General features: G+C 40.8%; 2 protein-coding genes, 1 non-coding gene and 2 pseudogenes across 4 annotated transcripts in view; 3 read left to right on the top strand and 2 right to left on the bottom strand.

Moving 5' to 3' along the window:
- Window positions 1-5,770, top strand: part of NIP7 (nucleolar pre-rRNA processing protein NIP7) — a 63,339-nt gene extending 57,569 nt beyond the window's left edge. The window contains exon 5 of the mRNA XM_073880075.1: window positions 5,669-5,770. Within this exon, the coding sequence (XP_073736176.1) occupies window positions 5,669-5,728 (60 nt within the window). The 3' untranslated portion in view covers window positions 5,729-5,770. The remainder of the gene's footprint in view (window positions 1-5,668) is intronic.
- A 15,627-nt stretch (window positions 5,771-21,397) lies between these two features.
- Window positions 21,398-60,659, top strand: CYB5B (cytochrome b5 type B). Of its 2 annotated transcripts, XR_003211609.2 has the most exons (6): window positions 21,398-21,664; window positions 43,776-43,904; window positions 44,424-44,453; window positions 50,860-50,971; window positions 53,839-53,867; window positions 57,011-60,659. XR_003211609.2 is itself a non-coding variant. In XM_025889046.2 (5 exons), the coding sequence occupies exons 1-5, from the start codon at window positions 21,503-21,505 to the stop codon at window positions 57,099-57,101; spliced, it is 441 nt and encodes a 146-aa protein (XP_025744831.1). In that variant the 5' UTR covers window positions 21,401-21,502; the 3' UTR covers window positions 57,102-60,659. The 2 variants fall into 2 exon arrangements, 1 of the variants encoding a protein (XP_025744831.1); XM_025889046.2 differs by lacking the exon at window positions 50,860-50,971 and having other exon boundaries at window positions 21,401-21,664.
- LOC112836993 (small ribosomal subunit protein mS33 pseudogene) lies at window positions 26,268-26,910 on the bottom strand (annotated as a pseudogene).
- LOC112837023 (small nucleolar RNA SNORA17) lies at window positions 30,648-30,730 on the top strand. The gene has a single exon (XR_003211617.1). It is a non-coding gene; the product is annotated as a small nucleolar RNA SNORA17 (small nucleolar RNA).
- On the bottom strand, window positions 39,248-40,208 carry LOC112836878 (ER membrane protein complex subunit 3 pseudogene; annotated as a pseudogene).
- Window positions 60,660-71,772: the final 11,113 nt, after the last annotated feature.

Below are 71,772 nucleotides of genomic sequence, written 5' to 3'. Positions count from 1 at the left end.
ATTAAAACGCCGGGAGGCATTTCCCACAACTTCAGGGCCCAGGTGCTTGGCAATACTGCCAAACGTTTCTTCCAACTTAACAAAACTATTGTAATTGTATCCATTAATTCTGGATTAGATAACACATTCAATCATTTATAAATTCAGAAGATACACAGAGCAGAAGGTGACTTTGTTCTTCTGCCTGCGTTCTCCCAGCTGCCCAGCTCCCTGCCTCAGGGCTACCAGTTTCTGGTGTGTTTTCTCTGAGATAGGAATTTCCTGCAGCTTTAAAAGAACACATTTATGGGGCACCTGGCTGGCTCAGTCAGTGGATCCTGTGGCTCTTGATCTTGGGGTCGTGAGTTTGAATCCTGCGTTTTTGGGTATAGAGATTACTTTAAAAAAAAACTTTAAAAAAATAAAAATAGGGCGCCTGGGTGGCTCAGTCGTTAAGAGTCTGCCTTCGGCTCAGGTCATGATCCCAGGGTCCTGGGATCGAGCCCCACATCAGGCTCCCTGCTCAGCAGGAAGCCTGCTTCTCCCTCTCCCACTCCCCCTGCTTGTGTTCCTGCTCTCACTGTCTCTCTCTGTCAAATAAATAAATAAAATCTTTAAAAAAAAAAAATAAAATAAAATAAAAAATAAAAATAGGGATGCCTGGGTGGCTCAGTCAGTTAAGCATCTGCCTTCGGCTCAGGTCATGATCCCAGGGTCCTGGAGGCGAGTCCCCACATTGGGCTCCCTGCTCAGCGGGGGAGTCTGCGTCTCCCTCTGCCCCTCCCCCTGCTTGTGCGTGCTCTCTCTCTCTGACAAATAAATAAATAAAATCTTTAAAAAATAAAATTAATTAAAAATTTAAAAATTAAAAATTAAATAAACAGAAATAAAAGAATACATTTATGTTTTCTTCCCCAGCTTTTATTCTTTCATTTTACATTAATGATAGCACACTATTCAAATACATTTTTTGTTTATTTTTTTTCTCTCACCCCTGTCACTAGAATGGAAGCTCCATGAGGGAAGGGATTTTATTCTGTTTTTTTTTTTTAATATGTATTTTTTAAGTAAGCTCTATACCCAACATGGGCTCAAACTCACAAATTCCTGCAAATCCAACAGAAAAACGCCATAGAGATTGGAACTGTTGGGACAATACAGATGATGTATTGTAAAACAAAGTACAGACACAAAAAGTACATACTGTATGATCCCATTTATATGATGATAAGTCAAGGACAAACAAGTTGAATCTATGGTGATAGAAATCAGAACAACAGCCGCCTGAGGTTGGGGGCATTAACTGGATAGGGGCACCAGGGAACTTTCTGAAGATATGGAAAATCTGAATATTGATTTGGATAGCAGCATTTGCAGTTGTCAAAACTCACTGACCTAGGGGCGCCTGGGTGGCTCAGTCATTAAGCGTCTGCCTTCGGCTCAGGTCATGATCCCAGGGTCCTGGGATCGAGCCCCACATCGGGCTCCCTGCTCAGCGGGAAGCCTGCTTCTCCCTCTCCCACTCCCCCTGCTTGTGTTCCCTCTCTCGCTGTGTCTCTCTCTCTGTCAAATAAATAAATAAAATCTTTAAAAAAATAAAATAAATAAAATGTGTGGAGGAAACAAAGCATTAAAAAAAACTCACTGACCTATACACTAAAATGTTAGTGTTTTATTTTATGTAAAATATACCTCAATTTTATTTATTTCTTAATTTTTTTAATTAAAAATCTTTTTTAAAAAATTTATTTATTTGACAGAGAGACACAGCGAGAGAGGGAACACAAGCAGGGGGAGTGGGAGAGGGAGAAGCAGGCTCCTCGCTGAGCAGGGAGCCCGATGCGGGGCTCGATCCCAGGACCCTGGGATCATGATCTGAGCCGAAGGCAGACGCTTAACGACTGAGCCACCCAGGCGCCCCTTATTTTTTTTTAAAGATTTTATTTATTTATTTGACAGAGAGAGACACAGCAAGAGACGAACACAAGCAGGGGGAGTGGGAGAAGCAGGCTTCCCGCTGAGCAGGGAGCCTGATGCGGGGCTCGATCTCAGGACCCCGGGATCATGACCTGAGCCGAAGGCAGTCACTTAACCAACTGAGCCACCCAGGAGCCCCTATACCTCAATTTTAAAAACTTGAGAGGACTGGGCTCTGGGAGCATAATGTGTTACTCTCTGTAGATTACAGTCACGCTGGCCTTTTTTTAATTCTCCAAACACAATGCTTTTCCGCACCCAACAGCTAGCATATATGCTCTTCCCACTGCCTGGAACACTTTTTCTTCCCTTTTACCAACACACGACTGCACCCATTCTCTCTCCCTTTCTCTGTCTCTCTCTCTCTCACACATACACACACACACATACACACACACCTGTCTTTTTATAATTCATTGTGTGTCAAAATACATATAGCATAGCAAATGGCTGTAATGATCCCATACTGATATAACCTGTTTGAACTACTTTGCAGAACTCACATATAAGAAATTACACATTTCTCAGTTTGCGGCGGGCGGGGGAGGGGAACTCAAACTTAAATGCGACTCAATCTCTACCTTTCTGGGTGGAGGTGGGTGATATAATCCCAATCATTTTTGGCCACACAGCCCACTTGGCTTCCTGAGATTAGAGAAATATCTGGGGCTTAGGACATTCAGAAAAACTGGAGATCGGCCTTTGGTCCATGTGATGGCCATTGAGATGCTTATTGTTCTGTGTGGTTTACCCAAAATTGGAAGGCTCAGACTCAAGCTCAAGCTCAATCATCAGGACCCTCTTGGAGGATCCCAAGATCTAGGAGGTGCTGAGCACTCAGTCTTCCTGGAGCCACCAGCCCTACCTCCATTCCTGCTATCTTCCAGGCTCTCTGTGGGATTGGGGGAGGGGAGTCCCTGTCACTCTGGAACTTGCCCACCCTTCATCCTCCCAGTGGATTTGCACTTTAAAAAAAAGTCCTGTGGAGAACAGGTGGGAGGGGGCTGGAGGGGATTTGGGGAGACCTGTTGAACCTGGTAAGTCCCCAGGTTGGACTCAGCCTCAGCTCCCATTAAATAAGAAATGGGAAAACTGAAAAGAAATGTATTTTTTTCCCCCAAGCTTCTAAGAGGTTTGCAAACAATTGGAGTAATTAAAAGTTCTCAGAAGTAGCCGATGGTGCCCTTTTCACCGAGGGAATGTGGGCCAAGCATGATATATTAAAAGAGAGGGAGCTGCTCTATTGAAGTTAAAAATAATCTTCTGTCACATGGCTAATTTGTTGGAATGCAGCAATTAAAGGGCTGTGGGCAAAGGGAGAGCTGGAAGCAGCTGGGGAGCTCACAGGCAGAGTGCACGCCCTGGGGGCTATGTTTGCAGAGAGAGAAAACAGTGTCACAGCTGACTTAGGGCACCTTATCAGAAAACCCACAAAAGGGGCAGGAAGAAGGAGAAGTGGGGTCAAGTTCAGAACTGGGACCTTTGGGCTTATCAGACAGTGAAGGGATGGGTCAGGTCTTGTCACCTGTGCTCCCTGGATGCTGATTCACTCAGCAAGGATGAAGGCTTTCCAGATCCCCCCTGCACTTGGAAAATGCATGCCTTTGAATTCATTTCAAAGGACTACATAACCCAAAGGAGCCCTTTGATCCTAATCCATGGGAAAACAAATCTATATGGTCTTGAGGGGAAAAGCACAGGCCAGCAATACAAATCTTCATTTGGGGAGTTGGGGATTTTTTTTTAATTCTTGAAATTGTTGAAAAATTTTTTGAAATGTTGGCTTGGAAAGAGATTAAGTTATGTAATACAATCTGAATTTCTCAGGGGAGGCAACAAACTCAGAGAGGCTGATTTTACTCAAAGTCACTCAACCAGCAAGTGCGAGAAGCTTTATTCTAACCCAGGTCCTTCGCTAAACAGGAGGGACATGGTGGGTAGGAAGTGTGGGATTCAGACTTCCCTGATACGGGATCTGGCTCCCCAACCTGTGGAGCTGGGGGACTTTCTTGTGCCTAATTCCTCTCAGTCTCAGTGTTACCATCTGCAAAATGGGAATAAAGATAGCCCCTGCCACCTAGAGTCGTTATAATGCATGTAAAGTATTTAGTGTAACTCTAGCCTAGAGTAAATGCTTAATAAAATGTAAGCTCTTATTATCCCAGAGCTTTTTCTACACCACCCTGTATCAAATTCCTAGTGCCCTTTTGCAGGTTAACTGGCCCCCACATCCTCTTTGGTTTGGGTGGGTTTCTCCTTCTCTCCTTTCCACCTGCAACTCTGGTGGATTATATAAAAAGAAAAAGAGGATGAGTCTCTTTCTCCTAACATTTTTGCCCTCTAACACACCCAGGCTACTTGTTTTCTCTGAAGCTCTGGGCCCTCCAGCTTTGTGCTCTCAGGGTGTTTTTCGAGTTGCTGCTAAGCAGAAATGGTGCCAACGTGAAGAAGCAAGTGCTGCTGCTGCAAATTCAGTTATCAGATGTATCTGAATCTTTTAGAATACTTGATCAATTTTCAAATTTATAAGGGGCACCACTAACAGAAAGGGCTCTGAACTCCAATGGAGGTTTGGGCTTCAGAGTCTGACCACCCCTGGAAAGTGGAGGCCAAGTTCTATGTGGGCACGTCAGTTACAAAGAACAGAAACGTAGCTTGAGCGGGGGGAAATAAAAGGAAATTAAGTGGCTCGTTTATGTTTAGGTTTTTCATTTACGACCAGATTCAAGGATTTAACGATGTCCTGAGGACACCTTTCCATTTTGTTGGGCTCTCTTCTTGAGACTCTTTCAACTAGGCAGACAAAATAGCCCTGGAGAGCCTCAAGCTTTACTTTTCTCCAGTTTGGTGTTCTCTGAATAAAAAAGGGGTCTTCCCCTACCCTCTCTTAGTTCTCTTTCCCTGTTTTGCTGCTTTAATTCAAGCGCAGGTTCCGGAAACAGCGGGGCCGGGGGGAATGAGCTTCTCTGATTGGATAGATTGGATCACATGCCTCACCTGTAAGCACGGGGAGGTGGGGCATACTGATTGACAACCGGGCGGGCTTCGCGGAGATGAGGACGTAACAGTCCTAGAGGAAGACGGGGGTTCCAGAAGAAAGGGAAAGACAGGCAGATATAAACCACTAATATCAAAGTCCGGCACGTATGTGCACCTTGCTTCATATCCTCAAAGTGTTCTATAATCCAAGACATAGTAAGAACTTTTGGAGAGGAAAGTGCTTTCTTCCAGCTCCAGATATTTCCTTCCTGTAGAGGGCCATCAACGGTCATGCTCTAGGCCCCTCTTTTCCCCATTCTCCTTCTGCACTTCGAGAAGGAAGAGCATCAGGAGAAACTGGGCATGAGTCGTGTCTTCCTCCCCCTGGTCTTTTAGGACCATGATCCTGGGAGGGCGCGCAGGTTCTCTCGTCTCACTCCACACGGGGAGGGCAGCCTAGTCCACTGCTACCTGGGATTGGTAGGAAAGTCTGTTTAATTAGGATACAAGGAAGCCTACTGGGCTCACGCCCTGAGTCACATTCTCCAACCTAACGTGTAGCCCTAGTAGAAGGTAATCCGTTTTCGGACTACCTAGACCCCTACCCGACCCGGAGCCTGAGTAGGGAGGAGGCATGCTGTCTTACTGAGGCCCCTTCTCAAAAGTCAGCAAGAACCACCAGTTTAGAACATCAGAGACCCACAGATTCATCTTCTCACTCTCCCCTTCCTAGATGCATCCCCCGCCGAGGAGCCGGTTACCTCGGGAATCCGCAGAGACTGTGGAGCGCTAGGAGCGGACTCCGAGATTTACAACAGATTGACAACAGCAGGTGAGAGGAACTGGGATTATTTCACGTGGAGGGGGGTTAAAAGAAACCGAAGGAGGGGGTGACTTCCTAGTGGCCTTCACCAGAACCATGCTGAGGGTGAGGCATCACTGGTATTTTTCCACTGCCTCACCCTGACCTGGATCATAGTCCCACTCATGTCCTTCTATGCCCACCTCTTGGAAAATAAATTGTTCCGTTTCCACAGAAAGGTGCAGGAGGTTGGGGCACACAAACCAACTTAAATATAACAACATTTTATTATTATTTCTTTTTAATCACAAAAGTATACACAATCTGTGAAAAGAACTAAAAAGTTGTAGAGATGGATAAAGATGAGAACAAAAATCCACTCCAAGCCCTCCGCCCCGCGATACCTGTTGTTAGCCTTTTGGCTTCTTATTGTCCAGCTTTTTTTTCTATACATATTTTAAAATTTATCTTTTATTTAAAAAATATAAAAACATTTCAAATAAAATAGAAGTGTATAATGTAAAAGATGAACATAGTATACTCTGCAATTTCTCTTATTATCATGATCTATGTGTACTATTAAATTGGATATTTTTTGTTGTTACCAGTTCCTCTTCTCTCTTCTGGCCTTAGGAATGGTTGACATTAATGGCACTCATTTGAGAGGAAAGTATTGATATTGTGACATCCAATTTAGAGATGGGGAACTAAGGTTCTCAGACTTACCCACAGTCATACCTAACTCCTGTCAGGTTCCCTGGAGACTGGAACAATTTCCTAATAAAATAGGCAACTTTGTTAAGAAAAGGAGGCAAAAGAAGGGGCTTCCATAAGCCAGGACTCTTCGCCTTCCTTCTCTACCAGAAATACACATTACATCCACCCTTAGCCACTTCGGCCTCCCTACAACCAAGATTTTGATTCTGGGAACATGTAACTGCAAGTGAACAAAGAGTCAAGGGAAAGTTCTTTATCAGCAGAAGAATTATTTTATTCAATGTGCTTCCTTACATGAGTTGGGACAATAAAGGGAAAGAATGAGAAGAAATAAAAGGCCAGTTACTCAGGCCACTTTTAATGAATCACCCCCCAGTGTCATTACCCATCCCTAGTCAGGAAAAGCTGGAGTTTTTCCATGCCAAGAAAAACAGAGGGCAGGAAGAAACAAATTACGACCTTGTTTGTGTTTTGTGTCTTAACTATTTGATTTATAGGCCTTGATCCAGTGATTATGGATGAAAGAAAATGTCCCAGTGTCCCAAACCTAACCTGAACTTAACCATGGGTGGGTCTCACGTCCACGGCTCAAATTTAGTATGAAGTTAAAATGCTTTAAGAATAAAGTTTCAGGGTTAGGGGCTCCCTGTAGGCATTCTTAATCCAGTGGCAAGGCCAAATTCCTTTCCCACACTCCAGTTTCAGAAAACTCTGTTTAGAAACTTAACCCCTTCTCCCTCATTCCAGAAGTTGGGCATTTATCTATTCAACAGAGAGTAAACACCTACTGTGTGCCAAGATACTGGGACTACAATGGTGGGCATACAAATCAATCAACACATAAATCAGAAAAATATGTGTAGCCATGAGTTCTATGGAGAAAAGGAAAACAGAATTATATATTAGAATGGGTAGCCACTTATGATGAGGTGGCTCATATAAACTTCACCAAGAGAGTGACATTTAACTTGAGATAAGAGAGAGAAAATCTGTGAAGTCGGGATGAGAGACGACCATTCCAGGTAGAGGGAATATCCCCGAAGGTAGGCTCATTCCTGGCATGTGGAAAATAAACCATCTCCACTCAAAAGAAATTCTTGGCTATTAGGATTATTTTCCAGGAGTTGATCTAGATCAACTAGATCATAGAAAGTTGATAAATTCCTTTCTGAATCTTAACTGTGTAGATGTTCAACCTCACCCATAAGAAGAGAAATACAAATCAAAACTACAGTGTGATAGCATTTTTTTAAAGATTTATTTATTTATCTGTTTATTTAAGAGAGAGAGCACTCGCACAGAGAGGGAGAGGGAGAAGCAGGCTCCCCACTGAGCAGGGAGCCTGATGTGGGGCTCGATTCCAGGACTCTGGGATCATGACCTGAGCCGAGGGCAGATGCTTAACCGACTGAGCCACCCAAGTGCCCCGTGATAGCATTTTTTAAATGTCACATTGGTATAACTCAAAAACTTGGTAACACGCTCTGTGGGGCTGTGAGGAAGCTGTCATTTAAATGCATCACCAGTGAAAATAAAAATCAGTACCCTTGCTAACCCTACAAATGCGTATGCTTTTGACCTGGAAGTCCCATTTCTTTTATGTATGTAAAATGATGTAAGACCAAGGTTATTAATTATAGCATTGTTTGTAATTTCAAAAGACTGGAAACCCAAATTTCCCAGTAGGAGACAAAGTTATGAAACATTCATATCAAACAATGAATATTAACTATGGAAAACTATCCAACTGTAAAAACAAATGAGGAAGCTCTCTGTGTATTACTATCTAAACATTTCCAAGATGTCATTAAGTAAAAAAAGCAAGACACAGAACTATGCTACTTTTTACATAAAAATGAGTAAGGTAGGGGAAGAGAGTGGGGGGATGGGTTAGCCTGGTGATGGGTATTAAAGAGGGCACGTTCTGCGTGGAGCACTGGGTGTTATGCACAAACAACGAATCATGGAACACTACATCAAAAGCTAATGATGTAATGTATGGTGATTAACATAACAATAAAAATTTTAAAAAGTGAGTAAGGTAGGCATAAATATTTATATTTACTAGCATTTGCATACAGAAACTCAGGAAGGATATACACAAAAAATATTAAGTGATTATCTGGGGTGGGTGAGTGGAAGGGGATGGAAAGTGGGTAGAAAGGGTGGGCAAGAGACTTCATTGAGATGTTTTCTTTTTTAAAAATTGATTTTATTTATTTATTTGAGAGAGAGAGACAGATAGTGAGAGAGAGCACAAGCTGGAAGGAGAGGGAGAAGCGGGCTCCTCGTTGAGCAGGGAGACCAATGTGGGGCTCGATCCCAGGCCCCTGGGATCCTGACCTGAGCCGAAGGCAGACGCTTAACAACTGAGCCACCCAGGTGCCCCAGCTTTTTTTTTAGTTTTGAACCATGTGAATGTATTAGGGCCTTAAAAAATTAAAAAATTGCCCCTTCTGCTACCCCTTATCTGAATTTGTTAATTTATCACTTTGGGGCGCCTGGCTGGCTCAGTTGGAAAAGCATGTGACTCTTGATCTCGGGGTTGTGAGTTCAGGTCCCACATTGGGTGTAGAGATTACTTACCTAAATAAATAAACTTAAAAATTTATCACTTAATCCATAGCCATTGTTTACTTATCCAACCTCCCCCATGAGAAAATTTCTGCTTAATTATGTGTGGATGATGGTTAATAAAGCTGATTTCAAAAATATATTAGCAATTAATCTAATCACCAAGGAGCTTTCTGTGCCTTGCTACTCATACTCAACGGATCAGATAAAGGCCTTGACCAAAGACAATGGGAGAATTCCTAGGGCAAAACTAGCCTAAAGGAAATTGTGTTTATGGAAACATGATTTTTCAAAGTGGCCTTTTGTCCAGTAGATTGAAGTAAAAACAGTGACATCATCCAGTCTATGTACTAGATTATCTTTATCAAAAAGAACCACTTAGGGCGCCTGGGTGGCTCAGTTGGTTGGGTGACTGCCTTCAGCTCAGGTCATGATCCTGGAGTCCCGGGATCGAGTCCCACATCGGGCTCCCTGCTCAGTAGGGAGTCTGCTTCTCCCTTTGACCCTCTCCCCTCTCATGCTCTCTCTATCTCATTCTCTCTCTCAAATAAATAAATAATAAAATCTTTAAAAAAAACCAAAAAACAAAAAGAACCACTTACATTGTAAAAAACTTCAACATTTGAACATCTTTTTACATGCATTCTTTCATTGGTTCCACATTTGGGAATTATTACAGCTTTTGTATGTTTTTAAAAAATATTTCTCGGGCGCCTGGGTGGCTCAGTTGGTTAAACGACTGCCTTCGGCTCAGGTCATGATCCTGGAGTCCCGGGATTGAGTCCCACATCGGGCTCCCTGCTCGGCGGGGAGTCTGCTTCTCCCTCTGACCCTCTTCCCTCTTGTGCTCTCTATCTCTCATTCTCTCTCTGTAATAAATAAATAAAATCTTAAAAAAAAATATTTCTCCTTTCCCCTCTTCCTGCCCTTTTTCAACCACTAACCCAGACTTCTAACATTGTATCTAAGTTTTGTTTGTTTTTTCCACCCATAGCTTTATTGAGATATAACTGACTATGTAATTCACCTACTGAAAATGTACAATTCAATATCTTTTAGTACAGGCACAGGGATGTGTAACTACCATGCAAACTAATTTTAGAACATTTTTATCCCCTACCCTGTTGGCAGTCATCCCCAGTCCCCCAACCGTCTCAGCCCTGTGCAACCACTAAATCTACTTTCTGTGTCTCTAAACATGCCTCTTCTGGAGATTTCACATCAATTAAATCATGCAATCTTTTGTGACTGGCTTCTTTCACTTAGCATGATATTTTCAAGGTACATCCATGTTTCAGCATGTTGTTTTACTGCTGAATAATAACCCATTGTAAGGACACACTATACTTTCTTTATCCATTCATCAGTTGATGGACATTTGGGTTGTTTCCACTTTTTGGCTGTTATGAATAGTGCTGCTATAAACATTTGTAAGCAAGTTGTGTGGACACATAGTTTTCATTTTTCTTGGGTATATACCTAGGAGTGGAATTGCTAAATCCTATGGTAACTCTATATGTAACTTGTTGAGGAGCTGCAAACTGTTTTCCACAGTGGATGCTCCATTTTTTTTTTTTTTTTTTAGATTTTATTTATTTATTTGACAGAGAGAGAGAGAGAGACACAGCGAGAGAGGGAACAGAAGCAGGGGGAGTGGGAGAGGGAGAAGCAGGCCTCCCGCTGAGCAGGGAGCCCGATGCGGGGCTCGATCCCAGGACCCCGGGATCACGACCTGAGCCGAAGGCAGATGCTTAACAACTGAGCCACCCAGGCGCCCTGGATGCTCCATTTTACATTCACCCTAGCAGTGTAGGAGTGTTCCATGTTCTCGGAATACTCACCACCACTTGTTTTGTCTGTCCTTTTTCACTATGGCCATCCTAGCGAGTATGAAGTACAATCTCATCATGGTTTTGAGTTGCATTTCCCTAAGAGTGATGTTGAGAATCCTTTCATATGCTTATTAGCTATTTGTAGAGCTTCTTTGGTGAAATGTCTACTCAGATCCTTTGTGCATTTTTAAATTGGGTTGTCTTTTTATTGTTGATTGTAAAAGTTCTTTATGTATTCTGGATACAAATCCTTTATCAGATATGTGATTTGCATATATTTTCTACCAATCTGTGGCTTGTCTCTTCAATTTTTTTTTTTTAAGATTTTATTTATTTATTTGACAGAGAGAGAGTCAGTGAGAGCGGGAACACAAGCAGGGGGTGTGGGAGAGGGAGAAGCAGGCTTCCCGCAGAGCAGGGAGCCCGATGCGGGGCTCGATCCCAGCACCCTGGGATCATGATCTGAGCCAAAGGCAGACACTTAATGACTGAGCCACCCCTGTCTCTTCAGTCTTTAATGGTATTGTTTGCAGCACAGAAGTTTTTAGTTTTTTGTTTTTATTAAGATTTTATGTACACCGTAAAAGGCCTCCTTTTCCTCAGTGATTTGAGATAATATTTTTACCATGTCTTCTATTCTTTTTTTAAAGTAATCTTTACACCCAACATGGGGCTCCAACTCAAGACCCCAAGATCAAGAGTTGCATGCTCCACTGACTGAGCCAGCCAGACACTGCCCTTCTCTCTCTCTCTTTTTTTACACGTCTTCTATTCTTGAATGCATTTTATTTTATTTTATTTTTTTTTAAAGATTTTATTTATTTATTTGAGAGAGAGCATGAGAGGGAAGAGGGTCAGAGGGAGAAGCAGACTCCCTGCTGAGCAGGGAGCCCGACGCGGGACTCGATCCCGGGACTCCAGGATCATGACCTGAGCCGAAGGCAGTCGCTTAACCAACTGAGCCACCCAGGCGCCCTTGAATGCATTTTAGGACTCTGTTTTGTTTTAGTGGTCTATTGGTAGGACTTTATAAAAGCAGGCGCCCTGACACCTTGTGGGAGGGTGTGTAAATCAATACATCCCATATGAAGGGTAATTTGCTTATATTTATATACACATTAATATAAAGGGACACATGGGCAACCTCTCAGGTCCCCTCCCTCATCAGGAGCTTTTTACTATCACTCAATAAATTTTGCTTTGCTGCCCACCAAAAAAAAAAAATAATAATAATAATAATAAATATACATATAAAGGGGCACACATAAATTTTCTTTTTGAAACATGTGTATGTATTTACCTGTTTAGAGTAAGCTAACAAACATCAGAAAGAAAAAAAAGTGGGTGTTCTGAAGCCAGGAAAACCAACCCAGGGTAGAAACCTCCTCATTAATAGCTATTTACAGTGATACTTTCTTTCATTTCTGGAAATGAAACTGGGCTGGGGGGCTGCCTGGGTGGCTCAGTTGGTTAAGCGTCTGTTTTCGGCTCAGGTCACGATCCCAGGGTTCTGGGATCAAGCCCTGCATCAGGCTCCCTGCTCAGTGGAAAGCCTACTTCTCTCTCTCCCTCTGCTGCTCCCTCTGTGTGCTCACTCACTCTCTCTGTCAAATAAATAAATAAAATTAAAAAAAAGAAAAGAAACTGGGCTGGGCTGTTGGAGGTTGGGCCCCACTGGCATAAGACTGAACAGGATAGTGTTGGGGGAAGCTCCAGAAGAATCCACCCAACAGGCCAGGGAGGTCTGGCTGACCTGAGGGTTGGAACGACTGTAGGATGCTTGCAACCAAACCCTCCCTGAGGCCATACCCTGGAGAATTAGGGCTTCTCACTTTGCATCAACTTCCTGAAGCTTCCCTGACACTGGATGACCTGGGTTTGGCCCCAGGAAGGGAAGGAGAGTGTTGGACTGTGATGGCTTTAAGAGTTTGTCTTCCTTCTGGCAGGGAAAGAGAATAGGTTGCCAGGGGACATAATACCCTGAGAAGGGCAAGAGCAGGTTTGAGGGCTACCTCATTGTATTCCGTTCCTGGAACAGGAAAGGGGACCCCTCCCCCTGCAAAAAGGTGTGAGAACACAGGAGGTGTGTTTGATGTCTGCAAAAAATGAGACAGAATCCTTATTTCTTACTCTATTCTCATGGAGCATGCACAGTGTTTTCCTTGACTGTTTCCTGTTCCAATTCCACTATTTATACAAAAATAGTAGAATGAGGTTGCAAGGTAAATAACGACTTCCCTGGAGCAGATTCTCACACACTGATCCCACTGTTAGCAGAGACAAATTTCAGAGCATGCTCCTGGACAGCTCGGGGGGAGATTTTCTAATACATAAAAACAGCAAAAGTAAAATTTTTTTTAAAGATTTTTATTTATTCATTTGAGACACAGAGATACAGAGAGAGAAAGCATGAGCAGGGGGAGAGGCAGAGGGAGAAGCAGGCTCCTCGCTGAGCCAGGAGCCTGATGTGGGGCTTGATCCCATGACCCTGGAATCATGACCCGAGCCGAAGGCAGACGCTTAACCATCTGAGCCACCCAGGTGCCCCAGCAAAAGTAAAATGTTAATGTAAAAAATGTTTTATATGGTGGGATGCCTGGCTGGCTCAGTTGGTAGAACATGCAACTCTTGATCTCAGGGTTATGAGTTCAAACCTCACATTGGGCATGGAGACTACCTAAAAAAAAAAAAAAAGTTTTATATGGTAGGTGCCATCTTCCTCTTAGTAAATTTCTTTAGGAGGTGGGTCTCATTTATAGCATCTAGAAGTAATAACTCCAAAATATCCAGCATTTACTGAGGACTGTCTGTGGCAGGCACTGTGCTGAGTTTTGTTTAATACTTATGTTGACACAGTACTTAGCTGTAGTTACTCAGTAAATATTTATCAAAAAGCTTGGAAAAAACTATCAAAGGCATTCAAGAATAGACAATTACAGCCAATATTCCTCATGAATATAGATGCAAAGATCTTTAAAAAACACTAGCAAATTAAATCCAACAATATATAAAAAAGCTACATCATAACCAAATGGAGTTTATTCCAGGAATGCAAAGATGGTTAAGTTTTTGAAAACCATTCAAAATAATTCACCATCTTAACAGAATAAAGGGGAAAAAAATCAAATGGTCATCTCAAAGGATACAGAAAAAATATTTGACAGGATTCAATATCCTTTTATGATAAAAAAAGGAAACTAGGAATATGGGGGAATTCTGCCTTATATCTGATAAAGGGCATCAGCTGAAAAAATCTACAGATAACATCTTATTTCTTTCTTTATTTATATATTTATTAAATATTTTATTTACTTATTTGTCAGCGAGAGAGAGCACAAGCAGGGAAAACAGCAGGCAGAGGGAGGAGAAGCAGGCTCCCCCTGAGCAAGGAGCCCGATGCAGGACTCCATCCCAGGATCCTGGGATCATGACCCCAGCCGAAGGCAGATGCTTACCCGACTGAGCCACCCAAGCATCCTGACAACATCATATTTAATCATGAAAACCTGAATGCTTTCCTCCTAAATTTGGAAACAAGGCAAGGATGCTCATTTCGCCATTTTTATTTAATGTTGTACTAGAAGTCCCAGCCAGTGAAATAAGGCAAGAAAAAAAGAAAAAGCACACAGATTGGAAAGGAGGAAGTAAATTGTCTCTATTAGCAGATGACATGATTGCTATATAGGTTATTCTAAGAAATATACAAAACAGGGCGCCTGGGTGGCTCAGTCGTTGGGCGACTGCCTTCGGCTCAGGTCGTGGGTCCCAGGGTCCTGGGATCAAGTTCCGCATCGGGCTCTCCGCTCTGTGGGAAGTCTGCTTCTCCCTCTCCCATCTCCCCTTGCTTGTGTTCCCTCTCTCACTGTGTCTCTCTCTGTCAAATAAATAAATAAAATCTTTAAAAAAAAAAAAGAAAAGAAATATACAAAACAACCACTAGAACTCTAAGTGAATTTAGCAAGGTCATAGGATACTTAAGTTAATGTACAAAATCCATTATATTTCTCTATTATAGCTGCAAACAAGTGAAAACTGAAATAACTCCATTTATAATATCATAAATATCATAAAATATTTAGGAATAAACTTAACAAAAATGCAAAGGACCTTTATGCTGAAAACTACAAATTAAAATAAGATTCAAATAAATGAGCAGTATACCATATTTGTGGATTATGAGAGTCAAGGTTGTTAAGATGTTTATTTTCTATAAATTAATCTATAAGCTGTTTTTTAGAAATTAACTGGCTGATTTTAAAATTACCTTTTTATTCTGGGATCATTTTAGATTTACAGAAAAGTTGCAAAACAGTACAGAGAGTTCTTATATACCCTTCACCCAGCTTCCCGTAACATTAACATGTTATATTTACTGTAGGACATTTGTCAAAACTAAGAAGTCAACACTGGCACCTTACTATTACTTTATCTGGATTTCACTGTTTTTTCCCTTAATGTCCTTTTGTTGTTGTTGTAGGATCCAGTCCAGGATATTACTTTGCATTTAGTTGTCTTATGTCTTTAGTCCACTTGGGTCTGTGACAGTTTCTAAGTGATTCCGTGTTTTGTTTTTAATAAGTTTGACAGTTTTGAGGAATATTGGTCAGGCATTTTGTAGAATGCCCCTCAATTTGGGTTTGCCTAATGTTTTTCTTATGCTTCCACTGGGATTATGGGTTTTTGGGAAGACTACATAGTGATGAAGTGCTCTCCTCATCACATACTACATCACTAACACATGCTACCAATATGATTTATCACTGATGTTAACTTTGGTTACTTGGTTCAACAAGATAATTTTAAAATTTATGTGGAAATACAAAAGATCTAAAATAGAAACAATTTTGAAAAATAAGAGCAAAGCTGAAGGATTTACATTACCTGACTTCAAGCCTTACTACAAAACTATAGTAATGAAGACAGTGTGGAATTGGCCTTAGAATAGACAAATCACTGGAACGGAATAGAAAGTTCAGAGAAAGACCCACATTGATATGGATAATTCATTTTCAAGAAAGACATGAATATAATTCATTGGGGAATTATGTTTTCATCAAATGGTGTTGGTTCAGTTGGGTATCCACTTGGAAAAAAAAGAGATCAAGAAAGCTACCTAATATTAACCAAGCTTGTGAGTGGCAGGGACGGGGATTCCAAGCTAGACTTTCTGGCTAACGTGTGGTAATTGTGAATATGAATTTAATAATCAGTACATTTAGGCTACAATCTTTTTCTGAATCAAATTCAATCTGAAGGGGCACCTGGGTGGCTCAGTCAGTTAAGCATCTGCCTTTGGTTCAGGTCATGATCCCAGGGTCCTGGGATCGAGCCCCGCATCAGGCTCCCGCTCAGCGGGAAGCCTGCTTCTCCCTCTCCCGCTCCCCCTGCTTGTGTTCCCTCTCTCGCTGTCTCTCTGTCAAATAAATAAAATCTTAAAAAAATTTTTTTTTTGTTTTACTAGGCAGTTAACTTAGACTCAGACTGCAGACTTTGTCTTGCCTATGATGTGCAGCAGTTCAGATCTCTCTTTAGTTTTTTTAGCCTTAGCTGCAAGCTGCTTTGAGTCTGGTCTGTACATGCTCAATTTCAGCACACTCCCTGAGATTGAAGAGAGGCAGTGGGAGACTATATTCACTCACCTGAATCCTTACCTTATTCATATATCTTTGTCCTGCATGATTGCTGCTTTAGGAGTAAATGAAATTAAAAAAGAAGAAAATGGGGTGCGTGACTGGCTCAGTTGGTAGAACATGTGACTCTTGACCTTGGGGTTTTAAGTTTGAGCACTCTGTTGGGCTCAGCAAATATGGGGCGCGTGGGTGGCTCAGTCAGTTGAGCGGCCAACTCTTAATTTTGGTTCAGGTCATGATTTCAGGGTCGCGAGATAGAGCGCTGTGTTGGGCTCTGTGCTCAGCAGCGAGTCTGTTTGAGATTCTCTCTCTCCCTTTCCCTCTGCCCCTCCCCCTGCTCGCACGTGCTCTCTCTCTCTCAAAAATAAATAAAATATTTTTTTAAGAATTTGTTTTTGTTTTTTAATTTTATTTATTTATTTGACAGAGAGAGATACAGCGAGGGAGAGAACACGAGCAGGGGAAGCGGGAGAGGGAGAAGCATGCTTCCCGCCGAGCAGGGAGCCCGATGGACCCTGGGATCATGACCTGAGCCGAAGGCAGACGCTTAACGACTGAGCCACCCAGGCGCCCCAATGAATAAATTATTTTTAAAAAATAATTAATTAATTGGGGCGCCTGGGTGGCTCAGTCGTTAAGCGTCTGCCTTCGGCTCAGGTCATGATCCCAGCGTCCTGGGACGGAGCCCCACGCCGGGCTCCCTGCTCCGCGGGAAGCCTGCTTCTCCCTCTCCCGCTCCCCCTGCTCGTGTTCCCTCTCGCTGTGTCTCTCTCTGTCAAATAAATAAATAAAATCTTTAAAAAAATAAAATAAAAAAATAATAAATAACTAAAGGGATGCCTGGGCGGCTCAGACGGTTCAGCGTCTGCCTTCGGCTCAGGTCATGATCCCAGGGTCCTGGAATCGAGCCCCGCATTGGTCTCCCTGCTGAGCAGGGAGCCTGCTTCTCCCTCTCCCTCTGCCTGCCGCTCCCCCTGCTTGTGCTGTCTCTCTCTCTCTCTTTCTCCCTCGCTCTCTTTCTCTCCCTCTGTCAAATAAATAAAATCTTTAAAAAAAAAAATTCAATCTGAGGTCATGCTTTTAAACAATATAAATGTCTTCTTTTTTTTAAGATTTTATTTATTTATTTGGGAGAGAGACAGAGATAGCAAGAGAGCAGGAGTGGGGAGGTATGTATGAATGTTAAATTCCTTGAATTTGAAAATCATACTGGGGGGCGCCTGGGTGGCTCAGTTGGTTAAGCGACTGCCTTCGGCTCAGGTCATGATCCTGGGGTCCCGGGATCGAGTCCCGCATCGGGCTCCCTGCTCGGCGGGGAGTCTGCTTCTCCCTCTGACCCTCTTCCCTCTCGTGCTCTCTCTCTCTCATTCTCTCTCTCTCTCTCAAATAAATAAATAAAATCTTTAAAAAAAAAAAAAAAGAAAATCATACTGGGGTTATGTAAGAGTATGTTCTCATTCTTAGGAGATACATAATTATTTGGAGGTAAAGGGTCATGATGTCTACAACTTGTTCTGAAATGGTCTAACATTATTCACAACAACAGCAATAATAAATATATATGGAAGAAATCAAATACGAAAAGACATTCACAGTAAATCTAAGTTAAAAGTATATGGGAGTTCATTGTATTATTCTTTCAATGTACCTGTTTGAAATTCTAAAAAAAGGAATTTAAATATTAATTTAAAAAACACTTTAATGTGATCCTAATTCCACTTGCCAGGATGATGACAAATTCAGTCTTAATCATTTATGGGAGCAGTTCCCCTCCTTCCCAGGGGTTTTACATAGTTCAAAACATTCAGGAAGAGCCCTCTGGCCTTCAGGCCACATTGCTCACTTCCCAAAAGATCTTTTGTAGAGCTGACAGCCTCTGCCCTGGGTCTCAAGTAGTCGGCTAGCTGGGAGCCCTGGCACAGAAGGGCTGATCTCCCTGCCTACAGTATGTAGCCCTTCCCCTCCGACCATCCCCTTGCCTCTACCGCTCCCCTCCCTCCGTCCCTTTCAGGAAACTTGTGGGTTTCCTGTTACTCTTACTGGAGGAATCCCAAACCACTTTTCTCTTCCCAGTTTCAGAAAACCTGCTTTTGGTGTTATGGTACTCCAAATATGTTTCTCTAACCCTTCCCTTTGTTGAGTTCTTCTATACTACCATCTTAGGGTCTTTAAAAACACTGTTGGACTCAGTTTCCTAAAGGTGGAAATAGTAAAGGAAATGCTCTGTAATTTCACTAATTTATTGTATGAGAGATAAAGACATATATGCTTCAGAAAAAGTTCAAGGTTTCCCAAAGTTATCCACAAATCACTTGCATCAGTCATCAGAAATACTTGCTAAAGGGCGTCTGGGTGGCTCAGTTGGTTAAGCAACTGCCTTCGGCTCAGGTCATGATCCCGGAGTCCCAGGATTGAGTCCCGCATCGGGCTCCCTGCTCGGCAGAGAGTCTGCTTCTCCCTTTGACCCTCCCCCCTCTCATGCTCTCTCTCTCTCATTCTCGCTGTCAAATAAATAAATAAATAAAATCTTAAAAAAAGAAAAAAGAAAAGAAATACTTGCTAAAAATGTTCGTTTCTGGTTTTATATCCAGACCCACTGGGCCTAAATCTCTGGAGGTGGGGCTAGGAATCTGCATTTTTTTTTTACTGTGTTAAAACAATGTTTTATTATTTCTCACAATTCTGTGGGTTGACTTGGCAGTTCTGCTGAGTAAGCGTGGGCTCACTCAGTGTTCACGCTCAGCTGACAAGTCGATGAAGGGGTGGGCTCAGCTGAGAGTTTAAATGGCTGGTCTTTAATCCCAGGCTTCTTCACAGCATCTTGATCTCTGTCGGGGTAGTGTTCCTACGTGGTGAAGATGGAAACTTAAAGGCCTCTTGAAGTCTGAACTTCATAACTTGCACAACATCACTTCTGCCACAATCTATTGGTCAGGGTAAGTAATAAGGCAAGCCAGGATTCAAGGTGAGGAGGAGAATCCCCTGTTTGGACAGGAAGGAATCTGTATGTTTAAAGATTTTTATTTATTTATTTGAGAGAGAGAGAACACAAGCAGTGGGGAGGGGCAGAGGGAGAGAGAGAAGCATCCCCCCCCCCCCGCCACCCCCAGCCAGGACCCTGGGATCATGACCTGAGCCAAAGGCAGCCGCTTAACTGACTGAGCCCCCCAGACACCCCAGAATCTGTATTTTTAGAACAGCCTCCTCAGATGACACATGCACACTGGGGTTAAGTGTGAAGTATTCATTTAACAAATATGTGTTCACAGCTGTGTCCCATTACATTTGGAACAAATCTATATTTCTAGAATTTAAATTTATATATATATGTAAATGTTTTTTAGAAGGCTTTTTTCTTTTTTAAAAAAAATTTTATTTATTTGAGAGAGAGACAAACAGAGCACAAGCAGGGGGAGGGGCAGGAGAGGGAGAAGCAGGGTCCCCACTGAGCAGGGACCCTGGGATCATGACCTGAGCTGAAGGCAGATGCCTAACCGACTGAGGTACCCTCAGAACACTTATTTCTTATGTTACTTTTCGATCACAGAGCCTATCACAGTACTTGTGACACAGTAAATGTTCAGTAAATGAACATAAGTATTTGAATCCAGTTTGTGGAATATCCTAAGAATCATATGGAATTTCGCCCATAATTTCAGTCTCATTTGGGAGGTAAGATATGGGAAATTAAGATTTACAGACACAGGGGGTTTCCTGAAATAGTAATATGCTTTGGTGCTGTAGGAGATGGGACCACTGGAGGCTGGAATGTCAGGGGAGTTTGTGAAAAAGAATTTCAGGAGGAGCTTGAAAATGAGTAGGCATTGGAAGGAAGAGGGTCGGTGCACCTCGTATGATCACAGAAGTGGTTTTATTACTAGCAGGTTTAGGAGTCAGTGGCTGGTACACAAGTCTTATAAAAGGAATGGTGGAACATATTAGTAAAAGGGGTTGGGGATGGATTGTGGAGAGTCTGGGAGTGTGACAGGATGAAAAGGACATTACATGTCAATCTGTCATTTGTAATGGCAGTTAAAACTGAGGAGCTTACAACACTGCACATCAACCAAGCTTGGAATTCCAAAATGCTGGGCTCTCTAGCTGGGAATAGTTGAGGTGAATTTTATCTTAGAGCACATAGAAGCGAAAATAGCATAGTATGTTCTGATCACCAAATAATTCGTTTAAAAATCAGATTCCCCTTTCCCAACTTCAAGATATAATTGACGTATAACAAAATCAGATTCTCAGTAGTGGCAGAAACTTGCGATAGTACCTGTCCATGGCCTTAGGCGAATTACGGCCCCGCCCCGCCCCCCTTTTTTTTTTTAGCACCGCTGTCGTTCATGCCTTGATTACTATGTGCCAAGCGCTGTGCAGATACACTCTCATTTAATAGACCAAAGTTATCTCGCCCAGTAAAAACTGGTGAGGAAAATGAGACAGTCCTGATTCGTGATTCGTCCCGTCACAGCCCGATGGTTGCAAAAAAAGATGTAAATCTGGGCTGGAATACAGGCCGCACAGGAGGTGGAGGGAAAGAAGCTTCGCGTGGAGAGGTCATGGCGAAGGGAAGGGAAACGGGAAAAAAGAGACTCGGCCCCCTCTTCCAGGACTCCGCAGGTCGCTACACTAAGTGAAGGGGAAACCTCTCTTGCGTAACACCTGTCAAACCGTCTCCATTAGGCGTCTTTCCAAAATCACGGTACCTGGTTGGCGAGATTGGAGGGATAGACGATCCTGATTGGTTAGTTGGACCTCGAACCAGGCCTACGTTCCAAGGATCGGGCGAGAGGTGGGCGGGACTTGAAACTGAATCCGTTGTTTCATTGGTAAGAAGAAAAAAACGAACCAGGAACTATTCGGGAGCGTGATTGGCTGTTGCCAGGATCCCTCCGACGGCCGTAGGGACCTGAGTTACGGAAGCCGGGGAGGGCTGAGCACAAGGTCTACTTCGAGGAAGTTAACCTCGGAAGCCAGGATAGTGGTAGAGAAGAACTATTTCAGGCCCAATGGCGACTGTGGAAGCAAGCGACAGCGATGGGAAAGGGCAAGGGGTCGAGACCTCCGTCACATATTATCGATTGGAGGAGGTGGCGAAGCGCAACTCCATGAAGGAGATATGGCTGGTGATCCACGGGCGAGTCTACGATATTACCCGTTTCCTTAACGAGGTGGGGCCCGGGAGGTGGGCGGCCCCTGCGAGCTGCACGGGTGAGGGGTGGTCCGGAGCGGAAAAGTTGCAGGGTGTGTGTAGGAGGGAAATGAAGCCTGGCTGAGGGCGATAAGGCGTACGAAAGGGATCACAACTCCCCTAGACGGAAACTGAAGGGCCTGTTCTGCATGCATTTCTAACCAGCGCTAAATTCCGGAGTCTTCAATAATGTGAATTGCATATCATACATTGGGTACTTAACTGTACGCTAGGCCAAACTTTTAAGCCATCATTATCCCCATGTTACAGAAAGGGAAACTGAGCTTCAGGGACTGAGGATTCTCAAGGTCACACGCTAAACAGCCTATAACCCTTCCAATCTAGGTTTGAAGGGCTCTGAACCTGTGCTCTTTCCACGGCGCTCTCTGAAGTAATTCATTTCCGGTTTTCTTGAGAAGAAACTGAGATTTTTTTACCCCCTGATTATGCTGCCTTTGTTTTCTATTAATTTGAGTTAACCTTGAGGCCGGAAGGTAATGAGTTAACTTTTCTGGTCATTGACTCATCTTCTTTGTTAAATCTTCAGACCTGTTGCATTAGATCTCATTATGCAAGTTCTTGAGGCCGTGGTGCAACCGGGTGATTTTTTTTTTTTTTTTTTAAGGAAACAGGACAGACTTTTGTCTAAACAAACATATTGGGGTGTACTTTACATACAGAAATTGTGCCCATTTAAAATGTACAGTTAATGAGTTTTGACAAATATGTTCATCCATGTAATCACACTCCCAATTAAGACAGAGCATTTCCATCACCCTAAAAAGTTCCCTTTTGCTCCTTGACAGTCCACCCACCCCAGCCCCTGAGGCTTTGAGGTATTTATATATATATATACACACATATTAACATATATATTTTTTAGGTGTGTGTCATTTTGAGTAATGAAATCTTGTGGTGAATTCCTTGGAAATTCCTGTACAATATAACCTTGTTGTAACTGAAAAAAAAAACCTAATTTCTGTTCTTTCTGTGAATCAAGTATACTAGTAAAATACTTTTTCTACATTCTGATTCATAAATCTATAAAGAGCTTTGAAATGTAAAGGTTCCCAAAAGGACTTTTTTTTTTAAGATTTTATTTATCTGACAGAGAGAGAGAGAGACAGCGAGAGAGGGAACACAAGCAGGGGGAGTGGGAGATGGAGAAGCAGGCTTCCTGCGGAGCAGGGAGCCTGATACAGGGCTCCATCCCAAGACCCTGGGATCATGACCTGAGCTGAAGGCAGACGCTTAACGACTGAGCCACCAAGGCACCCCAAGGACATTGTTTTTATTAAATCTTCCTAATGGTCAGTAAGTTAACATCTTAGAATTTAGTAACTTGTATTTGGATGGGGTATGGCCTTTTATGCTTTTAAAAGGTACTTTAGGGTGCCTGGGTAGCTCAGTTGGTTAAGCGACTGCCTTCGGACAGATCATTGGACAGGTCGGATCCTGGAGTCCCGGGATCGAGTCCCACATCTTGCTCCCTGCTGAGCAGGGAGTCTGCTTCTCCCTCTGACCCTACCCCCCTCTTGGGCTCTCTCTCTCTCTCAAATAAATAAAATCTTTTTTAAAAAAAGGTACTTTAAAAGTACTTTCCCATTATTTCATCCTTGAATTACTAGTTGAGGGTACATCTGATTTGGATGTAGTGATCCCTATGTTAACAGGATGAGAAACAGATTCACAGAGATTTTGGTTGTACGGTTGATGAGTGGCAGAATCTGGTTTAGATAGATCCCTTGATTTCTCTTGTGTACATAGCATTACTTCAGAATTCTAGCCTTAGCTTAGTCCTTTGGTGCATATGTGCGTCATTGTAAGTTAAAGTTGTGGGTTGTAGCCTGTTAAAGCTTAGTTCATAATGGTAGGTAATAATGTTTTTCGTTTGTGGTTTCATTTCCCCCAAATTTCTATTTGATTGATTTAGAATACATAATGAACTTGGAAGGAACACTCAGTGCTTGTAGTGGACCTTCGTTCAATCTTTTTTTTTTCGTTCAATCTTGAGTAGTGGTTGCTAACCTGGTTCACACATGTTGGTAGAGCCAGAGACATCACAGGTATGCCAGAGCTGCCCATGAAGCTTGAGCCACAGCTCTTTACCTGCAGCTCTTTACCTAAGCTCTTCTTACTTAACCTGTTCTGTCATCTCAGTTCCTATTTTCTTGTTCATTCCAAGCCTGTTCATTCATTCACTTGCTCATTCAAATATTTATCAAGTGTCTATTATGTGTCACATACTGTTCTAGGTGCTTAGGATCCAGCAGTGGATATGCTGTATTTATGCCTTCATGAAGATTAATCTATGGGGAGTGGACAATAAGAGTGAATGCTGTAATATATGCTATGTTAGGTAGTGGTAGGTTCTAAGAAGAAAAATAAAGCAGAGAAGGGGACTGTAGACGTATATGGGATGAGGGTGTAAGGGTAAGGGGTTGAAATTTTAGGTATGATGGCCAGCCAGAGTTGGTTTTATTAAGAACATGACTAGAGTAAAGGCCAGAAGGAAGTTAAAGGAGCTAGCCATGTGGATATCTGCAGGAAGAGCATTCCTGTCAGAGGGAGCAAGTTTGAAGGCCTTGAGGTGGGAGTTTGTCTGATGTTGTTTGAGGCCAAGTGAGGGAGGTCATAGTGGCCAGATAGTAGTAGATGAGGTGAGCATGATTAGGTGAGGGCAGATCAAATACAATTCTGCAGGCTTTAGGAAGGGTTTTGACTTTGTGTAGGCTAGGAACCCACACTGGAGCAGGGGAGTGTCATGATGTGACTTAATGATTTAATAGTATCACTCTGACTGCATGGTTTAAAAGAGACTGGAGGAGGGCAAAGGGAGAATTGAGCCCAGTTACAGGAGGCTGTTGTAATTTGGGCAACAGGTGGTGGTGGCTTGGACCAGGCTGGTAGCAGTGAGAGGTGGTGAGAAGTATCGGATTTTGGATATGTGTTTTGTTTTTTTTCCCCAAGATTTATTTATTTTGGCAGTGGGGGAGAGAAGGGATGGCAGGGGGAGAGGGCAAAAGAGTCTTAAGCAAAGCACGATGTGGGATTTGAACTTGCAACCCTGAAATCATGACCTGAGCTGAAACCAAGAGTTCATCCCTTAACCACCCAACCAGGAGGTGCCCCTGGGTGTGTTTTGATGGTAGAGCCAATAGGATTTAATCTTTTTTTTTTTTAAGATTTTATTTATTTATTTATTTGACAGAGAGATAGCGAGAGCACAAGTAGGCAGAGAGGCAGGCAGAGGGAGAGGGAGAAGCAGACGCTCCACTGAGCAGGGAGCCTGACGCGGGGCTCGATCCCAGGACCCTGGGATCATGACCTGAGCCGAAGGCAGCCGCTTAACCGACTGAGCCACCCAGGCGCCCCGAGCCAATAGGATTTAATGATGCATTGGATTTGAGGAGTGAGAGAAATAAAAAATGGCACCAAGGTTTTTGTCCTATAGGTCAGGAGGAATAGAATTGCTATTAGATGAGACGGGAAGACCTACGCCGGTTCTCATTCTTCTCTTTACAATTTGAGATCGCTTTGGGATTCCTCCTTAGAAAGGGGTTCCTAATCTGAAAATCCTGTGTCTGTAGGTTGCTTTTTTTTTTTTTAATGAATATGGTTATAATGTTATTCTAGAGTTTGAATGTGATAATTTTGAATTGGTAAGGTAATTGAATTACCTTTCCCCTAACATTAATTTTGCATTTTTGAATTAGTGGTATTGGTTTAATTTATTGAAATCATGAATGAAAAACCAAAACCTTGCAGCAGTACACATCATTCATCATTGTCTTTCCACTTTAATAGTTTAGAAAAAGCACATAAAAATGGTTATACTGTCTTACGACATGAACTAGAAAATATCAAAGTACAGCTCCCTTAGCAAGGGTAAGTATGATTTTGTGAACCTTTGTTTCAGTTACTATTGTAATTTTCTTACTGTTGAGAGAAATTTGGAAGCCATTATCTTATGTTTAATAACTATTTCTGAAAAGAATAACTTAAAATAACACATTGTGATATTTTAAAGTTTTCTAGGTACTTTTTAGTGACTATGGGCATAAGTGGGAATATTACTATAGGGCTTGCCTCACAAATGGGATAGCATTCAACAGGTATTTGCTAGGTGCTGTCTACTGCTGTGGTACTAGACCCTGGTGGCAAATAAAAACGTGGTCCTGTCTTTTTTTTTTTTCTGTATTTTTCCTTTGTAGCATTTAATACAATTTTACTTATGTAATGATATTAGTCTTTCCCACAAGCCTGAAAGTTCCATGAGGTAGGGACTGTTTTTTCTTCCTAACTATGATATTATTAGGGCCCAGCAGGTACTCACTCAGTACTCTCTTAACAGGTAGATACTTTTCCCACAAATCTATCTTAGTAGATACTCTCCAAGAGTATGTGGAGAGGTACATGAAGTTTGTGAGCTTGGTGGTGGAGACGGTGGTTGAACAGCCAGAGGGATGGAAGAGTTCAGGGCTGGTGTAGTGGGGAAGCAAGAAGGGATCCTGGGGAGACTAAAGGATGCTCATTTAAGTTCCCCATGTCCCCAACATCCCATTCCCATACCAAGTGAGTCATTCTTCAATCACCTATGCATTCATTTCTTTAGAGAAAGAGGTAAACATCAGAGTATGAAACCAAGGCCAAAATAACTTTGCAGAATTAGACTGTGTCCAGGAAACCAGTCACAATTCAACTGGATTGGACTTCAACACAGAAATGATTGTGTTTCTCCAAATAATCTTCAATTTCGGAAGCTTACATTCCTTGAATATGTGGAAAGATAAATACACCTTCTTCTGCAGTCAGTTGCTGAGAAAGAACTTTGTTCTCCTGATGGACCAACACTATTTCTTTCTTGCTGCTCTTTTCCCTTCTCCTTTCTTTGGTTTCCCCTTGCCACGAAGCTTCTTTAGACGCAACTGCTCATCCCTGAAGTCCTGGTGCTCGTCTCTATAGAGGCCAAGAAAACGTAGAGTCCCCATGAGCGCAAAATAAGTGTTGTGATTTGGATACCAGTCATAAGTCTCCTTCCTCTTGGCCAGAGGCTGCTCTCTGAACGGTTTCACCACTTTCATGGATTTGGAATCAGTAGGCCTGGCCACTTCACCGAACATCCGGGCACTCAGACGAGTCATGCGTAAGGCATATTCTGAAAGTGAAGACATTTCTTGAGCAGCAAGGAGCAAGAGTCCATGTCAATTCGATTTTTATTGTACAAAATAGTCACCTAAAAACTTCATTTTTCCTTAAAGGTGTTATACTCGCGACCTTCCTCTCCCCAGCGCTAGTCTCCCGGAAGCGGTCCTGTCTTTTTGAACCTACTCTTTGAGGGAAGACAATAGAAAACAAAAGTAGAAAAATGTTCAGTGATGGTGCTGTCTGCGAAGGAAACAAAAGTAAAGAAAGAAAAATGAGGGTTTTGATTTTTTTTATTTATCTTTTTAAGATTTTATTTATTTATTTCACAGAGAGAGACAGGGAGAGAGGGAACACAAGCAGGGGGAGTGGGAGAGGGAGAAGCAGGCTTCCCGCGGAGCAGGAGCCCGATGTGGGGCTCGATCCCAGGACCACCTGAGCCGAAGGCAGATGCTTAACCATCTGAGCCACCCAGGCGCCCCCCCAATTTTTTTTTTTTAATAAAAATTTGGGGCAGGGCGCCTGGGTGGCTCAGTTGGTTAAGCGACTGCCTTCGGCTCAGGTCATGATCCTGGAGTCCCGGGATCGAGTCCCGCATCGGGCTCCTTGCTAAGCAGTGAGTCTGCTTCTCCCTCTGTCCCTCCCCTCTCATGCTCTATCTCATTCTCTCTCTCAAATAAATAAATAAAATCTTTAAAAAAAAAAAAAATTGGGGGCTTGGTCTCACAACCCTGAGATCGAGTCGCATGCTCTGCCGACTAAGCCAAGATCTACTTTAATAAGAGTGATCTGGAAAGCTTCTGTGAGATGAGTTTTATTTGAGCTGAGAAGGAACTAGCTTCAGGAAGACTAGAGAAAAGTGCATACCGACGGCATTTGCAGAGTCAAGAGTTTGGCCCATCAGTGGGACTGAAAGCAGCTGTGGCTGTGGCATAGGCAGTGAAGGTCAAGAATGGCCAGAGAGCTTGGTGGAAGCCAGGCCTGGGAAGGCAGGGTAGGTAGTATGGATTTGATCCTAAATGTGTTAGAGAACCACTGAAGCCTTTTAAGGTGGGAGTGATATTAAAGCACTTTGCTTTTCTAGTAGATTACTTTGGCCTAGAAGTCGGGAATTAGGTCGGAGGGAAAAGCAATACAGAGTGGAAGAAAGTAAAACTCTATCCCAAGGATTTGTTTGAATCTTTCTACATCTTTCATGTTTGTATATACCAATATATACAAATGTGTACAAATAAATATGGAAATAGAATTGTAGTATTCCTTTTTTTTTTTCAGTAATCACACAATATGGGGCTTGAGCTCCCAACTCTTGAGATCACAAGTTGTAGGCTCCTCTGACTGAGCCAGCCAGGCACCCCGATCATAGTATTCCTTAATTGAATTCTAGTATCTATTCATTGATTTGTTTTAGTAGTACAAATAGTATTTACTGGGTGCTTATTATTCTGAGTGCTTTACCTGTAATTTTCTTTTAACTTCTAACAACCCATCCCTTTTCTTTTTAAGATTTATTTATTTATTTCATGGGGTGGGGGGGGTAGAGGGAGAGGGAGAGAATCTCAAGCAGACTCTTCGATGAGCAGGGAGCCTGTCTCAGGGATTGATCCTGCGACCCTGAGATCATGACCTGAGCAGAAATCAAGAGTCACATGCTCAACAGACTGAGCTACCCAAGCACCCTTATTTCTGACACTATAGAACAATGGTATCACTTTTGTGTCTAGTGTCTTTGGCTTCACATGTCTGAGACTTATCTTTGTTTTTTTCCTATGTATCAGCAGTTTGTTCCTGTTGCTTTTTATTTATTTTCTTTTACTTATTTTAATTTTATGTATTTATTTCATTGTATGATTGAATTGAAATTTATCTGTTCACCTATTGATCGACATTTACATTGTTTTACATTTTTTGGCTATTATGAATAAAACTGCTGTGAATGTTTGTGTACAAATCTGTGTGTGGACATATGTTTTCATTCCTCTTGGTTAAATACCTAGAAGTGAGATTTCTGGGTCATACTTTTTTTTTTTTTTAACTTTTTAAGCACTCTCAGGCCTTTTCTCAAAGTGTATCATTTTATATTCCCACCAGCAATATATGGTTTTCCGGTTTCTCCACACCCTCCTTGACACACAGTATCTGTCATTGTATTTTTAACCATTCTAATGTGTGTGCTGGTATATAAATTATTTTCTTGATGACTTATTTTAAGTCATTTAACTTATTTTCCTTGATGACTAATGATACTGAGTATCATCATGGTATGACTGGCCATTTGTATGGATTTTTGTAAAGTGTCTGTTTTATCTTATTTTTTAACTTATTTTCCTTGATGACTAATGATACTGAGTATCATCATGGTATGACTGGCCATTTGTATGGATTTTTGTAAAGTGTCTGTTTTATCTTGGCCATTTATAGTTAAATTGTTTTCTTATTGACTTGAAAACATTCTTCATGCATTCTAGATGCAAGTCCTTTCAGATATAGTTGACCCTTGAATAGCAGGTTTGAACTGCACAGGTCCATTTACACGTGGATTTTTTTTCAATATAGTATTTTTTCTTCCTTATGATCTTCTTACTTTTTTTTCTTTAAGTAGGCTCCACGCCCACCGTAGGGCTTGAATTCATGACCGTGAGATCAAGAGTCACATGCTCTACCAACTGAGCCAGCCAGGCACCCCATGATCTTCTTAATGACATTTTCTGTTTTCTAGCTTACTTTATTCTAAGAACAAAGTATAATACATATAACCTACAAAATATGTGTTAATTGACTATTTTATTGGTAAGGCTTCCGGTGAAGAGGAGGCTAATAGTAGTTAGATATTTGGGGAGTCCAAAATTATATACAAATTTTCAGCTGTGTGTAGAGGATGGGGTTCAATGGCACCCCAATCCCCACATTGTTTAAGGGTCAATCTTATATGTATTGTGACTTTATTCTCCCAGTCTGTATTTTGCCTTTTCATTTTCTTAATAGTGGGATTTTGTTTGTTTGTTTGTTGTTAAAATTTTGTATACTGGGTGCCTGGGTGGTTCTTTCGGTTAAGTGTCTGCCTTCCGCTCAGGTAATGATCCCAGAGTCCTGGGATAGAGTCCTGAGATGGGCTCCCTGCTCCACAGGGAGTCTTCTTCTCTCTTTGCCCTTCCTCCTACTTATTCTCTCAGTCTCTCTCTCTCTCTCAAATAAATAAATGAAAATCTTTTATTTATTTCAGGGGAGAGAGAGCGTGCTCATGAATGGGGGGAGGGGCAGAGGGAGAGAGAATCCCAAGCAGACTGCAGGGAGCCTGAGGCGGGGCACAGTCCCATGACCTGAGATCAGGACCTGAGCCAAAATCCATGAGCTGGCTGCTTAACTGACAGTCACACAGGAGCCCCAGTTAGTAGTGTTTTTTAAAGAAAATTTGGTTCCTTGTATAGATGAAATACAATTCTAATGTCTGGGTGCTGGCTTTGGGGTCCAAGTGTCTGGTTCAGGTTACCACTTTACCACCTAATAATTGTATAACCTTGGGCAAATAGCTCTGTAAAGGCCCTTTCCCATCTATAAAATAGAGATAATTGTACCTACTCCACAGAGTTGTTATGACAATTAATATAGATAATGCATATAAAGTCTTATGGTACCTGCAATAAAGAGCTCGGTGTTAGGGGCCATTGAATGATTGATTGAAGTTATTTTTATTAATAATAAAATTTACTTGTTCCCTGCAGCATATTTTGAGTGCTTAAGTGACAGATGCTCTGAACATGTAAAGGTGAGTTAGATGTCTTGGACTTGTGAGTGGGATTGAGATCTGTGCACAAGTAATTGTCATGCAAGAAAGACAACACAGGCTCTGTTTGATATCAGGGTACTGACGGTACCCCTAAAAGCTTCAGAGCCTGACTAATAACAATTCTTACTGGATTTCTCTAAGGCTGGTGAAAATAAAGTGTAATTTGATTGTCATCTAGCTTGTGAAATTAACAAATCTATAGGAAGAATATATTTTTTTTAAGATTTTATTTATTAGAGCACACCAGCGTGAGCAAGGAGAGGCAGAGGGAGAAACAGACTCCCTGCTGAGCAGGGAACGTGACAGCGTGGGGCTCCAGGGCTCTGAGATCATGAGCTGAGCCGAAGGCAGATGCTTAACCAACTGAGCCACCCACGTGCCCCAAGAATACTTTCTTTCCTTGAGTAGTTACAAGTGGTTAGTCCTAGGGAAAGCTAGAAATAAAATGAGGCAAAATTTAACCTCCAGTACTGTCCAGGTGAGATGCTCTGATGAACAAACTGACTTTCATTTATTTGTTTTGCATGTGGGCATGAGAGGTAGGCAGCAAACAGGAGGGAAGGAGGGCAGAGTGAGCCCTCTTAGATCTCACTATGTTCCAGGCATGCTATGTTCTGGAATACAGCCATGAAAAAGACAACCACGGTCGCTGTTCTTACGGAGTTCATAGTCTAGCAGGTGAACAAAGACGTCAAATAAATAATGGTAGTTGTCATAAGTGAATACTATGAAGGTACCTAAGGAATTGTGAAAATCTGTGGTAGTGGGATTTAATCTGGTGGGGATAAGTTATGTTTGGAACTGAAGACCTGAGATTTGACCCCTGGGCAGTGGTGACTGCCAAGGTTACAGCCTTTCTGGCAGCGATCAAGTTAGCCTCTCCTAAATGACCCCTTCTTTATTTCGCTTTTTCTAATCTAAATGCGAACGAATACCTGTGGACCTACACCATTTCCTCCTGTTCACCCCTCGGGTCTGTCATCTTTTTCTGCCTTGTCAGACTGTTTTTTAAAAAGTGGGTTTTGTCCTGTCCAGAATTTCAATCTCCATATCTCATTTTGATGAGGTATTCTGCCCATCTGTTTGGCTAGAGTTTCTTCTTTTCAATCACCCAGCTTAATTTTGCAGCTTCCAAAATCTTAATGTTCTAGATTTTATTTTCTAAGTCTAGTGGTCTCTAGCATATCCCTATTGTTACATTTTTATTACATCATTATGGGATTTCCACTCACAGAGAATTTGTGTAATGTTTTCCCCTGCTCAATCGCTGGGCGTCTACCTTCGGCTTGGGTCGTGATCCCAGGGTCTTGGGATTGAGCCCTGCAACAGGCTCCCTGCTCAGCGGGAGGCCTGCTTCTCCCTCTCCCCTTGCTTGTATTCCCTCTCTCTCTGTCTCTCTCTGTCAAATAAATACTGTTAAATAAATAAAATCTTAAAAAAAAAAGATTTTTATTCCCTGTCATTCTTCGCATTCTCTTCTTTTCTGCCATCTGACCCCTGTCCTTTGCATGGTATTAGTAATCTGGAAGTTTATTTTCTGTTACTAATTTGTCTGCTCTCTTTTCTGTATTAAAACATAAATTTTCTGTCTTCTTTGCAGTAATACTTAGTAAATGAACTTAAGGAAGAACCAAAAGGCTTCCTCCCTACCACATATGCTTTGGACAGATGAACTACTGAAATCTTTCACCAGGGGACATTACAAAATTTCCTTTGTATCTTTGAAGTATTTCACTTGATTACTACCGGACTGAGAGAGAAATGAATGGATCACAGTCATTGTTTCATCCCTTTTGAAAGTTTATGATCTTGGTTACAGTGTCGTTTAAGACATTTTCTTTGTAACATTGTGTAACTGCTTACATAATAAAAGCCGGGACAAGGTCCATTAGTCTTAAAACACAAAGGCTATCCAAGTCAAAATAAATTTTTGGTAAATTTATACGAGATTTAAAAGCACAGCAAGTCCTAGAAAAAGTGGGAAATATGCATTGCCTTATATTAGATTTACTGAATAAAAATCGGGAGGGGGCGCCTGGGTGGCTCAATCGGTTAAGCGGCTGCCTTCGGCTCAGGTCATAATCCCAGGTTCCTGGGATCGAGGCCCGCATTGGGCTCCCTGCTCGGTGGGGAGCCTGCTTCTCCCTCTCCCTCTCCCTCTGCCTCCCTCTCTAACTACTTGCTCTCTCTGTATCTCTCTGCCAAATAAATAAATAAAAATCTTAAAAAAAAAATCGGGAGAAATTTACAGTTTTCCAATAGATTTGAATAGTGTAGGCCCCCAACTTAGATTATTCAGGTTAACCCCTGAAACTCTTACGGTCTCATTTGTTTTATTTTGCTGTAATTCAGACAAAAGTAAGTTTTTGGCTAATATTAATTACAGGTATATATACCTAGCTTTATTTTTTATTGTGGTGATATAGATATATAACAGAATTTGCCATTTAATCAGTTGTACAATTTAGTGGCATTAATTTAATTCACACTGTTGTACAACAAACCAACAATGATAACTGTTTCTAAAACTTTTTCATCACCTCAAGCAGAACTCTTGTAGCCACTAGGCAATAACTACCCCTTCATCACTCTTCCTCTAATAACTTCTAATCTGCTTTGTCTCTCTAGAATTGCTTAATTCTAGGTACCTCAAGTAGATGGAAACATACAATATTTGTCCTTTGGTGTCTGATTACTTTCACTTAACATAATGTTTTGGTTTTTAAAATTTTTATTGTAAAATATGCATAACATAAATTTGATTAACCATATTTAATTGTACAGTTCAGTGGCATTAAGTACATTCACATCATTGTATAACTCTCACCACCATTTATCTCCAGAACTTTTTCATCATCCCAAAGTGAAACTCTATCCATTAAATAATAACTCCATTGCCCTTCCTCCCAGCCCCTAGTAATCACTGTTGAATTTTTCTGTCTCTATGAATTTGACTATTCTAGGTACCACATATAAATTGAATAATTTGATATTTGCCCTTTCGTACTTGTTTCACTTAGTATAATGTGTTCAAGGTTCATTCATGTTGTAGCATGTGTCAGAATTTCCTTCCTTTTAGGGCTGAATAATATTCCATTATATGTATATATACTGCATTTTGTTTGTCCATTCAACCATTCATCAATGGACACTTGGATTGTTTCCATCTTTTGGCTATTTGTGAACAATACTGCAGTGATCATTGGTATACAAGTATTTATCAGAGTGCTTATTTTTGGTTCATTTGGATATGTACTGTGGAGTGGAATTGCTAAGTCATACGGCTCTTCTGTCCTTTTTGTGGAACTCTAGACTGTTTTCCACAGCAGCATTTTACATTTCCACCAGCAGTGAATGAGGGTTCCAGTTTTCCCACAGTGTCTTCAACACTTTATTTTTTTCACTTCTAGTCATCCTAGCCAGGTGTAAAGTGGTATCTCATTGTGGTTTGATTTGCATTTCCCTGATGACTAATGGTGTTCATGTATTTACTGGTCCTCTGTGTATCTTGGAGAAATATCTAATCAAGTTCTTTGCCTATTTTTCAATTGAATTGTTTGTCTTTTTGCTGTTGGATTTCTTTATATATTCTGGATATCAATCCTTTATTAGATATTTGATTTGCAAATATTTTCTCCCCTTCTGTAGCTTGTCATTTCACTTTCTTGATAATGTCCTTTGATCTATGGCCCTACCACCTTGAATGTGCCCGATCTTGTCTGATAATGTCCTTTGATATACAAAAGTTTTTAATTTTGAGAGAGTTAAGTCCCTCCTCATCAGTAATTATTTTATTTTTTTTTAAAGATTTTATTTATTATTTGAGAGAGAGAGAGAATGAGAGATAGAGAGCACGAGAGGGAAGAGGGTCAGAGGGAGAAGCAGACTCCCCGCTGAGCAGGGAGCCCGATGCGGGACTCGATCCCGGGACTCCGGGATCATGACCTGAGCCGAAGGCAGTTGCCCAACCAACTGAGCCACCCAGGCGCCCTCATCAGTAATTACTTTAAATGTAAATGGATTAAATTCCTTTTAAAAAAATGGTTGTTTATTAGAGCAGGCACGCTCATGCATGTGTGCCAGTGGGGGGAGGGGCACAGGGTAAGGGAGGGAGAAAATCTGAAGCAGACTCCCAACTGAGCACAGAGCCCAATGTGGGGCTCCATCTCAGGACTCTGAGATCACAACCTGATCCAAAACCAGGAGCCACACTTTGAGCCAACTGAGCCATCCAGGAGACCCTAAATGGATTAAATTCCTAAATCTAAAGACAGAGGTTGACAGAATGGATAAAAATAGAGGATCCAACAAGATACTGTCTATAGGAGACTCACTTTAGGTTTTTTTTTTTTTTTTTTTAAGATTTTATTTATTTGACAGAGTATGAGCAGGGGGAGTGGCAGGCAGAGGGAGAGGGAGAAGCAGACTCTCCTCCCCCCCCAACTGAGCATTTTTTCATGTGCCTGTTGGCCATTTGTACATCTTTGGGGAAATGTCTGTTCATGTTTTCTGCCCATTTTTTACTGGATTATTTGTTTTTGGGGTGTTGAGTTTGATAAGTTCTTTATAGATCTTGGATACTTGCCCTTTATCTGATATGTCATTTGCAAATATCTTCTCCCATTCTGTACGTTGTCTTTTAGTTTTGTTGACTGCTTTGTTTGCTGTGCAGAGGCTTTTTATCTTGATGAAGTCCCAATAGTTCATTTTTGCTTTTGTTTCCCTTGCGTTTGGAGACATGTCTAGCAGGAAGTTGCTGCAGCTGAGGTCAAAGAGGGTGCTGCCTGTGTTCTCCTCTAGGATTTTGATGGATTCCTGTCTCACATTTAGGTCTTTCATCCATTTTGAGTTTATTTTTGTGCATGGTGTAAGGAAATGGTCCAGTTTCATTCTTCTGCATGTGGCCTCATTTTGGTTTTGATTTGCATTTCCCCAGTGACTACCGATGTTGAGCATCTTTTCATATACTTGCTGGCCATCTGTAGATCATCTTCAGTGAAATGTCTCCTTAAGTCCTTTGCCTATTTTCTAATCACATTATTTGATGTTTTTGTTGTTGAATTTTAGGTGTTCTTTATATATTCTGGATAGCAACCCCTTATGATTTACATATCTTTTCTCTCATTCTGTAGGTTGTTTTTTCAATTTGGTGATTGTGTCCTTTGGTGCATAAAAAATTTTAAGTTTGATGTACTCCCATTTGTCAGTCTTTACTTTTGTTGCTTTACTTTTGTTGCCTGTGCTTTTGGTGTCATATTCAAGAAAGCATTATCAAATCCAATGTCCTAAAGCTTTTCTTCTATATTTTCTTCTACGAGTTTTATAGTTCTGGGTCTTATGTTTAGATCTTTAATCCATTTTCAGCTAATTTTTGTCTTATGATACAAGATAAGGGTCCATCTTCATTCTTCTGTATGTGGATATCCAGTTTTGCCAACATTATTTGTTGAAGAGACTGCCTTTTCCCTATTGTGAGTGGTCCTGGCATCCCTTGTCGAAGATCATTTGACTATATATACAAGGGTAGTTATGTATGTGTTATTTTGGAAATTATTTTCCCGTTAATTATAAATCCCTGAAATTTAGTCATATGGCATCACTCACATTTGGATAACCACTGTCTAGAACTTTACAGCATGCAGGGCGCCTGGGTGGCTCAGTCAGTTAAGTATCTGTCTTTAGCTCAGGTCATGATCCCTTGAGCCCTGTGCTGGGCTCTCTGCTCAGTGGGGAGTCTGCTTCTCCCTCTGCCCGCCCCTCCCCCATGTGCTCTCCTTCTCTCTCTCAAATAAATAAATAAAATCTTTAAAAAAAAAAACTTTATAGCATGCTGGAACCTTTCCTTGTGCCTCCTCCTAATCACTGCTTTCTTCTTCATCCCTGGAGGTACCCAGTCTATTTATTGACTAATCCTGTAGATTTGTTTTGTTTTTAAACTTTTTACAAATGAGAGAGTCACAGTTTTTTTGTTTGTTTTGTTTTTTAAGATTTTATTTTTTTATTAGAGAGCAAGCCAGAGTGAGAGCATGAGCAGCAGGGAGGGGCAGAGGGAGAGGGAGAGGCAGACTCCACCTGAGCAGGGAGCTGGACTCGGGGCTCGATCCCAGGACCCTGAGATCATGACCTGAGCGAAAGGCAGATGCTTAACTGACTGTGCCACCAGGTGCCCCAAGAGTGTCACAGTTTATATTGTTTTATGTCTGGTGTCTGTTTTTTTTTTTTTTAAAGATTTTATTTATTTGTTTGAGAGAGAGAGAATGAGAGATAGCACGAGAGGGAAGAGGGTCAGAGGGAGAAGCAGACTCCCTGCTGAGCAGGGAGCCCGATGCGGGACTCGATCCCGGGACTCCAGGATCATGACCTGAGCCGAAGGCAGTCGCTTAACCAACTGAGCCACCCAGGCGCCCTGTCTGGTGTCTTTTGTTCACCATTTATATTCTTTCGTGTTGTGGATATTGCAGTGGTTCTTTTCATTATTGATTAGGATTCTACTGTAGGATTATATCATAATTTATTCATACTCTGCTTATGGTCATTGGGTTTTCTTTTTTTTCCCTTTTTTTTTTAAGATTTTATTTATTTATTTGACAGAGAGAGACACAGCGAGAGCAGGAACACAAGCAGGGGGAGTGGTAGAGGGAGAAGCAGGCCTCCTGCGGAGCGGAGAGCCCGATGCGGGGCTCGATCCCAGACCCTGGGATCATGACCTGAGCCGAAAGCAGACGCTTAACCGACTGAGCCACCCAGGCGCCCCTTTCTTTTTTTTTTTTATAAGATTTTATTTATTTTAGAGAGAGAGAGCCCTCAGGGGAGTGGAGCAGAGGGAGAGGGACAGAGAGAATCTCAAGCGGACTCCCACTGAGTGCAGAGCCCCATGTGGGGCTCCATCTCACGACCCTGAGATCATGACCTGAGCTGAAATCAAGAGTCCAACACTTAATGGACTGTGCCACCCAGGCGGCCCAGGCACTGGGTTTTCAAGTGTAGGGTCATAACAAATAACGCTGCTCTGATTATTTGTGTGTATATAAGTTAATGTATCTATACACATTTCTTTGGGTCTATACTAGGGAATTGAGTTTGATTTTTTAATTGAAAAATTTATTGAAATAATTGTAGATTCATATGTACTTGTAAAAAAGTAATAGATCCCTTGTATCTTTTACCCATTTCCCCCAATGGTAACATTTTGTAAAATGTTACCTGACTTCCTGACTCATGGGCATGCATGCTCTCTCTCTTTCTCTCAAATAAGTAAATAAGGTCTTTAAAAAAACAACTGTAGTACAATACCACAACCCGGATATTGACATTAATTGCATCCACAGATCTTATTCTGACCTCCCCAGTTTTACCTCTATAAAACTGATTTCCCTTTTAAAGAGAAAACAAGGTGGTTTAATTTGTAGAGTCAAGAGTCATTCACTTTTGATTACAGTACTCAACATGCAGATTACATTTGCCTCTTGATAAAGAAATGGCACCTTGCCACTTCCCTAGGACATTTAATCCAGACAGTTACTCCTCGGCAACTTTTCTCTGTGTATCTTCCGGCACTTGCCATCTCTACCTTGTTATAATGATAAGAGTAGCCAGACTAACTGGGTCTTTAGTTCAGTCGAGTCACTGTAGTACAGTACAGAGCCATTGATTTTTTCAGCTGATTTGATGTATTGAACTGCACATGAAAAACATCCTATTATTTGACCTATAGGTAATCATTCCTTAAGGTGCTTGAGATTTCCGCAGTGTCTTAGGGTCACCAGTTTTCTCTGGACAGTTTTAAGAGACATAGAAGGTTTGTTAAGTCTTGGCCCTGAGTATTCACTCTGAAAAATAATTTATTTGAATAAAGTTTTGATACATTTGTTCTTTATGTCATTCTGTAGGCTCAAAATGAATAATACAGTGATATTTGTTTTGCTTATACATAGTGAATTTTCATTAATAAAAGTTATTTTGTAAAAGAAGTTACTAAAATACGAGCACGTAAATTAGATGTAAAAATTCAGGGTATTTGAATCCCAAGAAAACAGGAGTTTACTGTGGTTTAGATGTCAGGCTAATTGTACATGATAATTATAATTGGCATTATTTCTTCCAAAGATTGAATTTTTGCTAAATTTTCATATATATATTATCACTAGCTTGAGTTTCCCCTTTCTCTGCCTTTCATTTCTGTTGTCACCAGAAGGGAATTTTTAAACATTTTAAAAATAGTTCTTTCCCTGTAAGTCACCCCGAACACAATCATTTCCTCCAGTTTCAAACATAAGGGATCCTCCCTCTCAGACAAGAATGATCCTTGTTGTACGTCCACGGGCTCATGTGTTCTTTTTATTCTGAGAGGCCCCAGCTCAAACAGCTTACAAGGTTAAGGGTTACTCTGTTTGTTCCCAACAGAGCTAATCCCTGCTTTAATAAATAGAGGTCTACAATTCTTTTTTTTTTTTTAAGATTTTATTTATTTATTCATGAGAGACAGAGAGAGAGAGAAAGAGAGAGAAGCAGAGGGAGAAGCAGGCTCCCCGCCAAGCAGGGAGCCCGATGCAGGACTCGATCCCAGGACCCTGGGATCATGACCTGAGCCGAAGGCAGATGCTTAACCATCTGAGCCACCCAGGCGCCCCTCTACAATTCTTTTTTGAACATGCCTTCAAAGTGGAGATCTTTGGCCATGAGCTCTTCTTTGACATCATCAAGTGTCCACTGGCAATCTGTTAGCTCTAGAACTTTCCACTTTGCCTTGAAAGCTTTGTTGCTGTCTGTGGGCATGGCCGTGGCTGCTCCAGTCATCTTTGCCTGGATTGTTTTTTTTGTTTGTTTGTTTTTTAGATTTCATTTATTTACTTGACAGAGAGCACAAGCAGGGGGAGCAGCAGAGGGAGAGAGAGGAGGGAGATTGAGAGCCTGATTCGGGGCTCAGCCCCAGGACTCTGGGATCATGAGCTGAGCCAAAGGCAGACAGACGCTCAACTGACTGAGCCGCTTAGGCGCCCCTGCTTGGATAATTCTTGACTGGTTATTGGCTTTATTTTGGCTCAGAATGAGAGAATAAATGCTCTGAATCCCAAATACATAGAAGTACCAGGATGTAGCATTTACCCAGATGCAGCTAATGTGAATAGTTGAATTCCTTGCGATAGCATAGCCTTAAAACAGGGTCACTGGAAATAGGACTTTGGTTGTAACAAAGCCTGAGCATGTCGTTATCCAATCACTAGTAAGAATAATTGGAGGACATGTGTTAAATTCCCTTTCACCATGTTGGTGAGCATAATGATATCAGTCATAAGAGAAGGTAGTACTGTTTTCCCTTTAGTTTTTTGAAAAATCCATCGTTTGAGGTGTTGGAAGTAATATTTTCACGTCAAGAAGGACTGTTTGGGAATATTATTTCCATTTTCCCTGAGGACTCTCCTTTGTACTAAGACTTCAACTGTCAAATACCTGCTCCTGGGTGAGTTTCTTGTTACTCTGCAGCAGGATGGTGGATCATGCCCACGGAGAGGGTGATGATAAACATGGGCAGGAACACCCAGAAGCTCACATTGGAGTCAAGCAGCAGCTCCTGCCATCTTTTTTTTTTTCTTTTAAGATTTTATTTTATTATATTTTTTTTAGAGAGGTGTGGAGGGACAGAGGGAGAGGGAGGGAGAATATTAAGCAAACTCCGTGCTCAGTGTGGAGCCAGACTTGGGGCTTGATCTCACAGCCCTGAGATCATGACCTGAGCTGAAATTAAGAGTCAGACACTTAACTGAGTCATCCATGCACCGCTAAAGATTTTATTTTTATGTAATCTCCACACCCAGCGTGCAACCCTATTGCAGAGTTACATGCTCTACTGACTGAGCCAGCCAGGCGCCCTTCCCGCCATCTTAATTTATAGGGGCGCCTGGGTGGCTCAGATGGTTGGGCGTCTGCTTTCGGCTCAGGTCATGATCCCAGGGTCCTGGGATCAAGTCCCGCGTCAGGCTCCCTGCTCCTTGGGAGCCTGTTTCTCCCTCTGCCTCTCTCTTTCTCTCTCTGTCTCTCTCTGTCTTTCATGAATAAATAGATAAAATCTTTAAAAAAAAATTTATTGAGAGCCAGCCTAATCAGGATTGCAGGTCAGGCCCTCAGCCTGGGCATTACCCTGTTCCAGAACTGGCCCTGGCTGTGCTGTAGCCTCAGGCCTAGTGTGCTGCCTTCAGCTGGGCTGCCATTTTATTTTATTTTATTTTATTATTTTTAAAATATTTATTTGAGAGAGAGAACGAGTGTGGGGGAAGGGCAGAGGGAGAGAATTTCAAGCAGACTCCTTGCTCACACAGGGCTCGAACTCATGACCCTGAGACCATGACCTGAGCCAAAAGAGTTGGATGCTCAACCAACTGAGCCACCCAAGGTGCCCCTGCCATTTGATTTTAAATAGTTTCTGAAGTTTATAGAGTTCTAAAACAGTCATCAAGGTTCCCTGAACTCTTGCTTGTTCTAAACCATCTGTATTAAAACCACATATTGAGGTGAAAGGTACTAAACCTAGGTTTTTTTTGACCACTCCAACCTTCCTTGCCTCAGTGAAAAAAAAAATCAGGCTATAAGATAGTGTATACCATATGAATTCATTTTTATAAAAACACGAAAACTTATATATCACTGCCTACCATATCAAATAAGTACTCAATAAAAATTATAGCATAATGATTGAAATGATTCAATATGCACTAAAAACAATGGATATATATTATGTAATTGTTTAAAAGTAGCACTTTTTTTTTTTTTTTTAGAGAGCACGTGGGTGTGCACACACGCACGTGGTGGTGGGGGAAAGGGGCAGAAGGAGAGGGAGAGAGAATCTAAAGCAGGCTCCATGGCCAGCATGGGGCGACAGGGAGCTTGATCTCACCACCCTGAGATCACCACCAGAGCCCCCACAAACCCCAAGTGTTGCATTTTATTTATTTATATGTGGTGAGAGAGTGGTGAAGATGAAAATACTTTGTAGCTATAGATAGAGCCATGCAGGAAGTCATAAATTAAGCCATTTCCTGAAATAATCTCATGCTGCTAAGAGATTTTATTATCCTTTTGCTCTGAAAGCAACATAATAGTTGGGATGTATCATAAGGAAAAACTGTCTTCCGTAGTTGAGGTACATAGAGCACAATGGGGGGGTGCGCCTGGGTGGCTCAGTTGGTTGGGTGCCTGCCTTCAGCTCAGGTCGTGATCTCAGGGTCCTGGGATCAAGCCCCACATAGGGCACCTTGCTCAGCGGGAAGCCTGCTTCTCCCTCTCTCTCTGCCCCTCCCCACCACTTGTGTTCTCTCTCTCCCCTTTTCTATCTCAAATAAATAAATAAAATCTTATAGAGTGCATTGGGACACAATTCCAAAGCAAATGGCTCACCACAGCTGATAGAGCTCAGCTGTAATGACAGATGAGTGATGGCTCTCTTACTCTTGCTTGAAAACAGCCTGCTTAAGTACTGGAATGGGAGATACACTCACTGGACAGAGACCTTTTAGGTGAGAAATAGAGAAGTTATCCTTGTCCTAGGGAGCTCATAGGCAAGTGACTTTGGGAGGTTACACTTAGAGTTCTTGTGCTTCAGTTGAATTCATCTTTAAAATAAGGATGAGGGCACCTGGGTGGCTCAGTCGGTTAAGCGTTTACCTTTCTGCTCAGGTCATGATCTCAGGGTCCTGGGATAAAGTCCCACATTGGGCTCCTTGCTCAGTGGGGAGTCTGCTTCTCCCTCTGCCTCCTCTTCCCCCTGCTTGTACTGTCTCTCTCTCTCTCTCTGACAAATAAACAAAATCTTAAAAAGAAAAAAAAAGATGGGGGTGCCTCAATGGCTCAGTCAGTTAAGCTTCTGACTCTTGGTTTCAGCTCAGGTCGTGATCTCTTAGTTGTTGAGATCGAATCCCCCCCCCCCCCAGTTGGGCTTAGCAGGGTGTCTGCTTCAGATGCTCTCTCCCTTTCCCTCTCCTTCCCCCTCTGCCTCTTCCCCTGGTTGCCCCCCCAATAAAGAAATAAAAGCTACCTAAAATAAGGATGATAATATTATTCCTGCTTAAAAGGTTGTTATAATAAAAACTACTTAAAAGCATCACTTGATATTTTAAAAATACAGATTTAGATATGTCATATAATGTAAATTCTAAATTTGCTCATTGTAAGTAAATACTTATTGAATGTTTAAGTCAAGGACTGTGCTAAATGTAATTTTTAAATATTTATTTTCTCAACAGGTGGTACTTTATTTGGTAAAACAATTTCAAAAGGGTCTACAGTGAAAAATCTTCCTTCTGCCTTTTCTCCTGGCCCCCAGGATCTTTTCATTGTTTTCAGAGAGATTTTATGCATGTATATATATACACACATTAGATACGTTGTACTGTGATACTATGTATCTGCTTTTTAAAGTCACAGAAGGTAGCCTATTATATAAACTACACCTCTCTCTTTCTGAGTACAAAGTATTTCGTATCTTTATGTCATTTGATATAATAGTAGTTAAGATAGGTACTCCTGTTACCTCCATTTTATAAACTAGAAAGCAAAGAGCTCTCCGTTTCTTAGTACCTTGTCCAGGGACACATAGCTTGTCAGTCATAGACAGGATCTACTTCCTAGGTATAGAGGGAGTTATTTTGGTACCACTGATTTGACTTTTTATCTTGAAACCATTTCAGACTTACAGAAGAGTTGCAAGAATAGAATAAAGAATTCCATATACTCCTTGACCAGATTCTCCATTCGGGTTTCTGCGGCCGTCTGGATAATGTTGGCAAAAAGAGTCAAGCTGGGAGCACATGTTGTTTCAGTTGCACTGTCTTGTTAGCCTCCTTCAGTCTGGAACTGCTCTTAGGCTTTCCGTAGCTCTTGTGACCTTGATGTTTTTGGTGATCACAGGCTGGTCGTTTTGTAGACTCTCTCTCAATTTGCTGTTGTCCTAGATTTCTTCCCAGTTAGGCCAGTATTATACACTTTTGGTGTGAGTATCACCAGTTATGTTGTGTTCTTCCCAGTGCATCCCGTCAGCTGGCATACGGTGGCGATTCATCCCACGACTCCCGTTAAGGAAGAAAAAAAAAAAAGCAGAAGAGGAGAAAGTAACATAAATTAATTTTCATTTCCGCGGGCCCAACGTTCAAATATCTTTTCTTTGTAGCATCCTGGGGGAGAAGAGGTTCTGCTGGAACAAGCTGGTGCAGATGCAAGTGAGAGCTTTGAAGATGTCGGCCACTCCGCTGATGCCAGAGAAATGCTAAAGCAGTACTATATTGGTGATGTGCATCCGGTAAGAACGAGCTGAGCTAGGAGTGCTTACAGAGATGAAGCTGCTGAACAGCCACAGAACACAAGGAGGGGAATGAATCATTAAAACGGAAACTCATTGAACCCAGCCATCAGGCTACATATTCTCCCAAATCCTTTTGCCTGCTGTGCCGAGATACAGCTTCTTGTATGTAAAGCAACACCAGTAGTTATCTGAAAAGTTAAGGGAAGTGATTTTGGAATTTTTTTTAATTGATTTTTGTGATGCAATTACATCTCTACCTAAAAGAATGATTTGGTTGTTCTTGGAAATTCCTTGCTAAAAGTGGTAACTATGGACGTTCTAACAAGGGACCCTGATAGGCCCAGAGTTGGGGCAGGGAGAGCATCTGCCTTTCTACAGACCTTGACGTCTTTCAGAGAATTCTCTATTACCAGAATGTATTCTCATGGTCTAAGGTTAGAAACAAGCACATAGTGCCCAGGGTGAGAATTCATTTGGATATGACTTAAAATATTATTTGTTTTCCTTTCTTAACAGAATGACCTTAAACCTGAAAGTGGTAGCAAGGTAAGAAGTCATCTTTCTCTTATGTGTTTCAAGTGTTTATATTTCTATTTACTCAAATAGAATGTCTTTTGAAAAAATTAACAAGAGAAGTGTTTACTTTCCCCCCAAGCAAAAATCCCATTTTTTCAGGAATTTGGATTCGATGCCATCTCAGGAAAAAAGAATAACTGAGTCTTAAACAGTAGGAAACATTTTGTTCATGCTTCTGTTTGCTTTAAAAAAAAAAAAAAAAAGGAAATTCTAAAGCCAGTATGGTTTTGAAAGAAATTAGTTGATAGGTTCAGTTGTAGAAAAGTATTTCTTATTCTTTCATTAAATAATACAGGTGATAACAATTCTGTGTTGGAAAAAAATCATTGGAAAATTGATTTTCACTTAAAAGTCTGAGGAGTTACAGATTGAAGTAATTGACCGGAATGGGCCTTTCTGTCCCTGTTACCCAGATTTAATCCTTTTATCGTATAGGCTCAAATAGGCCTATACCCATTTCATTTACTCAGTGATACAGCAAAAACGAAAGAGTAAATATTTGAAAAACTTAATGTGCACTGCATAACATACCAGGCACAAAATATGAAAGCCTTTTAGCTTCCCACAAGCGGGGCTCTTCATTTCCCTTACTACTTCAGGCTTTTTCTTGACTTCCTCCTTCAGACAGCTATCAGGTTACCCTTTCACTTAAAGGGACAGCAGTTTAGTTGCAACCAGAACGTCATTTCACAATGTCTGCAGTCTGTTGCTGTGCAATCCAGAGTGTTTGTGGAAATTAACTCTTTCGTCTTGCTACACTCCGCTATTCTGAATTGTTGAACTGTTTATGAAGGGGGGTGAAATGATTGTTTTAAATGCTTCCGGAGCACTGTTGGTTGGTCTTTTTTCCCCTTCCTAGCACATGTGATGAAGGTCAAGTTCGAGCTGTGCGTGGCCTTGCTGAATATATTGGACTTGTCTAGAAAACACTGGTCTTGGTTAAAGTAAACATTTAATTCAAGGGATATTCCCATTTGTGCCAGAGATACACGTTGTATCTAGGAGCCATAACCCACTTTCACACATCAATCATGAGAGCGCCTTTACTAAAACAATAGAAAATATTTTGGGAATTACAATTGTCTAAAAGTCTACAAATTGCTTCTTGTTGCTATTTTTCTTCCTTGGTGATTCAGTGTGTGGTGAGGACCATTCTTGGGAATGGAGAGTGGTATTTTTCAGGTTCTGTCCCTTGGACCACCTGTGTTGGAATCCCTGGGCATGTTTCTGAAGTGTCTATTTTCTGCTTCCACTACTACTGATTCGTAGTCTTTGGAGATGGGACTTGGGAATTTGCATTTGAAGTAACCCAGGTAGCCAAGCACGAGGCTTTTTGCTAAATGATGTGCCAATCTTTTCATTTGGAAACTTGGGGAACTTTAATTCTCTTCTGTAGAAAGCACTGTCCACCTGGTATAGGCCAAAGAATGAATTAGAGATGTCTCAGCTAAATTAAATCTGTTGAGCCTTGGAATTTTGTAAGAAATACAGAAAAAGAAACCCTTTCAACTCACTGAATTCTGTATTAATTTAGAAGTTTCCAAATATAGTTTGGCCCCTGCCTGGTATAACAGTGGCTAAAGGCAGTATATTCATAGCTGTTTTCCTTGGGTCTGTTGTACCCAAAGGACAGTCTCCATTAAGTAGAGAGTAGGTTATAGAGTGTTTCCAGTCACGCTGCTGTATTTTAGGCAGATAAGGCAAGGAAAACCTTTGGCAAAAATTTCAAGGCCATCTACATAGTTTTTACAGAGCTATAGTCCAACCTGATTTCAGTTCCAGGAAGAAAGTCCTGATTTCTTAACAAAGATTTTAAATAAGCACTTCTGTATCTAGGATGTAGATGTCTCCTCTCAATTTTTCTTCACTCACCATGGAGTAAAGGATATAAAATTCATTTCATTAATACTTTCTTTTGGTTACAGGTTCCTAAACCTCTACAAAGAAGTGATTTTTCTCTTTTTTAAGCCTAATTAAGAGGTGACTTCTGCCTCGGTACAGAGTTTTCATTTCCCTTCTCTTTCTTTTCCCTTCCTTCATTTCTCCACTTCTCTCCTCCCCCCACAGCTTCCCATCTCTTCCCTGCCAGAACTACTCCCCCCCCAGCCCCACCCCCAGCAAAATTAAAAAAAAAAAAAAAAGCCACTGAGAATGTGCTGTTCCAGAGTAGAAATCAGAAACCTTTCCCCAGTTTTTTGGCAACTACCTTTCCCACTCCTTTTGCTACAACAGAGGTAAATAATTGATGGTCACCATTGTTTTCTTGTTAGATTGATAATGTCTGAGGTCCAGCGCCTTGAAATAGTACAAAACTAAAATGTAAAAGCTTAGAAACTACAGATCTGGCAGCAGATGTTTTTTGCACCTGCTTCAGTCGTAGATAATGGACTAGAATTACAAACCTTTTTGTCTCTGTGAATCTCTTCCTCCCTGGAATAGTCCCCGTGCTGAGAGCCATCAGTCTTCTATTCCTACTTGAGTGAACATTTTTTTGGTCTGCTTTGGATTATGGAAACTCACCTTAGAAACACTTGGTGTTGGGGCGCCTGGGTGGCTCAGTCATTAAGCCTCTGCCTTCAGCTCAGGTCATGATCCCAGGGTCCTGGGATCGAGCCCCGCATTGGGCTCCCTGCTTAGTGGAAAGCCTGCTTCTCCCTCTCCCACTCCCCCTGCCTGTGTTCCTGCTCTAGCTGTCTCTCTCTGTCAAATAAAATCTTAAAAAAAAATTTTTTTTTAAAAAAAAGAAAAGAAACACTTGGTGTTTTCTGTGCCATTTTGCCTGCCTGTCTACTGTAGGGCGAGTAAGCTAGACACATTTGTGGTCCATGATGTCTCTCTTTGGATGATGCGTTCACTTGTGGGTTCGCTGTTTGAGCTGCCGGCAGTTGAGGAGATGAGGTACATACACATGCTAACCTGGCAGAAATAGTCAGTATCATTTCATTCGTTTATTCAGCAGATACTATCTAGGTGACAGTTCAGCTGCTCCAAGTATCATTACAATGAGCAGACTCAGTAACCTGACCATTTTCCCATTTAAATTTTTGGATGGGTAGTACACGATGTACATGGCAAAAAATTGAAATAGTGCAAAAAAGTGTACTTTTATATATATGTTTTATATATAAATAATACCTATCCTTTATATATAATTATGTTAATTGTATATAATACATAAATAATATATTTATATATATATTTTACACACACACACACACACACACACACACACACACACACATATATAAAATGACTCCCTTCCATCTCCAACTCTCAGTCTCTCAGTTCCCCTTCCTCAGAGGTAGCCAGATACCATTTTCTTGTTTTCTCTTCCCAAGAGATTCTATGCATTCATAAATAAAAATGGGTGGACAGACAGATCGATCCATTGATCAATAAGTTGATAAGCAGACTAACATCCCTTCCTTAAAAAAAAAAAATCACATACTGTTCTATACTTTGTTTCTTTACTTAAAATTTTTATCTTAGTGATTGTTCTTTTTTTTCCTACAAGAAACCCACTTTTTCTTTTCAGATTTTTATTTAAATTTTAGTTATTTAACATATAGTGCAGTTAGTGATTATTGTTTAACAGTATCCCATAGACAAGAATTTTGATGAAATGGCATTTGCCGTACATAACAGGATTTGATGTGTTTTTTAAAAACAAGAGGGGCGCCTGTGTGGCTCAGTTGTTAAAAAATAAGCATCTGCCTTTGGCTCAGGTCATGATCTCAGGGTCCTGGGATCGAGCCCCGCATCGGGCTCCCTGCTCAGCGGGAAGCCTGCTTCTCCCTTCCCACTCCCCCTGCTTGTGTTCCCTCTCTCGCTGTCTCTGTCTGTCAAGTAAATAAATAAAATCTTTTAAAAAACCAAAAAAACACAAAAAAACAAATAAGATTGTGGGGCGCCTGGGTGGCTCAGTTGGTTGAGCGATTGAGCGTCTGCCTTCAGCTCGAGTTGTGGTCCCAGGGTCCTGGGATTGAGGCCTGCATCGGCTCCCTTCTCAGTGGGCAGTCTGCTGCTCCTGTTCCCTCTGCCTCCCCCCTCATGCTCTTTTTCTCGTTCTCTCTCTCAAGTAAATAAATAAAAATCTTCTTAAATAAATAAAAACAAATAAGATTGTCTCCATAAAGGCTTAATGTGTTATTTAAACTTCATTTTTTTAAGTTAAGAACTAACTTTTGAAATCAAGTAAATTCCATGTATGTTAGAAGCAATCTATAAGTTCATTTAAAAGCAGATAGATATTTTTCTTCCTAATGCTACTCACTTTTGTTATACAACAGTTTTCTAGAACACATAAATAATAACCAGTTTATCTTCTCTTTTATGGGAGAGAAACTAAAAAGAATACATTGTTTGTAATTATGTAATGTAGTTACTTGGTTGCATCATACCAAAATTTTCCTTCAAAGAATTGTTTAATATTCCTGTCATACATAAAACCTAGTTCATTAATGTTTGGAATGGTTATGCAGGTGCCCTGTAGATGAGCGGTGATTGCTCTTTCCCAAATAATTTTGCATGGTTGATTCATTGTTCCTGATTTTGTCTGACATTTCTTTTTTGAAACATAATATTTTCAAATAAAGCATAGGATGTAATGGCAAAATCCCTCTTGTAAAACAAAATATCCATTGCTGAGGCATCGCAAGGATTAATATCTTCTCATAACGCTTTATTTATAGTGTGTAGTTTTGCAAAAGAAGGTGTTAGAAGGATAAGGTAACATCTTTTTCAAATTAGTCCTCCAGTGTTAGAACAAGGTTTTCACTTCTTTGGTCCCAGTAGAAATTACTCTGTGAACGTTGGAATTTTTCCTTCAGTGATATCTTATATATGTTATCACAGTGGGTTCTTGAGAGAGTTGTACAGAAATTTGTCTTAAAGGGTGTTTTTCATCTTTGAATTTTGTCCTTACATGCAGGGAGATATTTTTTACTTGACTGGGCTGACTCTAGGGATGACACATACTTTACAAGACAGTAATTATTAATACACTGGAGCTTCTTGAGAAGGCTGTCCTCAAGATCCACACATGGCCATGCCATAGTCGGAACTATAAAATGTTGAAAGCATGTATTTTAATAGTCAAACTTTTCAGATTTTAAGAAATTAATACTGAAATTCATACTGTGACAGTTCATGCTATAAAGTCCATTGTATTATGGGGGGAAAATCCTTTCCGATGGTGTTTGAAACCAAAAGTTCCAAAGTTGTTTTTTCATAAGTTACTGGCCACATAGAAACCACAGTGTTCTAAATAAAAAGCTGCAAAAACTATCGGACCACCCAAATACTCATGAGCTGCACTGAAGGTGTCATGTGGCTAAAAATCCACTTTTTCCAATTTTAAATACTTGGAATCCTCTTGCAATAGCAAGCATCTAATTTAGGAATTGAAACATAAGCTCATTTAAAAAAAAAAAGGTCCTTATACACTAGCAGTAGATTTGCCTTCTATTTAAATATCTGAAAGTCTAAACTGTTTAGGCTGAAGGTTCACTTTATAAATGCCCTATCTATATACTTTAATGCATCATAATCATAATTCTGGTGCATCATTTCCTATGTTTATGTTCTGTTGACAGAGTACACTATGCCTTAAGCATGTGTTTTCCCACGTTTTTTCAAAAATGGTTTTCATAGTGAAACCATGCCCACTGACCCCCAAATCCTTTCCTGTATGTTTGCCGATTACTACATTTCTTTGTCATTTTCTTAACCATATCAAAGAGAGTCCGTACTTATGGTCCAGTGCCACTTGGAATCATAGTATCTAGAAGAGCATATCTCTGTATACCAGGTATAAGATAAAAAAATCTACATGTGGGGAGTGTTCCTTCAGTCTTTCCAGACATGGAAGAATAGTGTTTCCTTCTCTCTAACCTTTAGAAGGCTGCTATTGTAGATTTTGCTGAAATGCCCTTGGGCCAGAAAACTGTGTTGAGTTAATTAAATATGGCTTTAGAATTAGAGTTTATCTGGTCTGAGCCTTTCATTTTATAAGTGAGGAAACTGATTTAGCTTTGAACTTGAAGACTGTAGATAGTTTCAGTTATGAGCAGCTTAATAAAAAGGCTACTCAGATATTAGGAAATATTTCCTTTTACCCTACAGAGTCCATGTTTATTTATTTGTTTTATGAGGGAATTAACGCCTTAATGAACCTCGAACTTAAGAAACCAGTTTATTCGAACAGTTCATTTCTATTAATTTTGAACTAAAATCAGAGTAGGCTTAAAACAGTTTAGTAGTTCAGAAGTGTATTCCAGAAACATGCATATTAATTACTTGGTAAGGCTTTTGGTAGAAGAACTCTGGATTTGATCTGCTGTCTTGTAACTGAAATCATATAGTATTGCAATTACAGCCTTCCATGCCAAAGATTGCGCAGTCACTGTTCTCCTGACCAAAAATCTTGCATGTAAATTACGATGTGGGCAAGGACAGAACCAGCCAGATATGCCTGAACACACAAAGGGGTAAGTTAAAGTCAATCATAAACTAGGAATTTCACTTAGGCATCCATTAGACTGAGCACAGAGCTTTGGAGTGGAAATGGGAATTGGGGAGCTGTGCATAGAAAGAATGGCAGGGTGGGGGTGAAGGAAGGTTTTGTGTGAACAAAACCTTTTCTTTTTGATTTTGTTAAATTAAAAATAATGTACTTGGCTTCTTTCCAACCTTGGCTGAGGTACTTGGCTTCTAAGAGCAGTGCCTTAAACAACTCTTTCATTATAGTTCACTAAAAGTGGAGTCACTATAGTCTGGCATTTACTTGGCTGTCAGTGTCTTAAAGAGAGGGTCCACTTTTTTTTTTTTTAAGATTTTATTTATTTATTTGAGAGAGAGAGAATGAGAGATAGAACGAGAGGAAAGAGGGTCAGAGGGAGAAGCAGACTCCCTGCTGAGCAGGGAGCCCGACGTGGGACTCGATCCCGGGACTCCAGGATCATGACCTGAGCTGAAGGCAGTCGCTTAACCACCTGAGCCACCCAGGCGCCCCTCCACTTCTTTCTCTTCTCTTTCCTCCAGTGGTAGGGAAGTTGATCTTTTTGCCTCCAGGGATGGAATTATCTTAAAACAGGAATTGAGGTACTTAGTTTTGTTTTGTTTCTTAAGTGTTTTTAAAATTTTTTATTGCTTATTAGAAACTGTTACAGTTGGAGCATATTATAATCTTCTCTCTGGTCTTTCTCTTTCTTTTCTCAGTTGCTTTCTGCATTATTTGAGGTTCACTCCAGTTAGCACACATCCCAGGCTTTTAGTTGTAAAAGAGGCTAAAAGTTTGAAATCTAGAGAATCCAGTAATATGAACTTTGGCTTTTACTATGATTACAGATTAAACATAACACATACATTGCTCTATAATGCCTTCATGTAAGCCTTTCAAATTGTCCTAGTTTTTTTAATACTGACTGTACATTTTTTGTTCCAAAATCATTGGTATATATGTGGATAAAGCATAAAAGACCATGGACATTTTCTTGATGAAATTCAATTATTTCATGGCTACTGGAGTGGAATCTTTTTTTTTTTTTAAAGATTTTATTTATTATTTATTTGACAGAGACACAGCGACAGAGGGATCACAAGCAGGGGGAGTGGGAGAGGGAGAAGCAGGCTTCCCGCAGAGCAGGGAGCCCGATGCGGGGCTCGATCCCAGGACCCTGGGACCATGACCCGAGCCGAAGGCAGACGCCTAACGACTGAGCCACCAGGCGCCCTGTAATGGAATCTTTTAAAAGGCAACATTATAAGTTATTCTGACACACACACTACCATAACTACTACAGCCACCACCTTCCAGATGTATAAAACATTTGCTGTATTTCTCAAAGATCAACTAGTAATATGTTTTAATTAACCTGACTCATGATAGTCTAGTAGAAATGTCCCAGATAGCAGTAATCATCAAGGTCTCAAAGAAGTATAGTAGTTTATTTATGTGCTTTATCTGAAACTTCTTATTAAAAGTTTTACTTGCCTGTAGGCTAATTTCTTTCAGGTTTGGGGCATGTTTTCATTTGCATGGCAGTGTTTGGGTATATGAAATTAAAACTCATTAAATAAATAAATAAATAAATAAAACAAACTCATTTCATGATCTGCTCTAAAGTATCTAGACCAGTATGTAGGGTTTTTGGAAATTCTTGGTGATTACTGAAAATTGTGGTTAAACAGAGTTAATATTCTGTGTTCACACCCTAGCATACTTCGACATATTAGCAAAGAGGATATTTTGGGCAGCAGTAATCTATACTAATGGGTTTGTCCTCTGACATTAAGTTAGCAGGCCTTTTGTATATACAGCTAATTAATGGACTCAAGAACTTCATTTGATATTTACTTAAATTGGATTTAAAAGTTTTAATAACAGCTTTGTAAAATATAATTCACATACCATCCAATTTACCTCTTGAAGATGTACCAGTCAGGGGATTTTTGTATATTCATAGAACTGTGCCACCATAATCACAATAATTTTGGAACATTTTCATCATTCCAGAAAGAAACCTCATACCATTAACAGTCATTCCCGTTCCCCTCCAACTCCCCTTCTCCTGCTGCCCCCCTCCCCAAGCCCTAGGGAACCACAGATCTACTTTCTGCCTCTAGATTTGCCTATGCTGAACCTCTCCTACAAATGGATTTCTGTAATATTTGTATAATATGTCATGTTTTGTATCCAGCTCCTTTCACTTAGCATAATGTTTTCAAAGTTCATCCATGTTGAAGCATGGCTCAGTACTTTATTACTTTTTATTGCCAAAATTTTGCTTTTAAGGTTATTTTGATATTCCCCCCGCTTAATTCCATTCTTCCCATTTCACTGTTAAATAAGCCCTAGGGTTTCTATCATAATTATTATGATTTCAGAGAGTAACCAGTTCATTTCTGTAAGCCACAAAGCAATCATCTGCATGCTCTAGAGCATTTCACATTTGATCTATTTGACACAAGTTTTGATTTTTCAAAATACGTTTTCAGAAAATATGGTCTTTGCTACTGCCAGTGACAAGCCCAGCTGAACTAGGCATATCCTTGTGATGCAGCTAGTTCATTTCAATATAGTTTGTATCAATAGCATTTTTTTTTATATATATCTAAGAAAGTTCAGGCCATTTTTCTATGCTTTCCTTACTTGTTCTTCACTAGGGAGTACCAGTATGTTATCAGAAATAGAATTCTTGGTCCTCCCAGTGCCTTAGGTTTATAAACATCAAATTGCATGAAAGATGAAGTTCTGTTATTAGCTGCAAAGTTTATACAGATATTCAGGAAGATTTACATACTTATTAATCTTCTTTGTTTCTCTTGGTAACTTTTGAATATGCATCTTCTTCAGGACCCTTCGAAAGATGCCCCGTGCAAAAGGTTAGTATACCCTTAATGGACTTCCTTATGTTCAACATAATGTCTGGCCAGAGGTTTTTCTGTAAATATACGTGTATAACATAACTTAAGAATACAGTTTGACTTGGGAAGAAAAGTGGGGAATATAGTTAAGGGTGTTGTGAAAGTATTGTATAGTGACAGATGGTAGCTACACTTGTGGTGAGCACCGCCTAAGTATCAACTTGTCAAATCACTGTGTTGTACACCTTAAACTAATGTAATATTGTATTACTATATTTCAAGTATATGTTAACTACATTTCAATTTTTTAAAATTACAGTTTAACAACTAACTCTTTTTTGGCCAAAATTACTGCAAATTCAGTAGTTCCTTACCATTAGCAAAATTAATTTTGACAGTTTTCAATCGTTTTGAGTAATCTCAAAAGTTCATGCTTTGAGTAATTTTTAAATTATGTTGTGACATAATTTGGAATCACATTTGGTGAGAGGCCAGTGCATGGACAGCTAACTACTGTTAAGTCAAGCCAACAGTTTCTGCAGCTCAGCCCCGCTATGCAACTTCCACTTAAAACTTAATCTCATTTAATCCTCACAACCACTCTGTAAGGTGTGTGCTATTATTATTGTATTTTATAGAAGGAAAAAATATACATTGCATGTGTATTCAGGGATTTGGGTTTTTTTTCCCAAAGGTTTACTTCAAATAATCCCTTGCTGTGGTTTTAGGAATACAATAGTATGAGTTCTGGAAGGTATACATTTGCCTCTTATTTAATCTGAGGTGAAGGACAGAGAATTCAAAAAATTTAAACTTAAAGGAAACTTAATAAATTCGCCTTCTTTAATATTAAGATCTTATGCTCAGCCAAGTACTCTGGAAAGAATTTGAAAACACAAGCCATAAACTTGCAGCAGACTTAGGCTACATATAACACTTGTTAAGAATTATTATGCACGGGCGCCTGGGTGGCTCAGTCGGTTAAGGGACGGACTCTTGATTTCAGCTCGGGTCATGATCTCATGTGTAGTGAGATTGAGAGCCCAGTGTCGGGCTCCTCGCTTAGTGGGAAGTCTGCTTGAGATTCCTTCCCTCTTCCTCTGCCCCTCCCCCTGCTTGCTCATGTGCGCTCTTTCTCACTCTCAAATAAATAAATAAAATCTTTTAAAAATAATAAAATCATAAGATATATTTTACAACTACCAGGTTAGCAAAAATTGAAAATTCTACAGATAAGAGAAGTTGTTGAGGAAGTGGATCGCCAAGGTTTGTAGGCCCTCTTAGGGGAGCGTAAATAGGTACAGTCACTTTGGAAAAGAACTTGGCATTATCTAGTAAATTTGGCAATATGAATAACTTTTGACCCAGAAATTCCATTTCTAGGGATATATTTGAGAGAAATGCGTGCACAAGTATGCCAGGAAACACATACATAGAATGTTCATAACAGCATTATTCAAGCTAGCAAACTACTGGAAACAACCCAAATAACCATTCCTTAATAAAATGAATCCAAAAAATAATAAAATAAAATGAATGAATCCATTCTGGTATATTCATAAAGTGTAATACTACAAAGCAATAAAAATGAATGAGTCACAACTACATGCCATAACCTGAGCAAATCTCCAAAACAGAGTTCTGTCTTATGGCCGGGGAAGTTACTGTTGCACCTAAAACTCTTCTGGTGCAGCATAAATCCATTTCCTCTGCTTCTATCCCCAATGACAGCTAAGTATTACAAAGGATTGCATGAGGATTGGTGGTCAACCATTCTCAGTCTTTTGCATGGAAGAATTTCTCCTCATTGTTTTCTCAAGGACCCTACTTTTGTCTCTTGTGGTTCTCCAAGATACCTGAATTGATTACCTTTCTGGGGACGTTGTACTTCAAAGTTCCCATGTGCCATAGTGATGTTGTACATGCCAGTTGGCTTGCTTGCTTCTTTTACACTAAGCTCCTTGGTTGACATTCTAAACTCTGGGGCAGCTTTCTGCCATACTTAAATGTACAAAGTACCAGGCATGTTTAGGCAAGGAGAATCATTTTTGTTATTGAAACTGGGCTGGTTTTATTGGCTTCAAAACCTTTTAATACCAAGGATGCGTATGTCTTAGTAGAGGGACATGCAGGTCATTTGGATCATGGAAAAATTACACTTTAAAATGAGCAGTGCTAATGAGCTGAATAGAGAAGAATTATTTTAAAGAGAGTGATGACAATCCTGAAGTTCCTAAGAAAAGTCTCTTAGAGGACTTCTCAAGCCAACTGCGATTTATTTAACTTTATTCGACCTTCTTTTTCCCCCTAAAAATGTATTTATTTATTTTAGAGAGAGAGCAGGAGGGAGAGGGAGAAAGAGAATCTCAAGCAGGCTCGATCAGGGCTCGGTCCCATGACCCTGAGATCACGACCTGAGCTAAAACCAAGGGTTGGTTGCTTAACTGACTGAGCCACCCAGGCGCCCCAACTTTTTTTTAAGCCAACTGCCATTTATTTATTTAACTTTTTGATATGTTCTATGTGGGTGTGTATCCTCGTTAGTGTCCAAACTTAACTGGAGACTAAGAGGATGGGTCTGGAATCAGATGGGTTGACTCAGTTCGCTTTGTGATTTTAGGTACAAGGCTCATGTTCTCTGTATACGAGAGTAATAGTAGTACTTATTTCATAGGGTGGTTATGAGGATTAAATTTAGAAAATACATGTGAGACAGGTAAAACATTGCCAATAGTTGTATCAGATGGTATTGCTTTTAAATTTGTAATTATATATATAAAATGGTGGCTTTTTTCCTGTTTAAAAATGTTAATTCTAAAATATGTAAAAAACAAAGCACAAAGAAGAAAACTTTCAGCCATCCATAATCCAGAAATAACCACTACTTGTCTTTGTAAAAACATATAAAGAAGCGTGTATGTACGTATATATTTTTTCATATCATACTATGCATTCTGTTTTTAATCTTTTAAAAATTACTGTTTAATATTATCATACCAATCCAAATGTTTTTTCCTGCTACTTGGGTGCTAAAAAAAGTTAAACTTCCCAAAGTAAATAAAAACTCTTTGCTTATAAAAATATTAAAATGTGGGTGTTGAAAGATAGCAAACGTTTGGTGTCAGGTGTTCACGGCTTCATTGCTTTCCCCCCACTTCTAGTTGCTGGTCGTACTGGATTTTGCCCATCCTAGGCGCTATTGTCTTAGGTTTCCTGTACCGTTACTACACGGCGGAAAGCAAATCCTCCTGAGGAGACCGTGTGGAAGTTGGAAAGCATATCCATTGGGAGTGCGAGCTAGAGACTTGTTTGGAGGCCAAGCGATGCCCTCTTCTCGAATCCTGCTGGGTGTGTGCTTCCCCCTTGGAGGCCAGATGGTTGGCCAGACGCCCACCCCAGACCTGGGGCCAGTGTCCTTCATTTCCCAGAGCCTTACTCCCAAAGCACCTGCTCATTGTTCTGTGTCCCTGCCAGTGCTCCTGTCTCCACTGGCTTCCACCAGCCCCTTTGTGTTTCTGAACTTGGTTTTATAATTACAATCCAAATGTCCCAGTGACATTGTCCTTTGGTGAAAATGCCTGCTTTCCAGTTCCTTGATGTACATCAGACGTTCTTAACAGGGCAACACACTGGTTCTGAAGCTTTCCTTTTTCCATTTTTCTTCTGGCTTCATTCTATTATTTATCATAAGGGGTTTAGTTAGTGAAGTAAAGTTGCACACCTATGACTTAAAACACAACTGCCAGATGATCTCGTTCCTTGTTTGTATTTGTTCAAACTCTGAAGGACCGTGAAATCCTGTCCTCCCTCCGGAGCTAGGGTAGCAGGTAGCTCTTGCCACCCCCCATGTCTGCCAAGTGCTGGACAGAACTGTGCTTCCATCGTATGTCTTGGGAACGGAGACGAAGAGGGAAGGGGAGAGATGAACTGGGGTGAGTGATATGGTGAATTCCTAGTCCTCTTTGTTTCGCAAAATATTGAGACACTACTTAGGATGGGAGTTTAGGAAAAGCACCAAAGACTTCATTCTTTTCTTTTTTTTTCCCCCAAAGACTTCATGCTCTACTTTGGTGTGGCATCACTTTCTAGCCATCTTCTTTCTTTTCCCCCCAACTGTCTTATTGCTGAGATACAAATTGATAATTCTATTTGTAGAACTTTACCAAAATTTTTTTATTGATTAGTGAATTTTTTCACTCCCTGTTTTACAAAAACAAGAGAGTCCAACTTGATCAAAGCTACAGTAGCTGATTTTCTATTAGCCCCAGTAAAAGAACTTCCATAGTAAAGTGACCTTCGAAAGGGGGAGACTGTGACAAGAGAATGCTTTCCATTTCATCCGGATTTTACCTCCATGGCTCCAATTTGTGGTTTTGTTGTTTTTCCATTGATGGGGAAAAGAAAAAAGCAACCAGCTAGAAGTTTTATTCCTTTTATTCCTTTAATTGAAGAGTAGGTTATTTAGAATTATGTGAGTGTTTCTTCTTGGTTCAGGAATTTCTCTGGCTTATTTGACTTTACTTTTTTTTTCCCTGTGGAAGCACCTGAGGAGACAGTGTACGGGCTGTTTTCTGCCAACAATTGTTTGTGGTGATTTTTCTCCCCATCTTTTAAGCATTACCAGTTTGCTTCTGAGCCATTGTCCTGTGCAGCAAGGAGTGGCTTGGTTCCAGAAGGACCATGGACACTACTCAGTATCTCCCCCCACCCTGCCTTCACTTCCAACTTGCCACAGACTTGACAAGACAGGAAAGGCCCCCGCAAAGCAGTGTCTGCTCCTGCAGACTATTTAAGAAAAGGTTCAACCCAGGTCCTGTAGTGAATTCAGAATTCATCAAAATAATATTAACCTTGTATTTGCACACTTGGATATGATATTAGGAAGAAATTTTAGGGGATTTTTGGCATACTTTTATATATCAGTGGTGTGGGAATAGTCAAACTTTTATCTTTAGAAAATATTGTATAAGATGCCACTTTTAGACAATTTATTGAAAAAAACCTTTGGTGATTATGTAACATAAGTGGTGTGACTGTTGATGCTCCTCCCATTTGAAGGCATAAGGAAGGGCTGCATTGAATAAGAATTTGTATATAATTGCTGTAATAATTAAGCTGCATGATTACATGGGCCACATTGGGGGTAGAAATGACGAACAAAGGACTATTGAGGAACTGGAAGGGGAACATTGAGGCTGAAACTAAGCCAGCAGATAACTTGGATCAATTAAAATATATTGGCAGTCTCCAAAATTAAATGAAAAACATCTGGCTTATAAGAAATGTTAAAGATTATAGTCTTAAGTAAAATTGGTGGTTTTTTTTTTAATATATTTTTAGGGTGAATACTAACACAAAAGGTATGCTTTTCTATTTCATATTGGTTTTCTTTTCTCGTTTATATATGGACTTGTTTTTCCTCGGAGCCAGAGGAAAAGATTTTCAGACTTTGTCTCTCTACTGTCCTTGAAATCCATCCAACACCCAGGGCTTCTTTTGATCTACTCCTGATGTCACTTTGTATTAGAAAAACCACGTTTGGGTCCATTCACTGTTATTCTGCTGAGCCAGGCGAAAGGTAGAGCTAGCGTGCAAATTTGCAGAGGTTTTTCTAAACAGTAGAATAATACAGTATGTTAGCCAAATCCATCAAAAAGGACTTGTTTTAAGAGGTAAACTCAAATTCTCGTAACAGTCTCAACATTGGTAGGTCGCGAAAACCCTTCTGGAGAGTAAGTGGAGCCAGTCTCTGTTGGCTGATGGGGCCCCCGAGGGCTGGTCTCTGGGGTGGTGGGTTGTTCGTTTCCAAGGAGGACCAGCTGTGGCCTCACATGATGGCTGGAGGTCACAAAAGGAGGAGATGAGGGACAATGTGTGCCACCCACGTGGGGATGTGAGTGCCAGGTCTCCAAAATTTCCTAGCCCCTGTCCCTTAGTAATTGGTTTCGGTTTCTAAACAACTCCACATTTGTAAAGACAGTAAAGTGGTGGGGACAAAGTTGATGCTGTGTTTAGTTTTTTGGCGACCTCTTAAGCAGAAACAAAAATCCATTGGAACCTATAATTTGAGCCTGTTAAGTTCTTTTAGCAGTTGCCATAAATGCATATGTTGTGAGATAAGAGCATTGTTGAGTTTATACTCATTGAGTTCCGATGTGGAGCAATGAGAAATGCTTTATATTTATAGGCCAGGTATATCATTACTTATGGTATCTCATGCTTCAAATCTCAAGTGATACCTATCTGGTTAAATTCCATTTTAGGAGATTGAAATGCAGAACATTAACGTTCATTACTTCCTTTCCTGAGAGAAATGGATTCAGACATGTCTTGTCTCAACAAGAGATTGTTTGTTTTTTTTTAAACCATCTTATTCTGTTGCCAGATATCACAAAAGTAATGGGGAGTTTAGTTCACATTTGGCTGTTGTTCTCTGAAAGGGCCTGGTTTGGAATTTGTGGGGGTGATTTCAGAGGGAGGTTCCAGAAAGCAGAGAGGTATTTGTCAAGTTACCTACCCAATATCTAGCATCTTACTCATAAGTTTTAGGAGCTGCTTTTTTCCTGTACCTGTATTCTACATGTGCTCGTTGGGCAAAATATTATGATTATTTAACTTCCTTTCTTTTTACTTCACCCTCAACTGTGAACGAGTGATATTAACATTCCTTTTGTGTATTCAGTAATGGAGTTTGTTTACCTATTTTATTTCAGCATATTTTGAACAAAGATCTTTGTCTCTTTCTGCTGGAATGTGCACACAGTGAATGTTTGTTAGAACTACACACAATAAAGATACTGTTTTCCTTTTCTTGCCCTGACTACAGTTATTAATTTTTTTTTTTTTTTAAAGCAGAAGTGTTGGCTCTGTAATCCTAAGGTGTTCTGGAAGAAAGGAATTTGAGAAGCACGAAAGTTACCTGTATCTGTGCTAATACTGTGTTTAGTGTAACTTGGTGGACAGTTCTGTGGTTCTTCAGTATTCCTTCTGCTGCTTTTTCTTTGAAGTTAGTTGCTCGGTTGATAATCACAAGAGGCAAAAATCAAGACTTTTGCTGTATTAATGGACATGAAGTGGCAACCAAGTAGACCAGTTGGGAGTTCTGTTTTTACTGAAACGATCTGGTAAAGAGAAGCCAGTACAAGGTAATAATATTTTGTTATCTGCAATTCCAGTCTTCAAATGATTGTTTTTCTTGGAAATAGCTAAACTGTTGGGGAAAATTAAACACTGAGATTGAAGTTCTAGCGACTGTGTTAATTAAACAAGGGAAATAAACAATTTTTATAATTACCTTTAAAACATACTGATAGCTTTCTAACATTACTAATGAGACATCGTTCATTAGGGCTTGGTTATTTCACTGTCACATGAATTACCAACAGGAAAGGATAGGCCCATTTTTACTACTAGTGTTTGAATCTAATGTTTAATCCCCAGTCCTAATAATTCATATGACTGCACTCTTCATGATACTGAGTATTTGGCAGGTGCTTGACAAATCCTGGTTTATTCCTGAAAGCCTGAGGTGGAAGATGGTGATTCCAGTTACGTAAATTTAAGGTAAGAAATACCCACACGGTCTACTGAACTGCTGGCAATTGTAGGTATTTTTGGTAACCTAACATTAATTAGCTTAATAGATATCTGTAGTGTATATTGAAAGGACCACTCAGCTTAATCACATATATTCTGGCATTTAAAAAACTTAATTTTTTTAAGACTTTTTTTTTTTTAAGTACTCTTACCCAATGTGGGGCTTGAACTCATAACCCCAAGACCAAAAGTTATATGCTCCACCAACTGAGCCAGCCAGGTGCCCCTAAAAATCTTAATTCTTTTATAAAGCATCCAGGAAAGACTGGAGTTGCTGTCAAATGAAACATGAGGATACAGCTGTAGTACTCTTTATCACTTATGTGCCACCTGCTACGTGCCATGCAGTACCTCTGACAGCATTTCTGGTCCTTACCCTTACGGCATCCTTACACAGTAGATGGGGATTTCTGAACTTCACCAACAACTTGCCTGAGGCCACACAGCTAAGATGAAAGCCAGAGTTTAGATCCAAATATAGCCCCAAACTCTCCACTTCCTCTATTGGTGGTTCTCATATAAGAACTGTTTAAACTTCATAAGAATTAATAGTGTGCTTGGTATATCTACTACTAATTCTCATATATAGGTGTTTCTGTGTACGGTCAATGATATGGGATCAATAATAATCATTTTCTCTGAATTAGTAGATTACTAAAAAAATAGCTGCTTAGGAGTCCCTGAAAAATCTTGGTTGTTGAAGAGATCCTGTTTCACTGGAAACAACTTAGTTAAAATGTTCCTTGTAGGGGCGCCTGGGTGGCTCAGTCAGTTAAATGTCTGCCTTTGGCTCAGGTCATGATCCGAGGGTCCTGGGATCCAGCCCCGCATCAGGCTCCCTGCTCAGCGGGGAGCCCGCTTCTCCCTCTCCCACTCCCCCTGCTTGTGCTCTCTCTCACTCTGTGAGAGAAATAAATAAATAAAATCTTAAAATAAGATGATCTTTGCATCCCTTGTAAAAACAGTCTCTTAAAAACAGTTAATGAGAATTTAGATTTGAACTATGTTGTTAGAAACAACTTTTTTTTTTTTAAAGATTCGTTTATTTGAGAGAGAGAGAGCGTGCGCGCACATGTGCATATGAGCAGAGGGGTGGGGCAGAGGGAGAGAGAATCCTGAAGCCGACTCCATGCTGAGTGTGGAGCCCGATGTGGGGCTCAGTCTCACGACCCCGAGATCATGACCTGAGTTGAAACCAAGAGTCAGATGCCCAACTGACTGAGCCATCCAGATGCCCCTAAATTTATAGTTTTTAAATGGGAAGTAATTGATAATTGGTTTGCTTGAACTTAGCCTTTTCTGAACCTTCTCTACAAATCATGACTTCTGAGAAGTGGAAATCCTGTACTTCGCACCATGTACAAAAGATTTGAAAACTCATTTCCAGCTTTTGAGATTGTTACATCATGAAAAGATGTTTCTCATTGAAGTGTGATTAAAGGAAGCACCACGTAACACAAGTAACAGATGCTGTTTGTTACAAGTGTGACATGGCATTTTTTGTTTTTTGTTGCTGGTTTTTGCCAGCCTCAAAGCAGTTTCCTCTCGTTTGCTCCTGGTCCTAATCTCTGTCATTGAAACACTGATGTTAACTTTAGAACCACAGGGACCAGGAAAGAGAAAAATGAAAAAAACCCAGGTGCTTAAATTTCACTTTTCCTTACAGAAGCTTTCTTCTGAGATTTTTCCCCCCCTAGCTTCCTCATCTGAGTTTTTCAGAAAGGGGAGGTGGTGTTACCTTACAGAACAACAGGATGGTGTCCACAGTAAAAATGAAGCTTCTCACAAATCTGCCCACTGACGCAACTACCCAAAAAGTCTGATAATCAGGAACAAATAGAGAAATGGGGGAAGCTACACCCTGAACAGCACAGGAAGATGAGCTTTCCAAGACTCCCAATCGGACCCCCTTTTTTCTCTGAATTCTTTAAAAAATCTTTTTTGAGTTTTTCCTTAGTTCTTATCCTAACCCCTGCCCTGCTCTTCATTGAACGACTTTGCCTTATGTTTTACTAATAATTACAAGATAGCACCTCAGCTATGCTTCTCTTCCGTTTTAAAGTATTGTGGTACAAAAATGTACCCGTTAGTCTGTCCTAGAAAACATTTGGAAGAAATAAAGCCGATTTGTTTATGATTTGGACCATCCATGTAAACTAGTGCACTTCTGTTTGAACATCTTTGTTGACCTTCGTTTAAGGCTAAATTCTACCTCTGGACCTTTCATGTATGAGTCAGTAAATTTGTTTTTTGTCTTTTTTTTTTTTTAAGATTTATTTATTTGAGAGAGCGAGAATGAGAGAGAGAGTACATGAGAGGGGGGAGGGGGAGGGAGAAGCAGGCTCCTTGCTGAGCAGGGAGCCCGATGCGGGACTCGATCCTGGGACTCCGGGATCATGACCTGAGCCGAAGGCAGTCGCTTAACCAACTGAGCCACCCAGGCGCCCCTGTTTTTTGTCTTAAGCTCATTCACATTTGGTTTCTTTTTTTTTTTTTTTTTTTAAAGATTTTATTTATTTATTCATGAGAGAGGGAGAGAGAGAGAGAAGCAGAGGGAGAAGCAGGCTCCCAAGGAGCAGGGAGCCCGATGTGGGACTCGATCCCAGGACCCTGGGATCATGACCTGAGCCGAAGGCAGACGCTTAACCATCTGAGCCACCCAGGCGCCCCACATTTGGTTTCTGAGACCCATATACTGACCACTATGGTCTCTGCAATTTATCTGACCTTAAATGCCTGCCTTGGTAATGATGTCTTTGTAAGGATTTTGCCTCTCTGAAGTATACCCTAGCTCTCATAGGGCAGAAGCTCATTTTCTGTTCCGTGCTAAGTCTTAACTATCTTTGGAAAGAAGAAATACTCTTCACTTAAAAAAGATACCCAGATTCTTTTTTCTTTTTTTTTTTCCCCAAGGATTCAATTTATTTATTTGCGAAAGAGAGTGAGAGAGCTGAACAGAGGGAGGAGCAGAGGGAGAGGGAGAAGCAGACTCCCTGCTGAGTGGGGAGCCACATGGGGCTCAGTCCTGGGCCCCTGAGATCACAACTTGAGCCAAAGTCAGAGGCCTCACCAACTGAGCCACCCAGGTTCTCTCTCTCTCTTTTTTTTTTTTTTTTTTTTTTAAAGGTAGGCTCCATGCCCACTGTAGAGCCCAGTGTCAGGCTTGAACTCACAACCCTGAGATCAAGACCTGAGCTGAGATCAAGAGTCGGATGCTTAATGGACTGAGCAACTGAGGTGCCCCAATTATTTTTTTTCATAGATTAAGATAAAGAAAGCTATTTAAGATACTATAGGTAGAAGGGAACCTACTTGTTATGACTCAGTTATGAATAGCTGATGGAACTCAAGGGTAGGAAGCATAGCTGGACTTCAGGACAAACTAGGACTAGAAATCAGAAGATCAATAGCAATCAAAGTGGCTACATTAATTTCCAGTCCAAATGCCTAGGAAGTTAATTCCTAGAAATGAGAATGTAGTAAGCCAGGTAGTATCCCAGTGTCTACTTCTGGTCTCATCAAGGGCATGGGGATCCAGGTTTGAATGGGAGGGGGATCATAAGGGAAGCAGTGACCTAAGGCAGATACTATAATCACACACACACACACACACACACACACACACACACACACACACACAGTGTGTGTGTGTGTGTGTGTGTGTATTCAAGTGTCTTCAGTTATGGACTATGACCTCTGAAGGAAGGGTCTTCTGCATCTCTCAGGGTACTCTGCATGGCTAGGCCATAGGGAGGGCTAAGTAGATTCAGTATGACTTATCACACTGTGTCTGAATAAACAACCATAGCCAAATTTGCTGAAGACCTATCTAGGACTCCCAAGTAGAATTTTGAGATGAATCCCAGTGTTGCCCACATCACTAACAACCAAAACCCCCTTCACTCCTGCATGCTCACAAACCATCCTGTTTTCTCTGTAAATAGATTCAGCTGTCAGTATTTATTGGTTTCATATAAATTGTTTTAAGTTTTATTTTTTAGAACGGTTTTAAGTTTACAGAAAAATTATGCAGATAGTATAGAGGGTTCTCATGAAGTGGGCACCTGTTTTCCCCTATGAACAGCTTCTATTAGTATGATACATTTTTTTTTAAGATTTTATTTATTTATTTGAGAGAGACAGAGAGCATGAGAGGGAAGAGGGTCAAAGGGAGAAGCAGACCCCCAGCTGAGCAGGGAGCCCGATGTGGGACTCGATCCTGGGATTCCAGGATCATGACCTGAGCTGAAGGCAGTCGCTTAACCAACTGAGCCACCCAGGAGCCCAGTATGATACATTTTTATAATTAATTAACTAATATCAATTTATTAAAGTCCATACTTCATATTTCCTCATTTTTTACATAATGTCTTTTAAAAAAAAAAAACTTCAGAATAGCACATCACATTTAGTCATCATGTTTTCCTTGGCTCCTCTTGACTGTGACAGTTTCTCCGACTCTTGTTTTTGATGACTTTGACAATTTTGATGAGTTCCGGTTAGGTACATAGTAGAATGACCTCTACTGGAACTTGATATTTTTCTTTATAATAAACTGGGTTGTAGGGTTGGGGGGAGGGGGTGGGAGGTAGAAGGAAGACTACAGAGGTAAATTATCATTTTTTTTAAAGATTTTATTTATTTATTTGACAGGGAGAGAGTGAGCACAAGCAAGGGGAATGGCAGGCAGAGGCAGAGGGAGAAGCAGGCTCCCTGCAGAGCAGTGGGAGCCCAATGTGGGACTCGATCCCAGGAGCCCGGGATCATGACCTGAGCTGAATGCAGTTGCTTAACCAACTGAGCCACCCAAGCGTCCCGGTAAAATTGCCATTTTGATCACATCAAGGGATATACTATCAATAGGACTTCTGACTGTTGATGTTGACCTTCATCAATGGTCTGAGGTAGTGTTTCTTAGGTTTCTTTACTCTCAAGTTATTCGTTGGAAGAACTTTTCATACTGCTGCATATTGGAAGTTAGTCACTATGGGCAGCCCACACTTCAGAAACGGGGAGTTTCGTTCCACCCCTTGAGGGTGGAGTATCTACATAAATTACTTGTAGTTCGGGGCACCTGGGTGGCTCAGTCATTAAGCCTCTGCTTTGGCTCAGGTCATGATCCCAGGGTCCTGGGATCGAGCCCCGCATTGGGCTCCTTGCTCTGCAAGGACTCTGCTTCTCCCTCTCCCACTCCCCCTGCTTGTGTTCCACTGTCTCTCTCTCTGTCAAATAAATAAATAATCTAAAAAAAAAAAATTATTTATAGTTCTTCTGCATGGAAGCTTGGTTCACAGAGTTTTATACTTGATTCATCTTTAGATTCTTTTTTTTAAAGATGTATTAGAGACAGCATGAGCCGTGAGAGGGGCAGAGGGAGAGAATCTCAAGCAGACTCCCTGCTGAGCACAGAGCCCAACACACAGGGCTCAATCTCACAACCCTGAGATCTTGATCTCAGTCAAAATCAAGAGTCTGATGCTTAACTGCACAACCCAGATACCCCTAGATTTTTTTTTTTAAGTTTATTTAAGTAATCTCTATACCTAAAGTGGGGCTCAAACTCACAACCCCAAGATCAGGAGTCGCATGCTCTAATGACTAAGCCAGCCAGGCGCCCCTTTAGATTATTTTTTGATCACCCTAAAAAAAAATAACAGGGTTCTGATTGAACATAATAGTTTGAATAAACTTGTTTATCCCTGCTCCCTTCCAAAAGCCACACAAATAATGAGAATAAAGAATAAAGATAAAAATCCACAGAGACAAAGTGAATAAGAGTACACTGCAGTTGATGAAAGATCTCAAGACATTTTTTGAAGATGGAAGACCAATAAACTTAGAAGAGTATAGAAGGAGGAAGAAAAGCCAACAAGAGTGAAGTCACACCACAGATCCCTAAAACACTCATAAATGGGAAGCACTGTTGACCTGTGAGGGTAGAAGTTGTGTAGCAGCCTTGAAAACTGAGTTAAACTTGTCCTCCCCCCTCCCCCCCACACACACCCTCTGCCAAACCTAGCCTGCACAGCTAGGCAGCTGTTCCTCTCCTGTGGGGTTTAATCCTGGGCAAAGTTGAACCTGAATGGAACCTGATGGGATATTACAAGACAAAGCCGAGGACAGTGGTGAGTATGGAGCGCAAAGTGGGGATTAAGTGGAAGTTCATCCAAATGGCTGAGACCCCCTCCACCTGCACCCCTTGGCTCCTAGAATAAAATAAGAAGATCCCTCTGTGGAGAAACTCACCAGTCCAAGAGAAGATCTACAGAGATTGTAGACATTTGGTGGCTTCCCCATGTTCACCCTGCAGTGAAATCCTTCAGTCAAAAGCATCCAAAAAGATTTATAGTGCCTTGCTTAACAGTTGAATATGAGTGGGTAGCCAAGGACCATCAGCCATTTTTGGAAAGCCTTAACAGGATAGAGACCAAAACAAATAGGAAAAAATTAAGAGGAAGAGATAAGGCAGAAGAAAAGCAACAACAACAACAACAACAACAACAACAACAAAAAAAAAAACCCCAAAAACAAAACCCTGATAACTTCAGAGAGATGGTACTATATCCATGAAGACAAACATGGGATGCTATTTAAAAAGGAACATTAAGAGAATAAGAATTCTAAAAATTACAAATGTGGGGCTACCAAAGAATGCTAAAATCAGTGGGCAGTAGTTTAAGAAACGTGATATTTACATACCCTCAAAGTATCTCCCTCAAAGCATTTACTAATCAAAGAGAAAAGCAGTAATTTTACAGTGAAGAAAGCTGGCAGACACCACTTTAACCAGGTGATGAAATTTAACATCACCAGCAACATGTACCCTTGAAATGATGCATTGAAAGGGGCATATCACCTCTGCTGGATTCCCCAAAATTTATAACCTCAATCTAAACATGAGAAATTATCAGACCCAAATTGGTGGACATTCTACCAAACCACTTTCTTCAAAAGTTGTCAAAGTTACAAAAGATGAGGAAAAACTGAAGAACTGTCACAGATTGGCGGGGGGTGAGTGGGGGGTGGTGTCAAAGGAGGAATGACAACTAAATGCAATGTGGGATCCTGGAACAGAAAAAGGAAATGTCCTTTTTCCTTGTCACCAGTGGAAAAACTGGTGACATTCGAATGAAGTCTGTACCAAACAGCACTTTTGCAATGTTAATTCTTTAGTTTTGATAATTGTACTTCGGTTATGCAAGATGTTAACATTAGAGGAAGCTGGGTAAAGAGTATATGGGAACTCTGTACTATCTTTGCAAGTCTCTGTAAATTATTTCAAAATAAAAGTTTTTTGGATGGGTTCTTTTTTTGTTTAGTTTTTTTAATGGGAAAAGAAAAAGGGAAGCAATTGTAGGGTTGTAAAAATAAAAATGAAGAAATCCTCCCATAAGATAGAACAATAAGGAAAAGATGGAAAGTGAGAGGTTTCTAGAAAGAGATACCCTATCTCAATAGGAGATCTGGAAGTGAAGAAAGAAGGAATTATCACAAAAATAATACAAGAAAACATTCCAGAACTCATGATTATGATTTTTGAGCTGGACGGGACCCCTGAATGCTCAGCGGAATAATGAAAACGGACTCTCCTATCATTGTGGAATTTCAGAACAGAAGGGATGAGAATAAAGCCCAAGACCACAGATCATGACAACACTTTGGATCACCTTGAAGTCACTGTGAAATGTTACGAAATGCCAGTATCTGGCCCTGCCACAGCTCAATGAAAACAGAATCTTTGTTTCAGAGACAACAAACTGATTCATGATGACAGTTGAGAGTTGAGAGTGCTCCCAAAAGCTTCCAAAGAGAAAAAATAGATCACTTACAAAGAATCAGGAAATCAGTTATCAGTGAATAGCAGCACCATAGACAAGAACACAGTGCAATAGTGCCTTCCAAAGGAATATGTCTTCTAACCTACAATTCAGGACACTTCTGAAATCTTTTGTTCATAAGAATTATCACCCTGAAGTCTACTCAGAAGTGTGGGCTTCTTCTCAAGACTTTTTTAAAAAGTGGGTGCAGGGGCGCCTGGGTGGCGTTAGTTAAGCATCTGCCTTCGGCTCAGGTCATGATCCCAGAGTCCTGGGGTCAAGCCTCACATCCGCAGGGAGCCTGCTTCTCTCTCTCCTCCCTGCTGGTGCTCCCTCTTGCTATCTCTCTCTCTCAAATAAATAAATAAAATAAAATCTTTTTTTAAAAAATGGGTGCAGCCATTTTCTGTATTTGCTATGCATATTCCTTCCAAGCCATCCTTTCTTAAACACATTCTTTATTCAAGAACTGCTAAGTTTTCAATATCTTCTATGATTAGACCCAAAACTACCTGTCAGATTTTATTACCTACATAGTCTGCTCTCAGTCAGCCACTCCCTTTACTGTCTCCTCCTTCCACCTGCCCTTCTTTACCTTTTGTATCCTTGAAAGTTCTTTCCCATGAGCCAGAATATCCACCTCCCACCCCATTCCTAATGCCAGATGGGTTTTGTCATGAGTTTTGATTCCTGTTGCTGGTCTGGGTTGCTGGTAGCACTGTGTTTGGTCTGTGCTCAGTGGGAAGGGGAGCCATGCTGGCGTTCATTAGCAATGCCTGCCATGGGCACAAAGAGTGGCAGTGGATGGGTGCTATATTTACCGCATGGGCTGGGTGTATCATACCCAGACTGCAGTCAAATGCTAGGTCTCACTTTCTCTATGAAACCTCACATTACTCCCCACCATTGAATTCTCCCCCTCCTGAATGCCTATCACATGCATGACCATTTTTATTCTTTAGTGCCAGACTAGTTCCTGTGTTGTCTCAGCTGGACTGGAGTGTCCTTGAGGGTGGGGATTGGGCAGTAGACTTACTTTATTACTTTCCTCCTTGGTGCAATGTTCTACACATAGTAGGTGCTCAGAATACATTTGCTTGGTTGGAGTAGTTATAGCTGTCCCCACCCCCGCCGCCTTCTCTGTGGTTTCCCTTTTTGCGGTTTCAGTTACCCACGGTCAACTGCGGTCAGGAAGCAGATGATCCTGCTTCTGAGGTAGGGTCAGAAGGTCAGTTGTAACCTAACCTATGTCACCACGACTATGTCATCCACCTCACTTCATCTCATCATGTAGGCATTTTATCATCATATCACAAGAAGAAGGGTGTGTAAAGTACAGTAAGATATTTTGAGAGAGAGAGACCCCATTCCCATAATTTTTTTACAGTTGATTGTTTAAATTGCTTTTTTTATTATTAGCTATTGTTAATTTCTTGCTGTGCCTAATTCATAAATTATAGGTACGTAGTATAGGAAAAAACATGTAGGGTTTGTTATTATCTGCAGTTTCAGGCATCCTCTGGGGATCTTGAAACTTACTTGCCAAGAAGGGGGAACTGCTGTCTGGGGAAATAGAAAATGTGCCCTCTGCTGGTGTGCAGAAAAGAGCATTCTTCTTAAAATCTACAGCCTTGATCTGACCTTTGTAGGACAAACTAACAGTCTTCTTTATATCATTTGGGATCCTCATTAGATGACTCTGTTGGATCTTGGCATCGTGGAATACTCAGCTTCTTTCCAAAAGGCCTAACCTAGGGGCGCTTGGGTGGCTAAGTCGGTTAAGCATTGGACTCTTGGTTTTGGCTCAGGTCACGATCTAAGAGTCATCAGATCGAGCCCTGCCTCCAGCTCTGTGCTTAATGGGGAGTCTGCTTGGGATTTTCTTCCTCTCCCTTTGACCCTCCCCCACTTGCGTGAGCACGCCTGTGTTCTCTCTCTCTCTCTTTCTCTAAAATAAATAAATCTTAAAAAAAGAGGCCAAAAATCAAACTGGGGTAGTTTGGAATTATACATAAAAGACACGGGCGCCTGGGTGAGTCAGTCGGTTAAGTGTTTGCCTTTGGCTCAGGTCATGATCTCTAGGCCCTGGGATCAAGCCCCATGTGTCGGACTCCTTGCTCAGTGGGGAGTTTGCTTCTCCCTCTCCCCCTCCCCCCCGTGCTCACGATCTCTCTCTCTCAAATAAATAAAATTTTTAAAAAGACACATTCCCAGTTGACATACAAAGGAATAGTAAAATATATATGCCTCATATGTTATTCTTGAGAAAGAACTGGAATTCTAACAAGAACGGACATTGGAACATCCAGGGGTTATTGGAAGGCTGTTGGATATAAAACACATTTAAAGTGACTGATGATCACAGGATATTATATTTCTATTTTAGTGAAAAAGAATACATTTTCTGAAACGGGGAGGGGGAGGTTAGGCCCATTAGGGCCCAGTGTTTGATGTACTTTCCCAAATTAGAATGTACATTTAGATATTACAATATTTGTGCTGGTATGTTG

The sequence above is a fragment of the Callorhinus ursinus genome, unplaced genomic scaffold, assembly GCF_003265705.2.
Source record: "Callorhinus ursinus isolate GAN/ISIS: 27379988/994484 unplaced genomic scaffold, GSC_fseal_2.0 scaffold37, whole genome shotgun sequence".
Classification (NCBI taxonomy): domain Eukaryota; kingdom Metazoa; phylum Chordata; class Mammalia; order Carnivora; family Otariidae; genus Callorhinus; species Callorhinus ursinus.
The sequence above is the reverse complement of the archived record's forward strand: the minus strand, read 5'-3'. Positions and strand labels throughout refer to the sequence as shown.

Bases quoted from the DNA above. Each gene is read 5' to 3' on its own strand.
- CYB5B (XM_025889046.2), top strand. From the start codon at position 21,503: ATGGCGACTGTGGAAGCAAGCGACAGCGATGGGAAAGGGCAAGGGGTC. The intron at 43,905-44,423 runs GTAAGAACGAGC...CTTTCTTAACAG, and splicing joins ATATTGGTGATGTGCATCCG to AATGACCTTAAACCTGAAAG. The intron at 53,868-57,010 runs GTTAGTATACCC...CCCCACTTCTAG, and splicing joins AAAGATGCCCCGTGCAAAAG to TTGCTGGTCGTACTGGATTT.